At 47.0% G+C, this 71750-nt stretch overlaps 2 protein-coding genes across 2 annotated transcripts; one reads left to right on the top strand and one right to left on the bottom strand.

Moving 5' to 3' along the window:
* Positions 1–33372: 33372 nt before the first annotated feature.
* On the bottom strand, positions 33373–35265 carry LOC103638439 (polyadenylate-binding protein 2). Its single transcript, XM_020542189.1, has 4 exons — positions 35227–35265; positions 35020–35127; positions 33625–33816; positions 33373–33480 (listed from the first exon to the last, which is right to left on the bottom strand). Exons 1-4 carry the CDS (start codon positions 35263–35265, stop codon positions 33373–33375), a joined length of 447 nt encoding a protein of 148 aa, XP_020397778.1.
* Positions 35266–38133: 2868 nt separating this feature from the next.
* LOC103638427 (ubiquitin carboxyl-terminal hydrolase 9) lies at positions 38134–57769 on the top strand. Its single transcript, XM_008661345.3, has 13 exons — positions 38134–38613; positions 39643–39867; positions 40438–40582; positions 43998–44057; positions 44155–44250; positions 49914–50309; positions 50399–50539; positions 51942–52112; positions 53207–53464; positions 53559–53707; positions 56007–56570; positions 56683–56959; positions 57062–57769. Exons 1-13 carry the CDS (start codon positions 38465–38467, stop codon positions 57236–57238), a joined length of 2808 nt encoding a protein of 935 aa, XP_008659567.1. The 5' UTR covers positions 38134–38464; the 3' UTR covers positions 57239–57769.
* Positions 57770–71750: the final 13981 nt, after the last annotated feature.

Genomic DNA, 71750 nt, shown 5'->3' with positions numbered 1-71750 from the left:
GCAGGTTGCCTCCCAGCGGTCCGGGTAAACCCCGCGACTGTGCTGGTAGACCACACAGCGATACTCGACGGACCAAGTATGCCGGTTAAATGCCCGACGTAGCAGGGTGTCGAGCGCATCGTGGAAGTGACACCCGCGAGCAGCGTCGCGAGTGATGGGTCGAGCAACCCATCCTTCCGGCTCAGGGTTAGCAGAGAAGTCGGTGTCGTGGCTCGAGCTGTCGTCACCACCTCCGTCGTCTGGGTCTCCTCCAGCAGCTACTCCAGAAGCTGGGGCGCCCAGTGGTGGTGCAGGGGGCGGCTCCAGAGGAAGCACAGGGGAGCAGCTCCTCACAGACTCTATCTCCTGGTGGAGCGAGAAAGAAGAGCCCTGCTGCTCCTGTCGTCGACGTTCCTGCTCCTCACGCAGGCGGTGGTGTAGTCTCTCCAAGTGGCTGGACTGTCCGGCCACGGGACGGCGAAGCGGACGCTCAGCAAGGCGGGAGGGTAAGAAGGGAATGACTGACTTTCATGCAGTGTGTCTAAGTCGAGCCATCTACAAAAGACATCGCAAGCAAAAGGGTGAGAACAGAATTAATATGACCAGCAAATAATGAATCATAAGTAAATGAAGGATTAGAATAAAACATGATTTTCAGCAAGGTATAATATATAGTAGAACATAGGTTTGGTCGGCATGACCAACTTTTGAAGAGATATCAAAGTCAAGGCAGGGACAGAGGTCTATAGTCCTTAGAACGACCATTCTACTCTAGGTTAGCGGTCCTACAGTCAGCACGGCTTTGATACCACTTATGTCACACCCGGTTTTAGAAGGTAAACCGAATGCGAACCATGTACGTGCCAGGATCAGTTATTCACGTACACAGCAGTTACATAACATGGACATCATCACACAGTGCTCAAAATAGTATTAATAAGGGAAATAGTCGATTACATCATACGTCTGAGACGTCCATATAGTTCTTACAATAAATCAAAGTGCGGAAAAGAAACGTAGATAACTGCGGCCTTCACAGGCAGCCGACTGGGGGTTGCCGCTAACCCACACCTAGAACTCGTCGTAATCTTGGAACTCCTGGAAGTCTCCTTCCACAGCTTCATCTTCTCCTGAGCAGTGGTTGCAATGCTGACAACCTGGGGATGGGGGGGGGTTTGGTGTGTAGAGCAAGGGTGAGTACACATCAACATACTCAGCAAGCATCCTGTTTGGCTGTAGTGGACTAGCTGTATGTGGGGATAAGTCAAGCAGTTGCTTTTAGTTGGTCAGATTATTACTTACTAGTAGAAAGCCAAGTTTTAGCATTAACCCAAGTTATTAACCCGATGTACCCTTTCCAAACGGAAAGAATACCACTTACCAGCACCATAGTCAGAACCAAAACCAATCGATCTCATAACCACCTGTACCAAAGTATCTCTGATCAAGTACCACTAATCACTGGAGCTCCCTTGGCCGCTCATAACCGCGAGCACGGCTGATATATCAGTTTTCAAACACTCTGCAGAGGTTGTGCACTTTACCCACAAGCCGTGATTCCCATTCTGCCCGGAGAGAGCTACTCCCCATTGACCACTACCTAGGTGGCCTAGCAGAGCATCACTACGTAGCCTTTACAAAGATTCTCCGGGGCTGTAGCCACCCGTTAGGTTTCCTAAATGCACCGCACTCCTCCCCAAGGGGCGAACCCAAACTTGGCAGAGCGAGCCGCATACACCGAGCCCCATTGACGGCACGACGGCTAAGTGAACTACACCCCGGATCCTCTAATTATTCAGCTAAGGGCATCCCATTCCACCCTCATGGTTGCACTGTTTTCCCGGGCGGTCATCCATAGAACAGGTCCTTACGGAGAGGCACTCGAGAAACCGCTCGAGCCCCCTTGAAGACCACAAGTATTACATCATCATAAGAAAGGGGAAAACAGCGTATCATAGATGATCTCATCATGTTCATTGATTATAGTTGAGCAATAGCATAAAGCTAAACAGTAATAATCCAACCCAAATAGGTGAACAAGGACATGGTTAACAAAAGCTAGTCAATCCTTAGGCATAAATGTGTAAAGCGGGAGGTGAATTAAATAATGAATAGGACAGAGATAGGTCAAGGGACACTTGCCTCCACCAAACGACTGCTGCTCAGGGGCTTCTCCTGCGAGTTCCTCGGTCTCTTCGACCGGATCGTTCTCTATGCGATTGCAAGCATACATACATCCATCCATTCAAATTGGGAAACAAACAGTACATCATACAAGGGAACAAATAAAGTGAATATGCATCAAGTATGACATTCGATATCGCATTCATTATGGTTAGAAAGAAACGGGAAAAGGTCTCGCGGGGGGGTTAAAGCTTATGCACTAATGATTGGTTACAATTGGTTCTAACAAAAGAATTTAGTTATATGCACTAGTGGAAACCTAGTCATTTTTAGTTGATCAACATTGGACTGGATAAACAATTAATTATATGAACTAACTAGTGTAACGAAATTATAAATTAAGTTTCCTATTTCAATAACATGAACAATGATTAACCTACCTAAAATAAAATAAGTAACAGTAATGAAAGAAACTAAAATAAAAATAAAAAAAATAAAAACAAGGGGGCGGTTGAACCGGCCAGGGGGCGGTTGAACCGGCCTGGGGCAGGGGCGGGGGCGGCCGAGCCGGCGGCGCGCAGGGGCGGCTGGGCAGGGGCGGCCAAACCGGCGGGGGGCGCGGGGCAGGGGGCGGCCGAGCCGGCCAGGGGCGGGGCAGGGCGCGCAGGGGCGGCGGCGGCCGAGCCGGCCAGGGGCGGCCGAGCTGGGCGGCGGGCGGTTGGGCCGGGGCGCAGGAGCGGCGGCGGCCGAGCCGGGTGGGGGGGAGAGGAGGGGAGATGGGGGAGGGAGAAGAGGGGGAGGGGGACCTCACCGGGGATGGGGACGGGCGGCCGAGCGGTGGGGCGGCCGAGTTGCAGGGGGCGGCGGCTAGGGCAGGGGGCGGCGGCTGGGGTGGGAAAGAAAGAGAATGAGAGGGAGGGAGAGGGTTTTTGGGGGAATTGGGGGAAAAGGGAGGGGGCGGCTGGGCCAATGGGCCCAAAGGGGCGCGCGGGGGGGCGGCTGGGCCGGCCAGGGGCGGCCCACGGTGCGGGAGAGAGAAAGAGGAGGGGAGAGAGAAAGAAAAAGAAAAAGAAAGAAAAGGTTTTTTCTCCTTTTCGAAATCCGATCTTTCTAGATGAATGCACTTACATCTCTAAGCAATCAAAGAATGCACAGCTCGGCATGGTGCATCAAACAACATAAAGTAATTTAGGGTTTTTTCTTTACACGGGAATTCCAAGCCGAACTCCGCTATAACTTTGGAAAAGATCAAGGTTTAGCGGGGAAACGAGAAAAGAAAAGGGTAACGCCTGAATTTGGTGAAAGAAAAGAAGAAAAAAATTCTACCCCCAAATTTAGGGCGTTACAAGCATACATGTGTCTATGCCTTTGATCATGTTCCTTATGCATTGTGTTGTTTATTAATGGTGCTCAAGTTGTACAAGCACTCCCCGGACCTTACAAGTCCATTTGCAAGTGATGCATATATTTAGGGGGAGGTGTGTTACAACTTGACTCTTTGGGACTAACCATGTGCTTGAGTGCTTGATTTAGTCTCAAAGGTGAATTGAAAGGGAAAAGGTGGACTTGGACCATGAAAGACTTCCACTGCACTCCGATGAAAGAGTAACTGTTTACCAAGTTCATCTTTGTACTCTTATTGCCTTTTTACTCTTAGTTGAAGATTTTGGTGAGGCAATGGGGTTAAAGGGCCAAAATTGATCCCGTTTTGGTGCTTGATGCCAAAGGGGGAGAAAATAAGGCCAAAGCAAGAAATGGATCAGCTACCACTTGAGAAATTTTGAAAAAAAGTTAGAGTTTTTGTTTGTCAAAATACTCTTGTTTGCCTCTTATTATCAAAAGTTAGTCTCTTGTGGGGAGAAGGATTAATTATGGGAAAAAGGGGGAGTTTTTGAAATCTTTGATCAATTTCTCTTGGAACAACTCCTGTTATGTCTCAACAAGTGTTTTTAACCTAGAGATAGGAATTTGAGGTTGATTTGCAAAAACAAACCAAGTGGTGGCAAAGAATGATCCTTATATGCCAAATTTGATTCAAAACAAATTTGAGTTCTTATTTGAATTGATATTGTACTTGTTCTACTTGCTTTATGTTGTGTTGGCATAAATCACCAAAAAGGGGGAGATTGAAAGGGAAATGTGCCCTTGGGCCATTTCTAAGTGTTTTGGTGATTTAGTGTCCAATACAAGTGCCTAAGTGTCAAAAGGTGGACAAAGTACAAATCAAGTATAAAGGTATGTTTCTCAGACTTAGTACATTGTTTTAGAGACTAATGTATTGTGTCTAAGTGCTGGAAACAGGAGAAAACGAACTGGAGAAGAGATGGCCTTGTTCAGCCAAAGCCAGCTCTGTCTGGGTGCACCGGACTGTCCGGTGCGCCAGACTGGCTCAGGCGAACTTGCTGCTCTCGGGAAGAAATTAACGGAGTACGGCTATAATTCACCGGACTGTCCGGTGTGCACCGAACAGTGTCCGGTGAGCCAACGATCGCCGAGCCAACGGTCGGCCGCTTAATCCGGGCGCGACGCGTGGCCGAGCCAACGGCTAGAAGGGGGCACCGGACTGTCCAGTGTGCACCGGACAGTGTCCGGTGCGCCAACGGCTCCAAGGCGCCAACGGTCGGCTTCGCCAAATAAGGAAAGAGATCCGCACCGGACAGTGTCCGGTGCGCCAGTCGACAGAAGGCAAGAAATGCCTTCCTGGAATGCACTCAACGGCTCCTAGCTGCCTTGGGGCTATAAAAGGGACCCCTAGGCGCATGGAGGAGATCATCAAGCATTCTCTAAGCATTCCTAAGCACTAAGACATCGATTCCACGCTTTTGATTCCTTGCAATAACAATTAGAGCTCTAGTTGAATTGTGAACTCGTTGAGTTGGGTTGTGAGCTCTTGTTGCGACTTGTGTGCATGGTGTTGCTGTGATTTCTTGTCTTGAGTGTATTGCTCATCCCTCTCTTACTCCGTGCTTCTTTGTGGACTTCAAGTGTAAGGGCGAGAGGCTCCAAAGTGTGGAGATTCCTCGCAAACGGGATATAGTAAAGCAAGTAAAACACCGTGGTATTCAAGTGGGTCTTTGGACCGCTTGAAAGGGGTTGATTGCAACCCTCGTCCGTTGGGACGCCACAACGTGGAGTAGGCAAGCGTTAGTCTTGGCCGAACCACGAGATAAACCACTGTGTCATCTCTGTGATTGATCTCTTATGGTTGTTGTGTTTTGTTGAGACTCCTCTCTAAGCCACTTGGCATTATTGTGCTAACGCCTAATCAAGTTTTTGTGGATTAAGTTTCAAGTTTCACAGGATCACCTATTCACCCCCCCCTCTAGGTGCTCTCAACTGTTCGCTGGTGCACCGGACAGTCCAGTGCGCCAGACCAGGGCACACTTCGGTTGTCCCTTGCTCTCTTTGTTTGAACCCTTTTCTTCGTCTTTTTATTGGCTTGGTGTGAACCTTTGGCACATGTATAACTTATAGACTAGAGCAAACTAGTTAGTCCAATTATTTTTGTTGGACAATTCAACCACCAAAATCAATTAGGAAATAGGTGTAAGCCTAATTCCCTTTCAATCTGTAACACCCCGAATTTCGAGTTGAATTTTTTTTCTTTTCTCTATCGCTCGCTAAATTTGGGTGTTACCCCTCTTTTCCATTTCTTTTCGCTAAAATCTCACCCGTCTTCAAAACTTTAGGTCATGTGACAATAGTAAATCCTAGAGTTATTTTCTTTGGATTGCTGCACCATGCCGAACCATGCATTTCTTTGATTGTTTGAAAGTGTGAAAGCATTCATATAGAAAATAGATATCAAAAAAAGGAAAATCTTTTCTTCTCTCCCCTCCCTCTCCTTCCCCTTTTTGGCCCAGCCGCCCCCCCTGGTGCGCGGCCCAGCCAGCCGGCCCAGCCAGCCAGCCTTGCCCCCGCCCCCTTTCCCCCTCGCGCCGTGGGACGGCCTGGCCACGGCCCACCTCGCCCCCCCCCCCCCCCCGCGGCCCCCGCTTTGGGCTCATGAGCGGCCCAGCCGCGCCACCCTCCCCTCCCCTGCGGGCCCCGCTTGTCATCCCCCCTCCCCCAAATCCCTCTCCCCTGCCCAACCGCCCGACCCCCCCTGCTCGCCCGAGCCGCCGCCGCCGCCCTCCCCGCCCGCGGTGAGCCCCTCCCTCCCCCTCTCCTCTTCTTTCTCCCCTCCCTCCTCCTTCCCCCTCCCGCCGGCGCTCTCCCCGCGGCCCCGCCGCGCTTGTCGCCCCGACCCCGCGCCGTCCCGGCCGCGCCGCCCCGGCCATGGCGGCCCCTGCCCATCGCGCCCGCGCCGTCCCCTGCCCCGGCGTGGTGGCCGGCTGTGGCCTCGCCGGCCATGGCGCCCGCGCGCGCTCCCCTGCCCGCGGCGTCGCCCGTCCCGCCCGTGCTCGCCCGCCCGTGTTCGCCCGCCCACCCCGGCGTGTCCTGCTCGCGTCGTGATGGCCCCGGCGCGGCCTCGAGCTCGGCCCAGCATGCCTATGGCGCGCGGCCTTGAGCTCGGCCAGCGCGCGGCCACGACGTGTGCACGGCTAGTTTGCGGCGCGTGTGTGTGGCCTTGCGCGCACGCTGCTCGCGTGATGCGCGTGGTGCCTTGGCACGGCTCGCCGTGCCTTCGTCTACCCCTAGACGAGCCCGTCTACCCCCCCTATATTTTATGCGCGCTAATCACGTTGTTCATGTTAACGAAATAGGAAACTCAATTTGAAAATTGGTTACGTTGGTTAATTCATATAGTTAATCGTCTAGCTCATTTAATGTTGATCGACTGAAAGTGGTCACGTTTCTATTAGTGCATGTAGCTAATACTTATTATTGGAGCTAAGTAGAACTAGAGCACGTAACGTCTAGTTATTCTTCTACCCGTAATGCGCCTCGAGCATAAGCTTTAACCCCTGCGAGACCTTCCCCCGTCTCTTTCTAACCATGGTAAATGCAATATCGCATGTCATATTCTATGCAGTTTAATCTACTTGTTCTCTTGTATGGTGTACTGTTTGTTTCCTAATTTGAATGGATGGATGTATGTATGTTTGCACTCGCATAGAGAACGATTCGGTCGAGGAGCCCGAAGAACTCGCAAGAGAAGCCCCTGAGCAGCAGTCGGTTGGTGGAGGCAAGTGTCCCTTAACCTTTCTTTGTCCTATTCATTCTTTAATTCACCTCCCGCATTGCACATTTATACCTAAGGATTGACTAGCTTTTGTTATCCATATCCTTGTTTACCTATTTGGGTTGGATTATTATTGCTTAGTCTTATGCTATTGCTCAACTCTAATCAATGAACATGATGAGAATGATCAATGATACGCTGTTTTCCCCTCTTTTATTATGATGTTATACTTGTGTCCTTCAAGGGGGCTCGAGCGGTTTCTCGAGTGCCTCTCCGTAAGAACCTGTTCTTTGGATGACCGCCCGAGAAAACAGTGCAACCATGAGGGTGGAATGGGGTGCCCTTAGCTGAATAATTAGAGGATCTGGGGTGTAGTTCACTTAGCCGTCGTGCCGTCAATGGGGCTCGGTGTATGCGGCTCGCTCTGCCAAGCTTGGGTTCACCCCTTGGGGAGGGGTGCAGTGCATTTAGGAAACCTAACGGGTGGCTACAGCCCCGGGGAATCTTTGTAAAGGCTACGTAGTGATGCCCTGCTGGGTCACCTTGGTAGTGATCAATGGAGAGTCATGATCTCTGGGCAGAAAGGGAATCACGGCTTGTGGGTAAAGTGCACAACCTCTGCAGAGTGTTTGAAAACTGATATATCAGTCGTGCTCGCGGTTATGAGCGGCCAAGGGAGCTCCAGTGATTAGTGGTACTAGATCAGAGATGTTCGGATTACAGGTGGCAACAAGGTTGATGGTTCTTAGTTTTGACTCTGGTAATGGTAAGTGGTACTCTTTCCGTTTGGAAATGAGTATGTTTGGGTTAATAACGTGGGTTAATCCTAAAACTTGGCTTTCTCTACTAGTAATAATAATCTGACCAACTAAAAGCAATTGCTTGACTTATCCCCCACATAAAGCTAGTCCACTACAACCAGACAGGACACTTGTTGAGTATGTTGATGTGTACTCACCCTTGCTCTACACACCAAACCCCCCATCCCCAGGTTGTCAGCATTGCAACCACTGCTCAGGAGAAGATGAAGCCGTGGAAGGAGACTTCTAGGAGTTCCAAGATTACGACGAGTTCTAGGCGTGGGTTAGCGGCAACCCCCAGTGGGCTACCTGTGATGGCCGCGTTTATCTACGTTTCTTTTCCGCACTTTGATTTATTGTAAAGACTATGTGGATGTCTCAGACTTATGATGTAATCGACTATTATTCCCCCTTTTTAATACTATTTGAGCACCGTGTGATGATGTCCATGTTATGTAACTGTTGTGTACGTGAATTGTTGATCCTAGCACGTACATGGTTCGCATTCGGTTTGCCTTCCAAAACCGGGTGTGACATAGGTGGTATCAAAGCTGTGCTGACTGTAGGACCGCTAACCTAGAGTAGAATGGCCGTTCTAAGGATTATAGACCTCTGTCCCTGCCTTGACTTTGGTATCCCTTCAAAAGTTGGTCATATCGACCAAACCTATGTTCTACTATATATTATACCTTGCTGAAAATTGTGTTTTACTCTACCCCTTCATTTATTTATGGTTCATTACTTGGTGGTCATACTAGTTCTGTTCTCACTCTTTTGCTTGCGGTGTCTTTTGTAGATGGCTCGTCTTAGACACACCGCACGGAAGTCTGTCATCCCCTTCTTACCCTCCCGCCTTGCTGAGCGTCCGCTTCGCCGTCCCGTGGCCGGTCAGTCTAGTCACTTGGAGAGGCTGCACCACCGCCAGCATGAGGAGCAGGAACGTCGACGACAGGAGCAGCAGGGCTCTTCTTTCTCGCTCTAGCAGGAGATAGAGTCGGTGAGGAGCTGCTCCCCTGTGCTTCCCCTGGAGGCGCCCCCTGCACCACCACTGGGCGCCCCAGCCCCTGGAGTAGCTGCTGGAGGAGACCCAGACGACGGAGGTGGCGACGACAGCTCGAGCCACGACACCGACTTCTCTGCTGACCAGGAGCCGGAAGGGTGGGTTGCTCGACCCATCACTCGCGACGCTGCTCGCGGGTGTCACTTCCACGATGCTCTCGACACCCTGCTACGTCGGGCACTTAACCGGCGTACTTGGCCTATCGAGTATCGTTGTGTGGTCTACCAACATAGTCGCGGGGTCTACCCGGACCGCTAGGAGGCGACCTGCTTGGTGCGCCGTCCGGAGAGCAGTCTCCAGGGTGCGGAGGCCTGCTCAGAGCACTATTCTATCTCTGAGCGGGACTCAGCTGAGGCGGCCATGCAAGATGCCACACAGCGTGCGCTTTTGCACTACTGCTCAGTTCTCGGCGGGGTAGCTGACGGTCTCGACCTGAAGTATTACCCCCGCCGTCCATCTGGCAACACAGGAGGCGTGATTGTCTCACCTGTTGGTGAGGACAATCCTAGGTTGAGCAGCACAGTCAACCTAGACGTCGTGCTAAACACGGAGCTGGACCATGCGCTAGACGAGCTGAGTAGGGCTCGTGCTAAGATCGCCCTGCTGCGGGCTGAGCGCGCGGAACGTCGTCACCTGGATGATGGTTCCCCGCTCCCGTCGGGACTCAGCACCCGTACCGCTCACCTCGGCGTGGACCCCAGTCTTATGGCAATCCCGACTGCAAGACCAAGATAAATCTAGAACCATAGATCGTTAGAGTTGGATCTTGTAATTAATACGAAATATATACGTAGAAGCTACAGTCCTAGCGTTGGTCTCGCTCTTAGTTAGTCTTAGTTAGATAGGATAGTTTGCTATATCCTGTGCATTTATGTTTGTCATGATGAACTATGTTTGGTTTGGATCTTTGTAATGACTGTCACCAGAGTGCGGGTATCCCCTGCATTTTGGTTTACCTGTTATGTTAATGGAGTTAGTTATCTAGTTGGGAAGCCTTTTATTCCACTTTCCTCTTTATCTGAGAAGCTGTGTTGGTCTGTGTTGGAGATCAGTGAAGATGCTCATCTGGTCAGGGTTGTTGAAGAATTCTATACTCTTTTCTTATGCTGCAAGATTTGCAAGATCAGTTCTGATGTGTGATTGCATTCTGCAGATGTCAGAGAACAGGCATAGAGGAGGAAGGCGTGCTCAGCAGGATGAGGTGCCTTAGCAACAGCAACTGCCGCCCCCGCCCCCGATGTCCATCGAGCAGATGTTCCTGATGCAGACTCAGGCAGTTCAAGCCATCGGTCAGACTCTGACCGCCATTCAGCAGCAGCAGCAGCAGGCCCCACCTCAGCCTCAGATGCCTCAGATGTCCAAAGACAAGCGTGCTGAATTCATGAGAGGTCATCCCCCAACGTTTGCACATTCTTCTGACCCCATGGATGCTGAAGACTGGCTGCGCACTGTGGAGCGGGAGTTGCATACCGCTCAGTGTGACGACAGGGAGAAAGTCCTGTATGGTCCCCGTCTGTTGAGAGGAGCAGCTCAGTCATGGTGGGAGTCTTATCTCGCCACCCATGCCAACCCCGACACCATCACCTGGGAAGAGTTCAGAGGTAGCTTTCATCAGTACCATGTTCCTGCAGGTCTGATGACAATGAAGAAGGAGGAGTTCCTGGCCCTCAAGCAAGGGTCATCGTCTGTTAGCGAGTACCGGGACAGGTTTCTGCAGTTGTCTCGCTATGCTCCTGAAGATGTCAACACCGACGCCAAGCGACAGTATCGTTTCCTCAGAGGCTTGGTCGACCCTCTTCAGTACCAACTGATGAATCATACCTTCCCGACATTCCAGCACCTGATTGATAGGGCAATCATGACAGAGAGGAAGCGTAAGGAGATGGAGGATCGTAAGCGCAAGATCAGTGGACCCCAGCCTGGAAGCAGCAATCGTCCTCGTTTCTCAGGCAATCAACCTCAGCAGTTCAGGCAGAACCAGCGTCCAACTCAGCATCAGCAGTTCCAAAGGCAGTATCCTCAGCACCAGTATCAGAATCGTCAGAACAATCAGTCAGGAGGAGGTCAGTTCCAGAGGCAGAATCAGCAGGCACCTCGTCTTCCTGCCCCAGCAGCCCAGCAGAACAGTCAGGCAGCACCAGCTCAGGTCGGAAACAGAGCATGTTTCCACTGTGGAGAGCAAGGCCATTGAGTGATGCAATGTCCGAAGAAGGCAGCGCAGCAGCAGTCAGGCCCCAATGCCCCAGCAAAGCAAAATGGGTCTCAGCCTGGAGCAGGCAACCGCTCTCAGCCACGTTATAATCATGGGAGACTGAATCACTTGGAGGCTGAAGCAGTTCAGGAGTCCCCCGGTATGATAGTAGGTATGTTCCCAGTCGACTCCCATATTGCAGAAGTGTTATTTGATATTGGAGCAACACATTCTTTCATTACTGCATCATGGGTAAAAGCACATAATCTTCCAATTACTACCATGTCAACCCCCATTCAAATTGACTCACCCGGTGGTAGAATTCGAGCCGATAGCATTTGTTTGAATGTAAGTGTGGAAATAAGGGGGATAGAGTTTCCCGCTAACCTCATAGTAATGGGTACTCAGTGAATAGATGTCATCCTAGGGATGAATTGGCTAGATAAGTATCAGGCAGTTATCAGTTGTGATAAGAGGACAATCAAGTTGGTGTCCCCACTAGGAGAGGAAGTGGTGACCAAGTTAGTCCCGCCTGAGCCGAAGAAAGGAAGTTGTTATCAGATGGCTGTGGATAGCAGTGAAGCGGACCCAATGGAGAGTATCAAGGTTGTGTCCGAGTTCCCAGATGTGTTTCCAAAGGACCTACCAGGTATGCCACCAGAACAGAAAGTTGAGTTCGCTATAGAGCTTCTTCCTGGAACCGCCCCTATCTTTAAGAGAGCTTACAGAATATCTGGACCAGAGTTGGTTGAGCTTAATAAGCAGATTGATGAGCTGTCGGAGAAAGGTTACATCCGGCCAAGCACCTCGCCTTGGGCCGCCCCTGTCCTATTTGTGGAGAAGAAAGATGGCACCAAAAGGATGTGTATCGATTATCGAGCTCTGAATGAAGTCACAATTAAGAACAAGTACCCCTTGCCCAGAATAGAAGATCTGTTCGACCAGTTAAGAGGAGCCAGTGTGTTCTCCAAGATTGATCTGAGGTCAGGTTATCATCAGCTCAGGATCCGACCTTCAGACATTCCGAAAACGGCATTCATTACCAAGTATGGGTTGTATGAGTTCACTGTGATGTCTTTCGGTCTAACCAATACACCGGCCTTCTTCATGAACTTGATGAACAGTGTATTCATGGATTATCTTGATAAGTTTGTGGTGGTATTCATTGATGACATTCTGATTTATTCTCATAGCGAAGAAGAGCATGCAAGTCATTTGAGGATGGTATTGCAGAGATTGCGAGAGCACCAGTTGTATGCAAAGTTGAGCAAGTGCGAGTTCTGGATCAGTGAAGTCCTGTTCTTGGGTCACATAATCAACAAAGAAGGATTGGTTGTGGATCCGAAGAAAGTGGCAGACATTCTGAACTGGAAAGCGCCAACAGATGCCCGAGGAATCAAAAGCTTCATCGGAATGGCCGGATATTATCGGCGATTCATTGAAGGGTTTTCGAAGATTGCGAAACCAATGACAGCGTTGCTAGGCAACAAGGTTGAGTTCAAGTGGACCCAAAAATGCCAAGAGGTCTTTGAAGCGCTGAAAGAGAAGTTGACTACAGCGCCTGTCCTAGTCTTGCCTGATGTGCACAAGCCCTTCTCGGTGTATTGCGATGCTTGTTACACAGGTTTGGGATGTGTGTTGATGCAAGAGGGAAGAGTTGTGGCTTACTCGTCCCGACAGCTGAAGGTTCATGAGAAGAATTACCCAATCCATGACCTAGAGTTGGCAGCGTGATTCACGCATTGAAGACATGGAGGCACTATCTGTATGGACAGAAATGTGATGTTTACACAGACCACAAGAGTCTGAAGTACATATTCACTCAGTCAGAGCTGAATATGAGGCAACGAAGATGGTTAGAGCTGATCAAAGACTATGAGTTGGAGATTCATTACCATCCAGGCAAAGCGAATGTATTGGCAGATGCTTTGAGCAGGGAGAGTCAAGTCAATCTTATGGTCGCTCGTCCGATGCCTTATGAGTTGGCCAAGGAGTTTGACAGGTTTAGTCTCGGATTTCTGAACAATTCGCGAGGAGTCACAATTGAGTTGGAACCTACCCTGGAGCGGGAAATCAAAGAAGCGGAGAAGAATGATGAGAAGATCGGTGAAATCCGGCAACTGATTCTAGATGGCAGAGGCAAAGATTTTCGGGAAGATGCAGAAGGTGTGATATGGTTCAAAGACCGTTTGTGTGTTCCCAATGTCCAGTCTATTCGGGAATTGATTCTCAAGGAAGCTCATGAGACAGCCTATTCGATTCACCCTGGTAGTGAGAAGATGTATCAGGATCTGAAGAAGAAATTTTGGTGGTACGGAATGAAGAGGGAAATCGCAGAGCATGTGGCTATGTGTGATAGTTGTCGAAGGATCAAGGCAGAGCACCAGAGACCAGCCGGATTGTTGCAACCGTTGCAAATCCCTTAGTGGAAATGTGATGAAATCGGCATGGATTTCATAGTCGGATTGCCCCGCACTCGAGCCGGCTACGATTCCATTTGGGTAGTGGTGGACCACTTAACCAAGTCAGCCCACTTCATACCCGTCAAGACCAACTACAGCAGTGCAGTATTGGCAGAGTTGTACATGTCTTGGATCGTCTGTCTTCACGGTGTGCCAAAGAAGATAGTGTCAGACCGAGGAACGCATTTCACCTCTCATTTCTGGCAGCAGTTGCATGAAGCCTTGGGCACACATCTGAATTTCAGTTCAGCGTATCATCCGCAGACAGATGGCCAAACCGAAAGGACCAATCAAATTCTTGAAGACATGTTGAGAGCCTGTGCGTTGCAAGATCAGTCCGGATGGGACAAGCGATTGCCTTATGCAGAGTTCTCCTATAACAACAGTTACCAGGCCAGCTTGAAGATGTCACCTTTTCAGGCGCTCTATGGGAGGAGTTGTAGAACTCCGTTGCAATGGGATCAGCCTGGAGAAAAGCAAGTGTTCGGGCCAGACATTCTACTTGAAGCCGAAGAGAACATCAAGATGGTCCGAGAGAATCTGAAGATAGCGCAATCAAGGCAGCGAAGCTATGCAGACACAAGAAGAAGAGAGCTGAGTTTCGAAGTTGGAGACTTTGTCTATTTGAAAGTGTCACCGATCAGAGGAGTCAGAAGGTTCGGAGTGAAAGGCAAGCTAGCACCCCGCTACATCGGTCCGTACCAGATTCTCACAAGGCGTGGAGAAGTGGCCTATCCGCTCAGCCTACCAGAAAATTTGTCTGTTGTGCATGATGTCTTTCATGTGTCTCAATTGAAGAAGTGCCTACGTGTGCCAGAAGAGCAGTTGTCAGTTGAAGGTCTTGAAGTCCAGGAGGACTTGACCTATGTTGAGAAGCCAACGCAAATCCTTGAGACCGCAGACAGAGTCACCCAAAGGAAGACAATCAGAATGTGCAAGGTCAGATGGAATCATCACTCTGAGGAAGAGGCAACCTGGGAGCGTGAAGATGATCTGATGGCCAAATACCCTGAGCTCTTTGCTAGCCAACCCTGAATCTCGAGGGTGAGATTCTTTTAAGGGGGATAGGTTTGTAACGCCCCGAATTTCGAGTTGAATTTTTTTTCTTTTCTCTATCGCTCGCTAAATTCGGGCGTTACCCCTCTTTTCCATTTCTTTTCGCTGAAACCTCACCCATCTTCAAAACTTTAGGTCATGTGACAATAGTAAATCCTAGAGTTATTTTCTTTGGATTGCTGCACCATGTCGAACCATGCATTTCTTTGATTGTTTGAAAGTGTGAAAGCATTCATATAGAAAATAGATATAAAAAAAGGAAAATCTTTTCTTCTCTCCCCTCCCTCTCCTTCCCCTTTTTGGCCCAGCCGCCCCCCTGGCGCGTGGCCCAGCCAGCCGGCCTAGCCGACCTTGCCCCCGCCCCCTTTCCCCCTCGTGTCGTGGGCCGGCCTGGCCACGGCCCACCTCGCCCCCCCCGCGCGCCCCCGCTTTGGGCCCATGAGTGGCCCAGCCGCGCCCCCTCCCCCCAACTCTCTCTCCCCTCCCCTGCGGGCCCCATGTTGGAACTTGCTATCAGTCGCAAGAAGGCCAACAAGGGTGAACAGTGTAGACAGTAGGGTTACGCGTGAGATGGCAAATAGCTCTGTCAACCAGGCCTCTCACGGGCACTGTGCGGGGGTATTTATAGGTACCTGAACACCCAGCGCCTTGTGTTAAGGACGCATGTGCCCTCAGCTACCTAGGTTATCCCCAGAATATTCCCATAAAGCAGGGTTACAGACTGTAATTACAGGGATGCCTTTACAAATTAGGCCTGTAACACGCGGCGGCTACGCAGGGCCCGTTACAATGGGCCGGATCGCACGTGGGCCTCTGAGCTGGACGAGGCCGCACTGTGGGATGCCTTCGTCGTCGGTCTTCGTCTGGTGCCGATCAAGCGAAGGGTGTCCCTGCCTGCTTTGTCTGTCAGAGCAGCGGCTAAGCAGCGGAGACTTCGAGCGAAGGGTGGCGTTTCTGCCTTCGCTCCAACACCCCGCCTGTCATCCCCCTCCCCTCCTCCAAATCCCTCTCCCCTGCCCAACCGCCCGACCCCCCCTGCTCGCCCGAGCCGCCGCTGCCGCCCTCCCCGCCCGCGGTGAGCCCCTCCCTCCCCCTCTCCTCTTCTTTCTCCCCTCCCTCCTCCTTCCCCCTCCCGCCGGCGCTCTCCCCGCGGCCCCGCCGCGCGCGCCCGCCCCGACCCCGCGCCGCCCCGGCCGCGCCCGCCCCGGCCATGGCGGCCCCTGCCCGTCGCGCCCGCACCGTCCCCTGCCCCGGCGTGGTGGCCGGCCGTGGCCTCGCCGGCCATGGCGCCCGCGCGGCGTGCCCCGCCCCGCCCGCGCGCGCTCCCCTGCCCGCGGCGTCGCCCGTCCCGCCCGTGCTCGCCCGCCCGTGTTCGCCCGCCCGCCCCGGCGTGTCCTGCTCGCGTCGTGATGGCCCCGGCGTGGCCTCGAGCTCGGCCCAGCGTGCCTATGGCGTGCGGCCTTGAGCTCGGCCAGCGCGCGGCCACGACGTGTGCACGGCTAGTTTGCGGCGCGTGTGTGTGCGGCCTTGCGCGCGCTGCTCGCGTGATGCGCGCGGTGCCTTGGCACGGCTCGCCGTGCCTTCGTCTACCCCTAGACGAGCCCGTCTACCCCCCTATATTTTATGCGCGCTAATCACGTTGTTCATGTTAACAAAATAGGAAACTCGATTTGAAAATTGGTTACATTGGTTAATTCATATAGTTAATCGTCTAGCTCATTTAATGTTGATCGACTGAAAGTGGTCACGTTTCTTTTAGTGCATGTAGCTAATCCTTATTATTGGAGCTAAGTAGAGCTAGAGCACGTAACGTCTAGTTATTCTTCTACCTGTAATGCGCCTCGAGCATAAGCTTTAACCCCTGCGAGACCTTCCCCCGTCTCTTTCTAACCATGGTAAATGCAATATCGCATGTCATATTCTATGCACGTTTAATCTACTTGTTCTCTTGTATGGTGTACTGTTTGTTTCCTAATTTGAATGGATGGATGTATGTATGTTTGCACTCGCATAGAGAATGATTCGGTCGAGGAGCCCGAAGAACTCGCAGGAGAAGCCCCTGAGCAGCAGTCGGTTGGTGGAGGCAAGTGTCCCTTGACCTTTCTTTGTCCTATTCATTCTTTAATTCACCTCCCGCATTGCACATTTATACCTAAGGATTGACTAGCTTTTGTTATCCATATCCTTGTTTACCTATTTGGGTTGGATTATTATTGCTTAGTCTTATGCTATTGCTCAACTCTAATCAATGAACATGATGAGAATGATCAATGATACGCTGTTTTCCCCTCTTTTATTATGATGTTATACTTGTGTCCTTCAAGGGGGCTCAAGCGGTTTCTCGAGTGCCTCTCCGTAAGGACCTGTTCTTTGGATGACCGCCTGGGAAAACAGTGCAACCATGAGGGTGGAATGGGGTGCCCTTAGGTGAATAATTAGAGGATCCAGGGTGTAGTTCGCTTAGCCGTCGTGCCGTCAATGGGGCTCGGTGTATGCGGCTCGCTCTGCCAAGCTTGGGTTCGCCCCTTGGAGAGGGGTGCAGTGCATTTAGGAAACTTAACGGGTGGCTACAGCCCCGGGGAATCTTTGTAAAGGCTACGTAGTGATGCACTGCTGGGTCACCTTGGTAGTGATCAATGGAGAGTCATGATCTCCGGGCAGAAAGGGAATCACGGCTTGTGGGTAAAGTGCACAACCTCTGCAGAGTGTTTGAAAACTGATATATCAGTCGTGCTCGCGGTTATGAGCGGCCAAGGGAGCTCCAGTGATTAGTGGTACTAGATCAGAGATGTTCGGATTACAGGTGGCAACGAGGTTGATGGTTCTTGGTTTTGACTCTGGTAATGGTAAGTGGTACTCTTTCCGTTTGGAAAGGAGTACGTTTGGGTTAATAACGTGAGTTAATCCTAAAACTTGGCTTTCTCTACTAGTAATAATAATCTGACCAACTAAAAGCAACTGCTTGACTTATCCCCCACATAAAGCTAGTCCACTACAACCAGACAGGACACTTGCTGAGTATGTTGATGTGTACTCACCCTTGCTCTACACACCAAACCCCCCATCCCCAGGTTGTCAGCATTGCAACCACTGCTCAGGAGAAGATGAAGTCGTGGAAGGAGACTTCCAGGAGTTCCAAGATTACGACGAGTTCTAGGCGTGGGTTAGCGGCAACCCCCAGTCGGCTGCCTATGATGGCCGCGTTTATCTACGTTTCTTTTCCGCACTTTGTTTTATTGTAAAGACTATGTGGATGTCTCAGACTTATGATGTAATCGACTATTATTCCCCCTTTTTAATACTATTTGAGCACCGTGTGATGATGTCCATGTTATGTAACTGTTGTGTACGTGAATTGCTGATCCTGGCACGTACATGGTTCGCATTCGGTTTGCCTTCCAAAACCGGGTGTGACACAATCACACTTTTATTATCAGTTTATTACTACTGTTCATGTTAAGATCATTATGTTAATGGGAACATATCAGTTTATTACTACTGTTCATGTTAAGATCATTATGTTAATGGGAACATGGAGCGACCACTCGGGAAAAACAGCGCTCAGCTTCAACCTTTATTTTGTTGATCAGCCTTACACATCACATGAACTCCCACCTTTGGTGAGTTCATGCACATTATTCCCCACAACTTGTTGAGCTACGAACGTATTTGAGGTCACCCTTGCTGTGTCACACCCCCCACAGGAGAAGGACAGGTGGTCAAAGAGGAGCCACACAATGAAGAGTTCGACTTGATCTAGGTGGCGTCTCCCAGTCAGCTTTGTGGCGCCAGGGAATAATATTTAGTTCGCTTTATTTTATCATTTTTGTAAGACTTCCGCTATGTAATAAGTACATTTATGATATTTATGACATTTATCTCTATACACTATGTTATTATATGTGTTATTCTTCCTTGGCGCACATATGAGACACACCCGGCTTTATCCCTTAAATCCGGGTGTGACACTTTAATATTGAGTTTTCTTCCTTATGACATTATTTAGCCTTATTATTCCTTCCTATGTTCATACATGTGCATTATGCATATCATTTAGGTATGATAATTGATCACGTGATGTGAAGGACAAGAGCTGGATTTGTCTCATGGTGATGCTGATGAATAAACCTGAAGATGGATGATCGGATCAAGAGCCATGATGAAGATGATCGTCAAGTGATCGTCGTCTAACAAACACTAACGTAGTATTTATCCTAGGCAAGCCCCGGTGCATTTGCCACCTCCTTGCTGTTTTAAAAACTTTTATCACTTATCTGCTGCATTAGGTGATAGGAGTTGTGTGAATAAACAATTGATGCATTACCATTCCTTGGAATTTGATTATCCTCATTGTTATCTGTTTTATAAAGAGAACTAATTAGGCTTAGCCCTGCCTAGAAAATTAAAACTTGTTTCTTTTTTTTAAAAAAAAATATTGTGTAACACTGGATATGGGTTTTATGAAAAAGGAACTTGCAGTAATGAAGGCATCACTCATGATGATGAATTCATTATTCAAATATTGTACCTCTGTCAGGTACATGGTTTTGGGTGATAAATAATAAAATGAGACCAGACTTTGAGCAGGAAAGGTCGCTCGTATGTGTCGATTAAGGATCGCACCGAAAGTAGGCTTGCTGATCTATGACCCTTTAACTAGCCACATGCCTCGTCATGGGTAAGCTTAGCCTCGGCTGGACCAATACCAGAAAGGCCGGCCCGCAATGGGAGTGGAGAGATGGCGAGAGTATCGTGTATCCACCTGGCAAGAGGCTGGATGGTGGGGTACTGAGCTCTCGGTTGACGGGGACCTGTTCTGGTCTTGAGAAACCCATGGGTGAGTTGACATATGCAAGAGTTAAGTGCTATATATGTCGTGTGGTTGGAGATCCTCAGCTGAGTATTAATCGATTCAGATCGTCGTTACTTCTCGGATATGAAGACTGGATCACTGCCCTACATCGTAGATAACAAGTGAAACTAAAGCTGCTAAAATGAAGCTAGTGTAGGACAAGTGAATGCTCTAGATTAGGCAAATCTAGATTCAGGAAAAATACTTAATTTGTGAAGTAAAAGGTTGGCATAAGGATCCACTACTAGTAAGTTTTTTTTGCAAAAAAGAGTCTTTAAAATTTGATAAGCTTTACCTTGATTCCCGACAAACCAGCATACCCTTGAGGAGTCTTTTCTTTAATCGGGTAAGTCTTGTTGAGTAATTGTGTACTCAGGGTTTTATTCTCATTGTTGCTGTAGGTTATGAGTCACTTGATTGTGATTGATGTTAAGTGCCGGTGAGCTCGACCTTCTTATATAAGTATATCCCATATTTAGCTTCTTTATTGAGGATTGTCACTTAAGCTAACATGTATTTTTAAAACTTATAAATGTTTTATACATTTTAAAGTGTAATTCTTTTGAATCACTTTTGTAACGCCCCGAATTTTGCAGTTGAATTTTTTTCTTTTCTTTACTCGCCAAAATTCGGGCGTTACCTTTTCCTTTTCTTTTTCCCCTCGCTAAACCTTGACCTTTTCCAAAGTTCTAGCGGGATTCGGTTTGGAATTCCCGTACGTATAAAAACCCTAAATGCTTTATGTTGCTTGATGCACCATGCCGAACCTTGCATTTCTTTTGATTGCTTTGAAAGCGCAATTGCATTCATGTAGAAAGATCGGATTTCGAAAATGTGGAGAAGATCTTTTCTTTCTTTTTTCTCCCTCTCTTTTTCTCTCCTCTTCTTTTTTCTCTCTCTCCCGCGCCGTGGGCCGACCCCGGCCGGCCCAGCCGCCCCTGGCGCCCCCCCCTTGGGCCCAATAGGCCCAACCGCCCCCCCCCACCTCCCCTTTTTCCCCCAATTCTTTCTCCCTCCCTCTCATTTTCTCTCATTTTCTCTCCCTCTCCCTAAGCCGCCGCCCCTACCCCTGCCCTAAGCCGCCGCCGCCCCTGCCCAACCGCCGCCCTCGGCCGCACCTGCCGCCGACCGCCCCTCGCCGTCGCGCCCCTCCCCGGTGAGCTTCCCCCTCCCCCTCTCCTCCCTCCCCCATCCCCTCTCCCCTTTCCCCATGGCCGGTTCGGCCGCCTCCCTGCCCGCCCGGTCCGGCCGCCCGCCGCCCAGCCCAGCCGCCATGGCCGGCTCGGCCGCCCCGCCCCCCTGCCTCGCCCGGCTCGGCCGCCCCACGGCCGGCTCGGCCGCCCCCTGCGCCGCCCCCTGCCCCGCCGGTTCGGCCGCCCCTGCGCTCCGCCGGTTCGGCCGCCCCGCCCTCGCCAGCCCGGCCGCCCGCAGCCCCGCCCGCGCCCCGCCTAGGGCCGGTTCAACCGCCCTAGGGCCGGTTCAACCGCCCCCCCCCCCCTTCTGTTTTTTTTATTTTTTTTATTTTATTTTATTTACTTTCTGTGATCATAATTACTGTATTTTAAGTAGGCTAATCACTGTTTATGCTATGGGAAAATAGGAAGTTTAATTTAAAATTCCGTTACGTTATTGATTCACGTAGTTAATTGTTTACCCTGTGCAATGTTGATCAACTAAAAGTGATTAGGTTTCCATCAGTATATATAAATATATATAACAGAATTATTTTGTTAAAAAAAACCAATTGTGTCATTAGTGCATAAGATTTAACCCCCTGCGAGACCTTTCCCGTTTCTTTCTAGCCATAACAAATGCGTTATCGAATGTCATACTTGGTGCATATTCACTTTATTTGTTATCTTGTATGGTGTACTGTTCTTTTGTATTAAATATGTGGATGGATGTATGTATGTTTGCGCTCGCATAGAGAACGATCCGGTCGAAGAGCCCGAGGAATCCGCAGGAGAAGCCCCTGAGCAGCAGTCGTTTGGTGGAGGCAAGTGTCCTTTGACCTATCTATGTCCTATTCATTCTTTAATTCACCTCCCGCATTACACGTTTATACCTAAGGATTGACTAGCTTTTGTTATCCATGTCCTTGTTTACCTATTTGGGTCGGATTATTACTACTTAGTCTGATGCTATTGCTCAACTCTAATCAATGAACATGATGTGATTATCTATGATACGCTGTTTTCCCGTTCTTCTTTATGATTATACTTGTGGTTTTCAAGGGGGCTCGAGCGGTTTCTCGAGTGCCTCTCCGTAAGGACCTGTTCTATGGATGACCGCCCGGGAAAACAGTGCAACCATGAGGGTGGAATGGGGTGCCCTTAGCTGAATAATTAGAGGATCCGGGGTGTAGTTCACTTAGCCGTCGTGCCGTCAATGGGGCTCGGTGTATGCGGCTCGCTCTGCCAAGTTTGGGTTCGCCCCTTGGGGAGGAGTGCGGTGCATTTAGGAAACCTAACGGGTGGCTACAGCCCCGGGGAATCTTTGTAAAGGCTTCGTAGTGAATCCCTGGCCATTCACCTCGGGAGTGAATAAGGGTCTTGCAAGCCCGGGCCAGAGAGGGAATCACGGCTTGTGGGTAAAGTGCACAACCTCTGCAGAGTGTTATGAAACTGATATATCAGCCGTGCTCGCGGTTATGAGCGGCCAAGGGAGCTCCAGTGATTAGTGGTACTTGATCAGAGACATTGTGGTACAGGTGGTTATGAGATTGATGGTTCTGGTTATGCTTATGGTGCTGGTAAGTGGTATTCTTTCCGTTTGGAAAGGGTACATCGGGTTAACAACTTGGGTTAATGTTAAAACCTGGCTTTCTACTAGTAAGTAATAACCTGACCAACTAAAAGCAACTGCTTGACTTATCCCCACATAAAGCTAGTCCACTACAGCCAAACAGGATACTTGCTGAGTATGTTGATGTGTACTCACCCTTGCTCTACACACCAAACCCCCCCCCCCAGGTTGTCAGCATTGCAACCACTGCTCAGGCGAAGATGAAGCTGTGGAAGGAGACTTCCAGGAGTTCCAAGATTACGACGAGTTCTAGGTGTGGGTTAGCGGCAACCCCCAGTCGGCTGCCTGTGAAGGCCGTGTTATCTACGTTTCTTTTCCGCACTTTGATTTATTGTAAGAACTATATGGACGTCTCAGACGTATGATGTAATCGACTATTTCCCTTATTAATACCATTTTGAGCACTGTGTGATGATGTCCATATTATGTAACTGCTGTGTACGTGAATAACTGATCCTGGCACGTACATGGTTCGCATTCGGTTTGCCTTCTAAAACCGGGTGTGACATAAGTGGTATCAAAGCCGTGCTGACTGTAGGACCGCTAACCTAGAGTAGAATGGTCGTTCTAAGGATTATAGACCTCTGTCTCTGCCTTGACTTTGATATCTCTTCAAAAGTTGGTCATACCGACCAAACCTATGTTCTACTATATATTATACCTTGCTAAAAAATTGTGTTTCATTCTGATCCTTCATTTACTTATTACTTGCTGGTCATATTAATTCTGTTCTCACCCTTTTGCTTGCGATGTCTTTTGTAGATGGCTCGACTTAGACACACTGCACGAAAGTCAGTCATCCCCTTCTTACCCTCCCGCCTTGCTGAGCGTCCGCTTCGCCGTCCCGTGGCCGGACAGTCCAGCCACTTGGAGAGACTACACCACCGCCTGCGTGAGGAGCAGGAACGTCGACGACAGGAGCAGCAGAGCTCTTCCCTCTCGCTCCACCAGGAGATAGAGTCTGTGAGGAGCTGCTCTCCTGTGCTTCCTCTGGAGCCGCCCCCTGCACCACCACTGGGCGCCCCAGCCTCTGGAGTAGCTGCTGGAGGAGACCCAGACGACGGAGGAGGCGACGACAGCTCGAGCCACGACACCGACTTCTCCGCTAACCCTGAGCCGGAAGGATGGGTTGCTCGACCCATCACTCGCGACGCTGCTCGCGGGTGTCACTTCCATGATGCGCTCGACACCCTGCTACGTCGGGCATTTGACCGGCATACTTGGTCCGTCGAGTATCGCTGTGTGGTCTACCAGCACAGTCGCGGGGTCTACCCGGACCGCTGGGAGGCAACTTGCTTGGTGCGCTGCCCGGAGGACAGTCTCCAGGGTGCAGAGGCCTGTTCAGAGCACTATTCTATCTCTGAGCGGGACTCAGCTGAGGCAGCCATGCAAGATGCTGCACGGCGTGCGCTTTCGCACTACTGCTCGGTTTTCGGTGGGGCAGCTGATGGTCTTGACCTGAAGTATTACCCCCGCCGTTCATCTGGCAGCACAGGAGGCGTGATTGTCTCACCTGTCGGTGAGGGCAATCCTAGGTTGAGCAGCACAGTCAACCTAGCCGCCGTGCTAAACACGGAGCTGGACCATGCACTAGACGAGCTGAGTAGGGCTCGTGCTGAGATCGCCCTGCTGCGGGCTGAGCGCGCGGAACGTCGTTTTCTGGATGGTGGTTCCCCCGCTCCCGTTGGGACTCAGCACCCGTACCGCTCAGCTCAGCGTGGACACCAGTCTTATGGCAATCCCGCCTGCAAGACCAAGATAAACCTAGAACCATAGATCGTTAGAGTTGGATCTTGTAATTAATACGAAATAAATATATACATAGAAGCTTCGGTCTTAGCGTTAGTCTCGGTCTTAGTTAATTTTAGTTAGACAGGGTAGTTTGCTATATCCTGTGCATTTATGTTTGTCATGATGAACTATGTTTGATTTGGATCTTTGTAATGATTGTCACCAGAGTGTGGGTATCCCCTGCATTTTGGTTTACATACTATGTCAATAAAGTTAGTTATATAGTTGGGAAACCCATTATTCTCCTTTCCTCTTTATCTGAGAAGCTGTGTGGTCTGTGTTGGAGATCAGTGAAGATGCTCATCTGTTCAGTGCTGTTGGAGAATTCTATACTCTTTTCTTATGCTGCAAGCTTTGCCAGATCAGTTCTGATGTGTGGTTGCGTTCTGCAGATGTCAGAGAACAGGCGTAGAGGAGGAAGGCGTGCTCAGCAGGAGCGAGCCGCTCCGCAGGATGAGGTGCCCCAGCAGCAGCACCTGCCGCCCCCGCCCCCGATGTCGATTGAGCAGATGTTTCTGATGCAGACTCAGGCAGTTCAAGCCATCGGTCAGACTCTGGCCGCCATTCAGCAGCAGCAGCAGCAGCAACAGCAGCAAGCACCACCCCAGCCTCAGATGCCTCAGATGCCTAGAGACAAGCGTGCTGAATTCATGAGAGGTCATCCACCAACGTTCGCTCACTCTTCTGACCCCATGGATGCTGAAGATTGGCTGCGCACTGTGGAGCGGGAGTTGCATACCGCTCAGTGCGATGACCGGGAGAAAGTCTTGTATGGTCCCCGTCTGTTGAGAGGAGCAGCCCAGTCATGGTGGGAGTCTTACCTCGCCACCCATGCCAACCCCGACACCATCACCTGGGAAGAATTCCGAGGTAGCTTTCGTCAGTACCATGTGCCTGCAGGTCTGATGACAGTGAAGAAGGAGGAGTTCCTGGCTCTCAAGCAAGGGCCATTGTCTGTCAGTGAGTACCGGGACAAGTTTCTGCAATTGTCTCGCTATGCTCCTGAAGATGTCAACACCGACGCCAAGCGACAGTACCGTTTCCTGAGAGGCTTGGTTGACCCTCTGCAGTATCAGCTGATGAATCACACCTTCCCGACATTCCAGCACCTGATTGACAGAGCAATCATGACAGAAAGGAAGCGCAAGGAGATGGAAGATCGTAAGCGCAAGATCAGTGGACCCCAGCCTGGAAGCAGCAGCCGTCCCCGTTTCTCAGGCAATCAACCTCAGCAGTTCAGGCAGAACCAGCGTCCACCTCAGCAGCATCAGCAGCGTCAGCAGTATCAGCAGTTCCAAAGGCAGTATCCTCAGCATCAGTACCAGAACCGTCAGAGCAATCAGTCAGGAGGTCAGTTTCAAAAGCAGAATCAGCAAACACCTCGTCTTCCTGCCCCAGCAAACCAGCAGAACAGTCAGGCAGCACCAGCTCAGGTTGGAAACAGAGCGTGTTTCCACTGTGGAGAGCAAGGCCACTGGGTGATGCAATGTCCGAAGAAGGCAGCCCAGCAGCAGTCAGGCCCCAATGCCCCAGCAAAGCAGAATGTGTCTCAGCCTGGAGCAGGCAACCGCTCTCAGCAGCGCTATAATCATGGAAGATTGAATCACTTGGAAGCTGAAGCAGTTCAGGAGACCCCCGGCATGACAGTAGGTATGTTCCCAGTCGACTCCCATATTGCAGAAGTGTTATTTGATACTGGAGCAACACATTCTTTCATTACTGCATCATGGGTAGAAGCACATAATCTTCCAATTACTACCATGTCAACCCCCATTCAAATTGACTCAGCCGGTGGTAGAATTCGAGCTGATAGCATTTGTTTGAATATAAGTGTGAAAATAAGGGGGATAGCATTTCCCGCCAACCTTATAGTAATGGGTACTCAGGGAATAGATGTCATCCTAGGGATGAATTGGCTAGATAAGTATCAGGCAGTTATCAGTTGTGATAAAAGGACAATCAAGTTGGTGTCCCCACTAGGAGAGGAAGTGGTGACCGAGTTAGTCCCGCCTGAGCCAAAGAAAGGAAGTTGTTATCAGATGGCTGTCGATAGCAGTGAAGCAGACCCAATTGAGAGTATCAAGGTTGTGTCTGAATTCCCAGATGTGTTTCCAAAGGATTTACCGGGTATGCCGCCAGAGCGGAAAGTTGAATTTGCTATAGAGCTTCTTCCTGGAACCGCCCCTATCTTTAAGAGAGCTTACAGAATATCTGGACCAGAGTTGGATGAACTTAAGAAGCAAATTGATGAGCTGTCAGAGAAAGGTTACATCCGGCCAAGCACCTCGCCTTGGGCCGCCCCTGTCTTGTTTGTGGAGAAGAAAGATGGCACCAAGAGGATGTGTATTGATTATCGAGCTTTGAATGAGGTCACGATCAAGAACAAGTATCCTTTGCCCAGAATAGAAGATCTGTTCGACCAGTTGAGAGGAGCCAGTGTGTTCTCCAAGATCGATCTAAGGTCAGGTTATCATCAGCTCAGGATCCGACCTTCGGACATTCCGAAGACGGCATTCATTACCAAGTATGGTTTATATGAGTTCACAGTGATGTCTTTTGGTTTGACCAATGCGCCAGCGTTCTTTATGAACTTGATGAACAGTGTATTCATGGATTATCTTGATAAGTTCGTGGTGGTATTCATTGATGACATTCTGGTTTATTCTCAAAGTGAAGAAGAGCATGCAGATCATTTGAGGATGGTATTGCAGAGATTGCGAGAGCACCAGTTGTATGCAAAGTTGAGCAAGTGTGAGTTCTGGATCAGTGAAGTCCTGTTCTTGGGTCACATAATCAACAAAGAAGGATTGGCTGTGGATCCGAAGAAAGTGGCAGACATTCTAAACTGGAAAGCGCCAACGGATGCTCGAGGAATCAAGAGCTTCATTGGAATGGCCGGATATTATCGGCGATTCATTGAAGGGTTTTCGAAGATTGCGAAACCAATGACAGCGTTGCTAGGCAACAAGGTTGAGTTCAAGTGGACCCAGAAATGCCAAGAGGCCTTTGAAGCGCTGAAAGAGAAGTTGACTACAGCGCCCGTCCTAGTCTTGCCTGATGTGCACAAGCCCTTCTCGGTGTATTGTGATGCTTGTTACACAGGTTTGGGATGTGTGTTGATGCAAGAGGGAAGAGTTGTGGCTTACTCGTCCCGACAGCTGAAGGTTCATGAGAAGAACTACCCAATCCATGATCTAGAGTTGGCAGCAGTGGTTCACGCACTGAAGACATGGAGGCACTACCTGTATGGACAGAAATGCGATGTTTACACAGATCACAAGAGTCTGAAGTACATATTCACTCAGTCAGAATTGAACATGAGGCAACGAAGATGGTTAGAATTGATCAAAGACTATGAGTTGGAGATTCATTACCATCCAGGAAAAGCGAACGTAGTGGCAGATGCTTTGAGCAGAAAGAGTCAAGTCAATCTGATGGTCGCTCGTCCGATGCCTTATGAGTTGGCCAAAGAGTTTGACAGGTTGAGTCTCGGATTTCTGAACAATTCGCGAGGAGTCACAGTTGAATTGGAACCTACCCTGGAGCGCGAAATCAAAGAAGCGCAGAAGAATGATGAGAAAATCAGTGAGATCCGGCGACTGATTCTAGAAGGCAAAGGCAAAGACTTTCGAGAAGATGCAGAAGGCGTGATATGGTTCAAAGACCGCTTGTGTGTTCCCAATGTCCAGTCTATTCGGGAGTTGATTCTCAAGGAAGCTCATGAGACAGCTTATTCGATTCACCCTGGCAGTGAGAAGATGTATCAGGATCTGAAGAAGAAATTCTGGTGGTACGGAATGAAAAGAGAAATCGCAGAGCATGTGGCTATGTGCGATAGTTGTCGAAGAATTAAGGCAGAACACCAGAGACCAGCTGGATTGTTGCAACCGTTGCAGATCCCTCAGTGGAAATGGGATGAAATTGGTATGGATTTCATAGTCGGATTGCCTCGCACTCGAGCCGGCTACGATTCCATTTGGGTAGTAGTGGACCGCTTGACCAAGTCAGCCCACTTCATACCTGTCAAGACCAACTACAACAGTGCAGTATTGGCAGAATTGTATATGTCTCGGATCGTTTGTCTTCATGGTGTGCCAAAGAAGATAGTGTCGGACAGAGGGACGCAGTTCACCTCTCATTTCTGGCAGCAGTTGCATGAAGCCTTGGGCACGCATCTGAATTTCAGTTCAGCTTATCACCCGCAGACAGATGGTCAGACTGAAAGAACCAATCAAATCCTTGAAGATATGTTGAGAGCCTGTGCGTTGCAAGATCAGTCCGGATGGGACAAGCGATTGCCTTATGCAGAGTTTTCCTATAACAACAGTTATCAGGCCAGTTTGAAGATGTCACCGTTTCAAGCGCTGTATGGAAGGAGTTGCAGAACTCCGTTGCAATGGGATCAGCCTGGAGAGAAGCAGGTGTTTGGGCCAGATATTTTGCTTGAAGCCGAAGAGAACATCAAGATGGTCCGAGAGAATCTGAAGATAGCGCAATCAAGGCAGCGAAGCTATGCAGACACAAGAAGAAGAGAGCTGAGTTTCGAAGTCGGAGACTTTGTTTATCTGAAAGTGTCACCGATCAGAGGAGTCAGAAGATTCGGAGTGAAAGGCAAGCTAGCACCCCGCTACATTGGTCCGTATCAGATTCTTGCAAGACGAGGAGAAGTGGCTTATCAGCTCAGTTTGCCAGAGAGTTTGTCTGCTGTGCATAATGTCTTTCATGTGTCTCAGTTGAAGAAGTGTTTGCGTGTGCCGGAAGAGCAGTTGCCAGTGGAAGGTCTTGAGGTCCAGGAGGACTTGACCTATGTTGAGAAGCCAGCTCAGATCCTTGAGATTGCAGATAGAGTCACCCGAAGGAAGACCGTCAGAATGTGCAAAGTCAGATGGAGTCACCACTCTGAGGAAGAAGCAACCTGGGAGCGTGAAGATGATCTGATGGCCAAGTACCCGGAGCTCTTTGCTAGCCAGCCCTGAATCTCGAGGGCGAGATTCTTTTAAGGGGGATAGGTTTGTAACGCCCCGAATTTTGCAGTTGAATTTTTTTCTTTTCTTTACTCGCCAAAATTCGGGCGTTACCTTTTCCTTTTCTTTTTCCCCTCGCTAAACCTTGACCTTTTCCAAAGTTCTAGCGGGATTCGGTTTGGAATTCCCGTACGTATAAAAACCCTAAATGCTTTATGTTGCTTGATGCACCATGCCGAACCTTGCATTTCTTTTGATTGCTTTGAAAGCGCAATTGCATTCATGTAGAAAGATCGGATTTCGAAAATGTGGAGAAGATCTTTTCTTTCTTTTTTCTCCCTCTCTTTTTCTCTCCTCTTCTTTTTTCTCTCTCTCCCGCGCCGTGGGCCGACCCCGGCCGGCCCAGCCGCCCCTGGCGCCCCCCCCTTGGGCCCAATAGGCCCAACCGCCCCCCCCCACCTCCCCTTTTTCCCCCAATTCTTTCTCCCTCCCTCTCATTTTCTCTCATTTTCTCTCCCTCTCCCTAAGCCGCCGCCCCTACCCCTGCCCTAAGCCGCCGCCGCCCCTGCCCAACCGCCGCCCTCGGCCGCACCTGCCGCCGACCGCCCCTCGCCGTCGCGCCCCTCCCCGGTGAGCTTCCCCCTCCCCCTCTCCTCCCTCCCCCATCCCCTCTCCCCTTTCCCCATGGCCGGTTCGGCCGCCTCCCTGCCCGCCCGGTCCGGCCGCCCGCCGCCCAGCCCAGCCGCCATGGCCGGCTCGGCCGCCCCGCCCCCCTGCCTCGCCCGGCTCGGCCGCCCCACGGCCGGCTCGGCCGCCCCCTGCGCCGCCCCCTGCCCCGCCGGTTCGGCCGCCCCTGCGCTCCGCCGGTTCGGCCGCCCCGCCCTCGCCAGCCCGGCCGCCCGCAGCCCCGCCCGCGCCCCGCCTAGGGCCGGTTCAACCGCCCTAGGGCCGGTTCAACCGCCCCCCCCTTCTGTTTTTTTTATTTTTTTTATTTTATTTTATTTACTTTCTGTGATCATAATTACTGTATTTTAAGTAGGCTAATCACTGTTTATGCTATGGGAAAATAGGAAGTTTAATTTAAAATTCCGTTACGTTATTGATTCACGTAGTTAATTGTTTACCCTGTGCAATGTTGATCAACTAAAAGTGATTAGGTTTCCATCAGTATATATAAATATATATAACAGAATTATTTTGTTAAAAAAAACCAATTGTGTCATTAGTGCATAAGATTTAACCCCCTGCGAGACCTTTCCCGTTTCTTTCTAGCCATAACAAATGCGTTATCGAATGTCATACTTGGTGCATATTCACTTTATTTGTTATCTTGTATGGTGTACTGTTCTTTTGTATTAAATATGTGGATGGATGTATGTATGTTTGCGCTCGCATAGAGAACGATCCGGTCGAAGAGCCCGAGGAATCCGCAGGAGAAGCCCCTGAGCAGCAGTCGTTTGGTGGAGGCAAGTGTCCTTTGACCTATCTATGTCCTATTCATTCTTTAATTCACCTCCCGCATTACACGTTTATACCTAAGGATTGACTAGCTTTTGTTATCCATGTCCTTGTTTACCTATTTGGGTCGGATTATTACTACTTAGTCTGATGCTATTGCTCAACTCTAATCAATGAACATGATGTGATTATCTATGATACGCTGTTTTCCCGTTCTTCTTTATGATTATACTTGTGGTTTTCAAGGGGGCTCGAGCGGTTTCTCGAGTGCCTCTCCGTAAGGACCTGTTCTATGGATGACCGCCCGGGAAAACAGTGCAACCATGAGGGTGGAATGGGGTGCCCTTAGCTGAATAATTAGAGGATCCGGGGTGTAGTTCACTTAGCCGTCGTGCCGTCAATGGGGCTCGGTGTATGCGGCTCGCTCTGCCAAGTTTGGGTTCGCCCCTTGGGGAGGAGTGCGGTGCATTTAGGAAACCTAACGGGTGGCTACAGCCCCGGGGAATCTTTGTAAAGGCTTCGTAGTGAATCCCTGGCCATTCACCTCGGGAGTGAATAAGGGTCTTGCAAGCCCGGGCCAGAGAGGGAATCACGGCTTGTGGGTAAAGTGCACAACCTCTGCAGAGTGTTATGAAACTGATATATCAGCCGTGCTCGCGGTTATGAGCGGCCAAGGGAGCTCCAGTGATTAGTGGTACTTGATCAGAGACATTGTGGTACAGGTGGTTATGAGATTGATGGTTCTGGTTATGCTTATGGTGCTGGTAAGTGGTATTCTTTCCGTTTGGAAAGGGTACATCGGGTTAACAACTTGGGTTAATGTTAAAACCTGGCTTTCTACTAGTAAGTAATAACCTGACCAACTAAAAGCAACTGCTTGACTTATCCCCACATAAAGCTAGTCCACTACAGCCAAACAGGATACTTGCTGAGTATGTTGATGTGTACTCACCCTTGCTCTACACACCAAACCCCCCCCCCCCAGGTTGTCAGCATTGCAACCACTGCTCAGGCGAAGATGAAGCTGTGGAAGGAGACTTCCAGGAGTTCCAAGATTACGACGAGTTCTAGGTGTGGGTTAGCGGCAACCCCCAGTCGGCTGCCTGTGAAGGCCGTGTTATCTACGTTTCTTTTCCGCACTTTGATTTATTGTAAGAACTATATGGACGTCTCAGACGTATGATGTAATCGACTATTTCCCTTATTAATACCATTTTGAGCACTGTGTGATGATGTCCATATTATGTAACTGCTGTGTACGTGAATAACTGATCCTGGCACGTACATGGTTCGCATTCGGTTTGCCTTCTAAAACCGGGTGTGACAACTTTCTTTTGTAATCACTCTGATAATTGTATAATGTAAATTTATTGTAACATGTAATCATTTTGCAATAAAGAATTTATTTCCGCTGTAAATGTTGGTGTGTGATTTGTGTTTACTTAATCCTGCGATCTTGGCGGTAAGTCGTTTATCCGGGGTACTCGGGGCACTCGGACAGATCCTGTTAATTTGTTTGGTGCACATGCATAGCCGTTTGAGGTCTTTGAGACAAGGACATGTGCATGTGGGCCTGATAACTTGGGAGGTTCTACGACAGTGGTAGTCTTAGCTAAGTTACCTCACCTAGAGGGCCATCAATACTGACGTGGAAACCTTAGCGGGTGACTTTGTACTAAGGATATTTTGTGAAAGCTTTATAGTGTATCCCTAGCCATTTACCTACGCAGTGTTTATGGGTCCGATCAACCCACGCTAGATGGGATACACGACTTGTGCACTACAAGAAATTGGTTAAAGAACGTGGGTGACAAACCGTCGAACTTAATGTAATAAGCCGTCGAACTTACCGTAAGAACGTGGGTTTACCGACGAATATAGCCGACGACGATTTTTGGACGAACTTAGAGAAGTAAGTTCGACGGCCCCGTCGAACTTAACATTAAGAACGTGGGTACCGTCGAACTTAACATTAAGAACATGGGTACCGTCGAACTTAAATTTAAGAACGTGCGTTTTTAAGTTCGACGGGGGCCGTTGAATTTTTTTCCCATAAGTTCGATGGCACCCACGTTCTTACAGTTAAGTTCGACGGGGCCACGTGGCCATCGAACTTATGTGTCCTGCGTTGGTCTGCGAGGACTGCACATTAAGTTCGACGGTACCCACGTTCTTAACATTAAGAACGTGGGTACCCACGTTCTTAACCCCTTTCCAGAAAAAAATAAAAAATACAGAAATGAAAAATTAGACACATATAATATCACATGCAACACAGAATATCACATACAATACAAATTTCAAACACGTGGATATTTGTTCATATCACAAATTCACACAAGTCAAAATACATAAGTTCACAAATTCACATAAGTCCAAATACATAAGTTTACAAATTCACATAAGTTCACATCCATAGTTCACATTTGTAGTTCACAAGTTCAAACACACAAGTTCAAACATTAGCTCCATCGCTCTCGATTAGGACATCAGATTGTTGTTCGTAGCTCCACCACTAGAATTGAGACATCTGTCCGCAAAGTCATCGTGACGGGGAGGAGTCACTTGATGAGAGCCGGAATCCTACAAAATAAACCAAAATTCTCATAAATATACAACTGGCATTAAATCACAAGCACACAAAGATATAGGAAAGCATGATAAACACAAAATGTGGCTTCCAAGAAGATCACAAAATGCTAGCATTAAATCACATGTACACGAAGATATAGGAAAGCATATGGCCGGTATTGATTGAAACCTCGACCGCGGGGTTGCTTCATCCCAGGAATGTTAGTCCTCTTCAGTGCCACCTGATGAGAAAAAAAACATAATGTTAACATGCCACCGGCTGCTCGACGAGTACAGAGATGGATGCAAAATGGGATATAAAGCACCCATTGGATGTTGATGTTCTTAGTAAAAGCAAAAAAAGAAAAGAAAAACAAGATTCAGACCTTGAGCTGGCGACCATGCAATTCTGATTCATTCAACTTAATAGCTTCCTGAACAGCTTCAACTTCAACAAATTCCACATAAGCAAAACCTTTTGGTTGCCCAAACTTGTCAGTCAGGATTGTCACTCTGTTAACAATTCCACAAGAATTAAAGTGCTGCTGCACTTCTTCTGGAGTGCATGCATAGTCAACCTGTAGTTGCCATTACACTGAAACTGAGCATACTTGTAATGTTACATATTTCAATAACCAAACAGCTGACAAAAAGACATATATACAAATAAAACTTCGAGCCTAAACTTTTGCAGACAACTAATACATAATTCATTTGAAACAACTAATAGGTCGGTGCATTAATAACATGTCTCTGCTCACATAAACGAAAATAGTATTGGAGTCAGCTGCTCTAAATCATATGAGATATTAGCTGAACCAAAGTCCAGAGCATTATTGATATGATTTAACACCCCACTATGTTTATACTTTATACTATGAAACATAGTCAACTTGCCAATAAAGAAAAAAGGATAATTTAGGGATTGTAGGGACAAGAGAATATTGAAGGATCACACAAGGCTAACTAATGGATGGTTTCTGGACAGTAAAGGTCCCAAATAAAAAATTCTTCAGTGTAAAAGAGGATTAATGAAATATATAAATTGCAAAAGATGTCAAGTGCAAGATAACAGAGAGAACATCTACAGAAGCATATAACAATCTCGATATGCTCAGCAAAAATATGAGATCAACCTTACATGCTATTGCCAGTAAATGGCTAATGATATCACTCCACATCAGTACCATGAATGTGCCTGACTCATTCTCTGCTGGCTACCCTGGGGGATAATTCCTAGCCTATGACATCATCTCTATCTTTTTCCATTTTTGTATACTTTTTTTTGCTTTTTTCAAATTGTCTTTCTATTTTTTTTTCTTTTTTCAAGAACTTTCTTGGATTTTTTTCCTTCTTTTTTTTCTTTTCCCCACAAAGCTAACACTAGAACTTGTGCTGAGACTGAACCAGATGCCAAAACTTGATAGAAAGGCTTGATGACAGCAGACTAACCTGCGACCATTGCCATTGTTCAATCAACACAAAGGAGGGGAAAAATAGAAAAATATATGATAAAAATGCGATCATATGTGCACTTGTTCAATGAAATGGAACTTTTACAAATGAACTGCAAACTAACACAATGTGATCCCATGCTTTATTGCTGGTTTGATCGCATTTTTATAGAAATTGGGTTTCTAGTGGAGCACAGCCAAACAACACATAATATTCACTGGAAAGTGAAAATCGATATAATATTACCCCTCCCCCCAACAATATCATATACCCATTGAAATATACATAAGTTCCCTTAATTTGCATAAAGAGGCAATAAAACTTACATTTCCAACGAATACCAACCGAGAATCCATCTCCTCTTTGTTTTCAGATGTGGTTGCATTGGGATCTACACATACAGAAAAAGATCGATTATTGGTTGTGTTAGAGAACTAACAAATGGATGATTATATAGCTATATTACAGCACAGCATTCCACATGACACTATTAGGCGCTTGCCTAGCGCGCTTAAGCGTCAGGCAGAGGGCACTGCATCCTCTAAGGGGGAGGAGGAAGATAGGTGGTGCATCTCTCATCAGTAGCAGTACTTCTATTGCTGTTGTTAAATATCTGCGCTCGTGCCTTGTTGTATTCCTCTTTTCTTTCTACAACGCTTTTTTGGAGGTTGTCTCTAGAAGAGTGAGCACTTGAGCTGTTCATGCCATGGAAATTCTTTTGAGGTCTCTGCTTAATAGCTACTCTCGCCACAGAGATGTCTTCTTGTGGCAGATTAACCGGAATATCTGCAAGGCGGACAACAGGCAGTCGACAGTCGAATGTTGTCTTACGAAGGATGATACGTGAACCAGTTCCATCAGGCAAACTGTTGTCTGGTATGTCAATGGACTGCAGGAAGTAATGTTGCGCCAGGCGATGTGCAGCAAGACGCAGATACGAAGTTGGAAGGCCATCGAATTCATACTCTGTACGACTAGGGTCATGAATGAACTTCAAAATTTCTTGCTCCATTCTTAGCACTGCAAAAAGGAATAGACTGGAGTCAAATACAAGGACTAGGCGTATTTTGTCGATTAATATTAAAGCATTAGGCAATGGAACAGTCAAAATGTAAAGTTCCAGTTGGTGATAATTGGGTTAAATAGTAGAACCACGCGACCATCAGATGCACAAGCTGCTTGGAACAAACACTTGCAATTCATAATTTTTCGAACGGGATTTTACTATCTGATGGCTGTACAAAATCTCTTATCCCATGGGACCAGCATGTTTGCACAGATGAAAAGGACATAAATTGTATGGAAAACACCAGTCACATTTTCCAGATACCTCACTATAGTAGCAAGCCATAAGGGATGAAGTACATAAAGATACCACATAGTATATAAGTAAAACCAAGAATACATGTACCCTATGAATAAAGCCGCTAGCCGCCTGGGCACATCTCAAAACAAGCAAGGAACACTCTGCACGAATTCTAAGTTAACCTTTTTGTCGCCCAATCAAGTTAGTAGAATCGCATAACAAACAAATGGAATGGTAAACTAACTGTGGAGGAGGCGTTAATTTTACCAGAAAGCCTCTCCCTTGCTTCTCGAGGGCCTCTCGTAGGAACTGATCGATCTAGGCTACCAGGTCCTCACGCGCATCTGAGGGAGCCGAAGGAGCGCCCTGCGGCTGCAGTGTGGGCGGCGGCTGGGGCGGGTCCTGGTCATCAGCGAAGTCCGGTGAAGACGACACGCATCGCGCAGAGAGGATGAGCCGGCTCATGGGCCCGTCTATGTCGGTCGTCTCCCACGAGTCCAGCGCAGCGGCTACGGCATCCTCGGCTGTGGGCTCCGTGTTTTTACGTGCGCGTGCGATCCGGAGCTAGAGAGCGGAGGGACGGCGGGCGGAGAAGCTGGAGCTAGAAACGAGGGCGGCCATGGGGCCGGGGCGCCAGGATCTGGAGAAGGAAGCGCAGCTAGGGTGGAGGTGGCGGCGCGCGGTCTGGCGGACGCGCGCGGTGGAGGTGGAGGAGTAGGGGCACGGTGGAGGAGCGGGCTGGTGGCGGGGGCGGTGGAGGAGCGGTGGCGGTAGGAGCGTGGGCTGGCGGCGTCGCTGTGGAGGAGCAGGGACCAGCGGAGCGCGCGTAGGCGGGATAGAAGATAGACGCACGGGTCACTAGGGATTTTGTTTGGGTTAAGTTCGACGGTGTCGACGTGGCCCACGAACTTAAATTAAGAACGTGGGTACCCACGTTCCTAATACTATAAGTTTGACGGTTTTATTTAGGACGCACGAATTTAAACTAAGAACGTGGGTACTCACGTTCTTCAACAAACCCATGAACTTAACTCAATTAAGAACGTCGGTACCCACAATCTTAAGTTAACCCACGAACATTTATTAGTTTCTTGTAGTGGTGGGCAAAGTTGTACCACCTCTGCAGAGTATAAAACTGATATGTCAGTCGTGCTCACGGTTACGAGCAACCTGTACTCTCACATGATAATTGAACTTAAAGATGGAAAATAAATCATGACCCGATGATATACCAGTGGTTTGCTTAAGTGATTTCACGAGAGAGGACGTTAGTAGACGTCCCTATTTTGGCTGTCCCACAACCAAACACAACCTTAGGTTACGTTTGGTTGGAGAGTCAACTAAAATGGAGTGGCTCTATTCCAGTTTTTTGAGGATGGAGCCGTTCTGTTCAGCATTTGGCAAACAGAACAGGGTCGCTCCATTTTTTGTTTGGTTGAAGAGTAGAATAGAGCAGAACCGCTCCGTTCTTTGTTTGGTTAGAGAGCCATATGAGTATAGATGGGAGGAGAGTACTCGCGTCTGGGAGAGCGCTCGCATCCGATCGTTTAGTAGAGCGGGGGCATTCCAACCATTTATGATAGATTTTTATATGAATACTCAGGAGTCACTCCGTTTCTTTTTTGTTGGAAACCATACATCAAAAAAAAAAAAGAATGGAGTCGCTCTATTCTACTTTGATCCTCAACCAAACACACATTTGAGGCTTATTCGGTTATTCCTCTCTCATGTGGATTAGATAAGATTAAAAAAATCTAATTTTTTTTGATTTATTTGGAATTTAAATCCATCTAATCTTATTCAATTTACATGGATTAAGAGCAAAACTAAACAAGCCCTCAATTCATAGTGATTGGTAGGATTCCGGTGACTCCTCCGTACAATCTGATGAAAAAAGTCGAAGCCGTAACTCTGATAACGTCGTCGAAGGACGATACACTCTCTCGGCAATTCTTGCCGGCAATACACGGCAAACAGCGAACCCGCTACTGCGGACCTCGCAACGCATGAGAGCATTCCACCCGCGTACGACAGCAGAGCGTAGCACGCGGCACGCCTCCGCGGCTCCGCCCGCGTATGGGGGACCAGACATTAGGAACCTGTCCCAAACGGCCTACGCCACCCCTTACACCGCTACATGGGCCAACGTACTGCCGTCCCCACTTGCTAGTGGCACTTACCAGCCTGCCCGCACGAGCGAGGTGTCGAGGACACCCGGGGCTCCCAGCTCACCTATTATTTCTGCAAAAAAGCATAATTTTGACATTTCTAAATAAATTACCGTATTTTTTTCGTCTCATCCCCTCTCCATTTCTTTCTTGGTTTCCTCCTCTATCTCTCGTCTCCCTCCGACCGAATTAAAACGCTCGACCTGCCAAGCCGGACTGAACCCTAGGCCCCGATCCGGCGTCTCGCCGTGCTGCTTGGATTTGATCGGGCGGGGTTGGGGTCGTATCGGCGGCGGGATGACCATCCCGAGCGCGGAGGGGTTCCTCCAGGCGTCGAGCTGCCTCCCGTGCACGGCGACGGAGGAGCGGGAGGTCGTTGACGCGCTTACCAAGGAGGCCGAGAAGAATGTCAAGCACGGCGATCTCCGCTATCTCGTCTCGCAGAGGTCAGTGCCTTCCGATTTCCCCCGTTAACTGTCTGCACCTTTCCAAGCTGAATCGGCTGTCCGTTCCGGGATCTCTAGTGCCTGCCGTGCGTATCATGCGGAGGGAAGCGATTTATAGTTTTGGTTGAAAGCTCCGAATCCTAGGCATACAATTTTGTGGGAGACGTGGTTTCCAGATTGATTGAATCTAGGGCTATTTGGGGATGCTGGCGTTAGGTGGCAAAAATGATCTAATCTCACCATACTATTTGGTTTATATTTTTAGAATCTTGGAAATCTTGGGGGCGTTTGGGTAATGATTGATGGTTATCTGACGCAAAATTGTTTTGCACATTGGTTATATCTTTTGATGTTTACTTTGCTAATTGTTCAATCAGAAATATGGAGATATCTAGGGATCAGAATTTGCATGCACTCGAGGAACTAAGCTATAAATTGATAAGAGTTTTTAATTATTGACTATCCTTATTTGGTGTATGCTAGAGATGGGAAGCATATTCTAGATTGACTCACGTTCCACCTGAGCTGACCTGATTGTGATATGGTTGTGATGACATGGTGATACATTTCCTGAAAACCATGATGGTTCTATAAACTGAAGTATTGGGGATGTGCGGATTTGCATCACTCTCTAATGCATATGAAGCGATTAAGTTCCCACAGCTCAATGCTCATTGTGATACCCACATCCTAATTGCTTACCGCTGTATGGAACTCTAGAGTTCAATAACCTAATAGGTACCTTCAATCATGTTTGAAATTGCCACCTACTGGCTTTAGTACTTCTTTGTCTTGCAATTTTACGAAGGTTGTTACCAAACTATGGGAACCCATCGGTGCTTTTTAAAATTCTCGTAAAAGATATGGCTGTGCTGCCCAAAAGGATTTCTTGTTGCAAATGTTATATCTTCATTACACTTTGGAGTTGTCATTTCCTTTTGAAGTTGTAATGTTTAAAGTTATCCATTTTTTGGTTTATAATTATTCTGCATAACTGTTACTGAATTACATCCTGCATAAATGGTGCAGCTGGTGGATGGAGTGGCAAGGATATGTGGGTCTAGTCAATTATGGAGAAAGTGGCACCGAGCAGTTTCCTCAGGCCACAAATAGACCTGGAGAGATTGATAACTCGAAGCTTGTTTTGGCAGAAAGGATCAATGGTAGTGAGGAGCCAGAGCTTCAAAGGACCTTGAGAGAAGGGGAGCACTATACTTTGGTGCCGCAAGAAGTTTGGCAAAGGCTATATGAATGGTATTTAAAGATATTTGTGTTTGCTTATTTTTGATAGCTAGTTCCAGAAACTGTACCCAAAAGCGAAAAATTGCTACATAAATACTACTAGCGACCCGTTTGCTTATAAATTAGATTTCCACTGCAAATTGATTGCATCTTGTCTATAACCCCGAGTCTCTTACGTGGTAGCGGAACTATAACATGAGTTCACACCAGTATATTTTTCCCTTGATGATGTCTGTTCTATTATTCATGGTCATGATTACAACTTAATGATTGTGTTAACCTGTGATGCCTAGTGTATTTTTCAGAACATTTTCTGTTATTATGTTAGCTAATCCTATGGGCTCCAAAACTGTGCTGGATGTTATGCAAAATTTCTTTTCTATTATTGCTTTTATTGTGAGTTCAAATTTGGTGTGGATCTGTTACGTCTTAGTTGTGCTATCTAATGTTGCATTAGATGTAACTTTTTGATGGACTACCATCTCATGTGACATATTTGGTTTGTGTGGTAGAGACCTTGAGTATGACTTCCTTGTCTTGTCTTTGGTATCATATACTCATTGAACATATCAACATTTGCAGGTATAAAGGTGGACCAGAAATCCCTAGAAAAGTTATTTTTGACAATCCAACTGACAAGACTTACGTAGTGGATGTCTACCCTCTCTGTCTAAAACTAATTGATGCAAGGGACGACTCTGAGAAAGTTTTTAGGATAAGTAGAAAGGTAAAATGGCACTACTTTATTTCTTTACTTGATATCGACATAAAATTATTCACGTAATAATTAAACTATTCTGATATATTTTCAATTTATGATGCGTGACCGGGTACATTAAATTAATGTTACCATTAGTCATATTACTGCATAATCACATACAATATTACATTGCTTATCTGTTATATTTGTTGCCATCAATTTTTGTTTCGTTGTACTCTAGTTTGGGATGTCAAATTGGTAAATATCTCAAACTTTAAATAACATGGCCCTACTAGCATGTATAGGGTTTGATGGGGCTGGGTTCCCGATCTCCCGTTAGGTTCACGATAACTATCGATTTGTTAGAGATTCGACACACCGATTCGGTTTCAGATCACAGAGACTCGAACCGTGCAACCTTAGCACCACTTCTCCTCTGTCAATCATGCCATGATCTGGTTGACCTCGTCAAGAAGACTAATTCCTGCATGCGAATCGAAGAACACAAGCAAGAACACAATAGATTTATCTGAAATTGCGAATAGCAAGGATTAAGCACTCAAGTTGGGGTTCCACAAACCGACGAGGCGGCGAAACTTTATACAACAGAATAATCTAAGCAAAACCCATCTAATCTAATAGATACTACTGGATATATATACAAGAAAGATGGCTAAGGCGATGACCAAGGTTGTGGCCGAGCAACCCTAGAGTGTACAAGGCCTTTGGGCCTAAAAATACGTTGATTTCTGGCAGATTTTGGAGGTCATCTTGTTACGATGATTTCCGTCGACTCTGAGCGTATATTGACGTTGATCCAGTTGTGTTGGAAAGCTTATCTCCTTAGCTTTCCAACAATATTTAAAACTCCCAAAACGGAGTCCATATGTGGCCCCCTATGCCTCCATTTGCGTGGCTAAGTTTTTTATAGCTGGCTCGCCACGCCTAACGCAACCCCCTTGTACTTGGACTTGGGACTATGCTATGCTGCACCAACATATGCTTAGAAAACATAGGCGTTGTTACTCCCTACAATAAAAAGGTGAAAAAGTATTTGAATTTGTACTCAAATTTTATATCTATCATTTGAGAAGGTATATGATAAAAATTTGAGGTTTATCTTTTATGAATCTTTACAAGCTCTGCTAAAAACAAGAAAAACAAGAATATGAATTTGCATTGCAGATTCTATATCCTATTTATTTGCAATCAAAGAAAAAGACAAACCAAATAAATCTCTGTTTTCGACCGTTTCATCCCTACTTGTTCTTAATATCCTGTGTAAAGTTAGTAGCAAATGGAACATCCACAATATGTGTGTCAATATGTTCAATTTTAGCAAGATATTCATTCGTTTTAATTTTAGCAAGTTATTGTCGCATATTTAATTTTAATCTCAACTATTGTTATTAAAACGTCATTAAAACATCGTTTAAATGACGTTTAAACACCAAAACACTATTAGGGGGCCAAAACATTGTAACGTTTACGAATTAGACGTAATACGACATTTTCTGGCGTTTAAACGTCGCGCTTCGGTGTTTAAACGCCGGAGGCCGTAGAACTCCACGTTTCTAGCGTTTTACACCTCATGCCCAACAGTGAATTCGGCCCAGCCCTATTTAGCCCTCATGGCTCACGCACTCACGCTCGCTTGTGCTATGTCCTCCTACCCATGCCCGTCCGTCGGCTCTCGGCTGCCGTAGCGCCACCACTCCACGCCGTCCACCAGTGCTAGGAGACCTCTATTCGCTGGCTTTAAGCTGCTAGAGGTGATTTTCTCCTGCGACACAAGGGAGGTTGTGCTTCGTCGGTCCGTCCGTGCAAGGGGAGGCTGCTGCATGCCCGGTTCACGCAAAGAGAGGCTGTGCGCTGCCGGCGCGTCCGCTCTGCACCGTCGGCGCGCGTTTGCTCTGCACCGTCGGCACTGTCGGTGCTGTGCGCTCCCCCAACCGGCGCCCTTCTGCTCCTCTGCCTTTTCTTGGCTGGACAGTGCCGGTTGCTTGGAGCTTTGGACTGTCTGCTCCTCTGCCTCTGCTTGGCCTGGAAAATGTCTGCTGCTTGGAGCTTTGGACTGATATATTGATATTTTCCTATGTTGGTATATTGATATATTGACTATGTTGTTTAAAACTACGTTTAAGCTTCCTTTAAACGTTTAAAAGTTAAACTTCACCCATGAGCGTTTCAACGTTTCGTCGTTTTAACAACCTTGCTCTCAACCTCGCAAGCAAGACTAAATAAATCATTGAGAGAGTTATATTTTTTATCAACAACATCATGAATTTCATCTTTAAGGCCATTTAAAAATCTTCCCTTTCTTTCTCAGTTTCATCCAAACCACAATGCACAATAGTGTTCAATGCGTCATAATATTCCTTAACTGACTTGTCATGCTGTTTTAGATGGTGTAAGTCACAAATTAACTTCATAGAATAGGAATCAAAAACAAATTCATTCCGCATACAATGTTTTTGATATTTTTCCAAGTAAGTGGATCTTTATTGTAATCACATCAATCACCCTGCGAGTTTAAAGCAAAAGATGTAAAACAACTAACAACATTCTTAATTTTTCTTCTTTCACACATACGATGTTTCGTAAAAATTTCATCCATCTGAATTTTCTATGTAATATATCTTTTAGAACCACAACCATCGTATGAATGAAGGCATGAAAAAGATATAATTTGTATGAGAAAGGTTATCAACTGTGGTGCAACTCCCAAACGTTGTATGCTGTTGTTGCAAAATCAACCTTGTACGTACGCTGTTGAAAGGCCTGGTGCCCTGTGCGTCTAGAGAAGAAAGGCCCATGGTTGCCCACGGCTGGAGAAGAAAGGCCCATGGCTGCCCACGGTTGCAGAAGAAAGGCCTGGTGTCCTGCGCAGATCCGATGCCTGATGGTCCTGTATTGGCAGCGGCGCTGGAGTTCACTGGAGCCACGAACGTCCGGCCGACAGTGGCTGCATCAGCGTTGGAAAAAACGTCATGTTCCCTACACTGTAGAGGATTCATTTGGTGGAGGGGTAATTTCGCAAAACGACTATGAGCTAAAGTTGGGGAAGCCACTTTTTTTGGCTTCCCCTCTCTAGTATAAAATGATGAAGTGTTTTTACCAAAAGCCATTTGTGAAATTGATGTTTGGTACGGCTTATGGGAAAAAACGAGAAGCCAGTCGTGAGAAGCCCTGCCAAAGGGCCCCTAAATTTTTATGAACTACTTTTCTCAGTACTCCAAAATCTAGGCCATTTTGGCTTCTCTAGATGCATAGATCTATGTACCTAGAAAAGCCAAAACTAGTTAAAATTTGAGACGGAGGGAGTATTTTGTGTTGAAATTCCTAAGTTCAATTACCGCCATAGTAGACAAATATATTTGTTCTGCAACTGATTATTTTTAGTCAACAGATTTATTTGTAGTATATTTGTTGATGCTTTCAGGCCAAAGTTCATGAGCTTTACTCAATGGTTTGCTCGCTCATGTCAGTAGAGCAGTCTGAGGTATTGCCATTTGTTGTATTTGCCACGTTGTGCCATTTATCAGTAAAGGTCATGCTTTGTAGTTACTATCTTTTCCGATTTTGATTTAATGTTTCAGATTGTCATCTGGGATTATTATCGGAGGACAAAGGGCAAGGAGTTGACTAATCAAAATGATACACTAGAAGAAGCTCAACTTAGTATGGACCAGGAGGTATTATGCTATCTTTACATTTTATTTCACGGGTCTCATATTATTGAATGTTCTCTTTGAAATCTTCAACTAGACATTTGATTGTTGCTTGATTGGTTGTTATTATTGTTTGCCATCTTTGTCCTGTGCAGTCTGTTTCACATGCCATCAGTTCATAGGTACCGGATTGTAAAATTCAATTGGACAGATTGCTACAAGCCAACAATATGCTTCCTCCCAGCTTGCAGGAACAATCTGCAAGCTAAAGCAAATATAGCTTTATCTTCTTGAGTTACTCTTTGTTTCAAGTGATTAAACTCATGAACTACACAGCCACTTTTCTGACCTCAAACCTCTTTCTACGATCTGTTGAGTTGTCTCTTGCTAAGATACATGTCTGCCATTCACTAAGGGTTTGGTTGCTTGCATTAGCCGTAGCCTGCATTAGACCTTATGGACCATAATTTAAGCTAGTGTAAACATATAGTGTCTTGGTGTTTGGTTGTTTTGCATAGGTAAGCCACATTTGATAAAATGTGTTTGATTGTTTACATTCCGTTGTATGTAGTCACCCCCATGTTCCAGTTGAGGTCTTAATGTTTCTAGCAGAGGTATGGGGTGTCTAGTTGTTTATGTTTTGTTGCGCATGTTGTTACCTTCATGTTCTAGTTGAGGTATCATGTTTCTAACAGAGGTATGGGGAACGAGAATATTTCATTTTTGTCTGCACCGGCTTGTGCAAACCTGCATTGTCTGATACGACCAAGACCAAGTTTAATGTACGAGCTAATGCGGTGTTGTCAATGTGCATAGGAACCGAGAAAGGAACCTGTTACAATTCCTGAAAGGAACCGAGACAACATCACAATTAGAAATATGGGACCTTCGTCCATTCAATTTATCTTCGGTTGACAGATAATAAATTGATGGAAGGGCGGGCCTAGTGCAGCGGTAGAGCCTACCGTTTGTAACCGGAAGGTCCCGGGTTCGAGCCTCAGCCTCTGCATATTATGCGGGTAAGGATTGGCGCTTAAAGATACCCTTCCCTAGACCCCGCACAGTGCGGGAAGCCTACAACACTGGGTACACCCTTTTTTGACAGATAAATTGATGGAGAAGGTTACTATAATCAAAATTACGAAAAGAATAAAAGGAATGAACATGCCCAGAAGGAATCATTACTGTCGTGCCCCTTGTATTATCTTTTTTTACAAATGTATACAATTATAACTTCGAAGGCTCAGGTAGCAGTTTGAAGGTAGTCTTACAACTTTGGATGCGTAGCGGCTTGGTGTGATGTGAGTACGTGAATTCTGTCCCCGTGCATGGGCACTATTCACCTATTTATAGGGACAACTCTGTATACAACTGTGTGGGAAATTACAATCATAGCCTCAAATCCTATACACTTAGCTACGAAAACTTCTGAGGACAACATCGTCATTTATCCTGAAGCATCGGTAGATACGTCGTCATTTATGCTTGAATTGAAACTTCTTCCACTTCTCTTTTTACCTGTATTGACATTCTTTGGCTGATATGGGTTAATTACTCGTGGAAAAGATTGTGAAACTGTTAATACCAGTTAGTTTTGAGGATCTTCGGCAAAGGCATTCCCTTAACAATCTGCATTGCACAAGCATGGACACAGGCTAATACAAACAACCAATTAGGCCTTAAAAACTGTTGACCACCCTTCAGTTCTCTATTTCTTCATAGACAAGCTCAACATTGAGGGCATTTAGCTTGTTTATTTGGGAAACCCTAACCTTAGAATAGGGTGGGGTGATGTATTAATAGACTTGGAGTTGGGCTAGACCCATTACAGTGGGGGCGAGAGGGTAATTACGCAGGGAGAGCCCTTAACCCTAACGGGTATTCTAACACCCCCTGCAGCCGCAACTCTATCATGTACATATGTTGAGACTGTATCGAAAGTCTAGGAATACACTCGTAGGTAACCCCTTGGTGAAGATGTCGGCGAACTACAGCGTGGTGGGGACGCTGAGAACCCGAATGTCACCAGCAGCGACACGCTCACGGACGAAGTGCAGGTCGATCTCCACATGCTTCGTGCGCTGATGCTGCACGGGATTGGTGGAGAGGTAGGCGGCGCTGACGTTGTCGCAGTAGACTAGGGTGGCGCGCTGAAGGGGGCTATGGAGCTCGTGGAGGAGCCGACGCAACTGAACGTCGTTGGTGAGAAAGAACGCCCGTGAGGCGTGGTTGTCAAACTCACGGCCATTATCGCACTGCAGGGCATGGACCGGGCGACGGAACTGGGTGGAGACCCAGGCGAAGAAGTGTGTGAGTGGTGAATGTGTCGGACTTCAACCGAAGAGAAGTCCAGATAAAATGGGAAAAATCATCCAAAATCACCAAATAGTATTTATATCCAGAAAGACTGAGTACAGGGGAGGTCTAGAGATCACAATGAACCAGGTCAAAAGCCTGCTCAGCCCGAGAAGAAGAGGTAGTAAAAGGGAGACGACTATGTCGGCCTAACTGACAAGCATGACCGAGACCCTCAAAATGTCCCCTACTACAAGAAGAATCAAGACTGCTGGAAAGTTTGGTCATGACGTCAGGTCCTGGATGGCCGAGACGACGATGCCAAGTGGTGGAGGTGGTGGTGGAGACCAGGACGGGTGGTGGAGACGCGCCGGTGGAAGAAGGCCAGAGCACGTAGAGGGGCCCGGTGCTGTCACAGCGGGCGAGAGGGGTCCTAGTGGCCAGATCCTTTAGAGAAAAACCAGAGGGGTTAAACTCAATAGAACAAGAATTGTCGGTAGTGAACCGTCAGACAGAAAGTAGATTTCAGGTGATGTGGGGGGCGACAAGAACGTCGTTGAGATAGAACGGTCCAGGGAGAATCGAGGCACCTATTGAGGTGACCGGCAGAGTGGAACCGTTTCCAACGACGATCGAGGCGGGGTGGGAGGAATGGGGTGGGTGAGAGCGAGATAGCATGCCTGCAGTGGGGGTGGTGTGGTAGGAAACACCGGAGTCGATGACCCAATCAGGGAGGGTGGAGCCATGCCATGGTGCTGTAGGCGGCGGCGAAGAGAGGCTTGGTCCCAGCCTCCAGCGAGCGTCGACCAGGGAGTCGTGGTGATCCCCGGAGGCACGAGCTGAGGCGGGGTCGGGGTTGTCGGGGGCACGCTGTATGGAGGCATGCCGTAGGCAATCGACGAAGGTGCACCGTAGGGGGGCATAGTCAGGAGAGCCGGCATCGGCGCCGGAGGACGGGAGGCACTAGGCCTGACCCGACCACATGGAGATGGTGCCGGTCTAGGGGTTGTAGAACGACGGCTAGCCCTGGCTGCCACCCCGGTCGGTGGAACCTCCACGGGTGGAGCTGCCACCCCCACGCCCGCCTTTGCGGGGGCGACGGCCGCCGTCGGCGTTGGAGGCCGGACGAGGGGCCGCAGGGGCAGTGCAGGAGGACGAGTGGGGGCCCCGGTCGACGAAGTGCGAGGGGCCTGTCCCCCGGAAGACGCCTGAGTGCCAGTGGTGGCGCTGTAGAATGCCGGGGCCGGGGAGGGTGCCTCAATCGTCATGGTAAGCTCCTCGAGGAGAAGCTCATTCCGCACAACATGGAATGTGGGAAAGGGCACTGTCCTCTTGATCAGAGCCTTCAGGTGGCCGTAGCGGGGGTTGAGGCCACGCAGGAGGTTCAGCACCAAGGTACGGTCCGCCATCGGCTCGCCGAGGTCGTAGAGGGAGTCCCGCTAGGCCCTTCATCTGGCGGCAGTACTCCCCAACGGAGAGGTACCCTCTGAGAGAACTAGTGGAATTGGGTGTCGAGGTGAAGGGCCCGAGCGTCTCGGTTCTCGAGGAACTGTTCCTCGAGAGCAAGCCACGACTGGTGGCCCGTGTCCGACTGGTCGCGGATGATGTCCTGGAGCTCGATGGTGATGGTGTCGTGGAACCACGAGAGCACCACGCTGTTCATCAGGGACCAGGACGGGGACGGCGGGGCCTCGATGTCATCGAGGACGTGGTCAGCGAGAGCATAGCGCCGAAGAGTGAGGAGGACGCCGGGTCCAGCACGATGGACACGAGGGCCCGGATGTTGTGGAGTCCGGTAGCCTGTGCATGGAGGGCGGTGATGTGGTCGGCGTCGAGTCCAGAGGCGAGGTGGGCCTCGGGAGTGGGCAGAGGGGTCTCATGAGCCATCGGAGGAGTGCCGAGGATGAGACGCTGCGACGGCCATTTGGGCGGTCAGAGCAGCGACTATGGCACACTCTTGCTCCAGTGCGTGGGACGTGGCGCGCTCGAGCTCCTACGAGGCGGCCAGGGCAGCTTGGATGGTGGCGATGGTAGAGGCCAGCGCAGAGTCGGTGGAGGAAGTCGGGGAAGCCCAGGTGGCGTCGACAACAAGTGGACGCGTGGTGGAGAACCCAGGGGGCGGTTGCCTGGGGAGGCGGGTCGGCGAGAGAAGACCAGTGAGGGCGCATGTGCACGTTGGGTAGCCCAGGAGGCCAAGCCCGGAGGGGACGAGGCCGGCTGCACGCGCGCTGGAAGCGGCGGTGGCGACGACCACGCTAGGCGAGAGGAGGCCTGAGCTCGGAGGTGGTGTGGGCCACGACGGCGTCCCTGGTGACGGCGGCGATATCACACAAGAGGGTCGACGGGGAGAGCCGAGCCGGTGCCTGAGGCGCCAACGACGGCGGTGGAGGAACACATGGCTAGCGGCGCGGGGTGGCTGGGCGGCGCTAGGGAGGCCTGAAGATGGCGGCGCGACTGCCGCTGGGGGGGGGGGGAAGGGCACGACTGCCGGCAGGGCAGAGTGTTGCCGGCGCGCGGTCGCCGGTTGGGTGGCGACGCTGCCAGCAAGGGGCCGCGGTTGTCCGGGGGAGGGGGGGTGGCGGCGTGGCCAGCAAGGAGGGGCGCGGCCGCTGGTGGGGCAGAGGGCCGCCACCGGTGGCTAGAGGAGGGCAGCGGCGGTTGGAGGGTGGGAGGAAAAAGAAAATGTCTAACCTAGCTCTATACCATGTGGGAAACCCTAACCCTAGAATAGGGTGTGGTGATGTATTAATAGACTTGGAGTTGGGCCAGACCCATTATAGAGGGGGCGAGAGGGTAATTACACAGGGAGAGCCCCTAACCCTAACGAGTATTCTAACAGTTTAGTTCACGACTAATATTGCTATTACTAAATTCATGCCATTGAGACACTGGTTTGGTTGTTTAACAAACTATCTCATTATTGGTCTCTTTGTTATGGATATAAACTTGTGCCTAACTTTGCCTAAGTTGTCATATTCACCACCATGAAAAGTTTGTCAAGCAGCTGTGGTTGAAGTAGGTTTGAACCAAATAATTAACTATATTTTTTCTTATGTTGCTTGCCATTTGCTTTCTACAATCAGCTCATTTGTTATGTCTTGGGTGATAAAGTTGACTCTTAGTCTAATATAATTATATTTTGGGTGAAGTGTTGTACTTCCATTTATTTGTTGTGACAGCTATTAAGTTTTGATGTGCTGTAATCAGAATGAACTTATGTTGGATGCATTACATACCACCAAAATATAATTATGCTGGATGCAAACCAGCCGGCCACTAATGCTAGTGCCTTCCCAAAGGTGTTCCATTTTTATCCATTTAGACGGTGATAGTTAAGTTCTAGCTATTTTCTGGCTTTTGCAATAACTACTTTTCTTGCCTTATGCTTGCAGATCCTCTTGGAGATGAAGCTAGGCGGGGGCAGTTCAGGTTTCAGTGCAAGATCCACAAATGATGAATTGGCATTAATTCCATTAGAACCCTCAACATCATCATTTTCTATTGCTGGAGGGCCTACATTTTCAAATGGTTTTTCATCTGGGATTGGTTCTAGTTTTTCGCAAGATAATAGCTTTAGTCCTTTATTAAGGGATGGAGAAGATGGTTACAATAGTCTCAGCAATGGAACTAAAGATGACACTCACGGATTGAGTGGATTACATAACTTGGGTAATACATGCTTCATGAATAGTGCCATACAATCCTTGGTTCATACACCTCCATTGGTACAGTACTTTTTGGAGGACTATACTTGTGAAATAAACAAGGAAAATCCACTAGGCCTCCAGGTATAAGTTCATTCTTATCCTGAACTTCACTAGAGAAAGCTAACTTACATGATGTTTTTACTGATGTTTGAGGATTTTCTAACATGCAGGGGGAACTTGCAATAGCATTTGGAGAGCTACTTAGAAAACTTTGGTCGTCTGGTCGAACTTCTATTGCTCCACGGGCATTTAAATCGAAACTTTCTCGATTTGCCCCCCAGTTCAGTGGATATAATCAGCATGATTCTCAGGTTGGTCTATTTTAAACAGCAATCGACTTCAACTCAGAGGATACATATTAGCTTATTTTGGCTTCATGTATGGGATTGGTGTATTAAGGGTGTGTTTGGCAGAGCTCCGCGCAGCTTCAGATCCTAAAAAACGGATCCGCTCCCAAATTTTCCAGCCAAACGCTCCAGCTCCATGAACTCCAGATCTGCCAATTGCCAAAAACTTGAACATAGCTCCCAGATCCACCAAATCCATGGAGCACCTCAAGGGGTGCTATGAAAACTCTAATTTTTGTCGAGTTGGAGAAAATTACCCACCATTGCTACTCATTACACAAAGATACCAATTTGATTTCTCTCTCACACTGCCTCTGTTACTCGTCGTGTGTGCCGCCATCTCCCTGTTGCGACTTTTCCCACCGTTTGCCATGTTTGCCGCCACGCTCTGGCCCTGTTGGCATGCGTCCTGCCGCCCAGCTCTGGCCCTGATGCCTAGGTTTGACGCCACTGATTGCCGCGTCCACCATGGCTGTGCGCCGCCGTCCCATTGTGTGGGAGGCTAGACAGGACTGCGCCGGAGCCAGCCTTGGCCTCACTGCGTGCCACACATAGGATGCCACACTCAGAAGGGAGTTATGTTTTTTTTTTGTTTTGGCCTCCTGATTATCATAATTACATATATGTCTATTTCAGAGCTGTTGCTCTATCAAACGGTTTGATGGGAGCTCATATCCACCATAATTACATATATGTGTATTTCTGGAGTTGTGTTTGTGTTTACCGAGCTAGAGCTCTGCCAAACAGGCCCTAAGTTGGAACTTGAAACTTGTTTAACTGACACATTGCTGCTTGCTGTAGATATCAGATATCTTCTGCTACTTTTGAGCAAAACGCATGCACTTCCGTTATTACAAAATTCTTTTGGCAGTAGACGCTAGAATGGTTTTCTGAATAATTTTCCATTGCTTCTGGTTCTCTTTCAGAAACATTGACCACCTTAGTTCTAGAGCTCTCCAAATCTCCTGTTTATGTCCTATCACATTGCATTTTAACATTTCCTTCATTTCTTTTATAATAGGTAAGTAGCATTGCTTGCTGATATACATCTCTTAAGCACCCCTGCTTTATGATGTGACTTCAGTTATTCAACTTTGACACTTAGTACTTGTTTGTTTTAGGCTTTCAATTTATGATACTTTGGTTTACTGCTCATTTTCTTGGACTTGCTTACAAAATTTGCATTGTATTTAGGCACCATGTATCATTCCTTTTCAGAACAGTATTTCTTTCTTGTGTTTAAATGTGACCTCTATCTGAATGTATTTGCAAAGTTCTCCATTTATGTGAATATCAATTTTCTGGGGTTTGTGGTACCACTATTTAATTTGCTCCTCAAGACAATAATACCCTCCCTTTGCTATAGGAGCTACTTGCGTTTCTGTTGGATGGTCTGCATGAAGATCTGAACCGTGTAAAAGAGAAACCATATATTGAGGCAAAAGATGCAGATGGCCGCCCAGATGATGAATTTGCTGAAGAATGCTGGAATTACCATAAAGCTCGAAATGACTCCATAATTGTTGATAAGTTTCAAGTAAGTAGATTTCTTAACATGGTGTTTGCTTCCTATTTTATGGAAAATATTTTGGATTAAACTGAGTTGATCTTATCTTTGCTACTCGTTGCATCCTATTCTGTGTTATTCCACCTGAGAGTCGTACTTCTCAATTTGCTTTTGTTTTGCTAGTAGATTTCTCTTGCAATTGTTGTTCAGCCATGCACCATTTGGCCATCAAGAAGACCTAACATTTGCGAAATTAATCAAGAAGGAAAATTATAACAGAAAGAGGGACCATAAGGAAGCTGAGATAGTCAATTGGTCGAGGGTTTGGATGTATGCCCAGACCACCTAGGTTCAAGTCCTCATCGAGGCAAATTTGGGTCCCTATTTGCTTAATAACTTGCCACCTAGTTCCTCATTGCTCAATTGATATTTTAGTTTTTCTTCGAACAGAAGTTTCTTGATTGAAACTCCAAAAAAAAAAATCATACACTAGGAAATTGATGCAAGACTAACATATAACCCGTGCTAACACAACGATCCTGGGGAGGGATCGACGGCGGCACAAGGGGAGGGTTTCACGGCGGGGGGGGGGGGGGGGGGGGGGGGCACGGGGGAGTGGGGTGGCGGGAGAGGGATGATCCAAATAATATTGTCCATTGGATTTGAGTAAGAGAGGGGGAATTATACAACGATCTGAACCGTTGGTTTTGATGTGTTAAATCTGGCTGCAATTTGTTTGGTGGAGGTTGTAGGTGTAGGGGTGATTTGGTTGGGTCGGTTTTGCAAAGTTTAAACTGGTGGATTATATAGTGATAGATATAGATTGTATGAAGATTAAGATATTCTATTTTAAAATTTTTAATTGAGCTCAAGGGTGAGTATATAGATATATTGATATTTATAAACTGATAAGTAGGTAGTGCTACCATTCTTTTGGAAAGTAACACTGGCTATTATATGTCTAAATTTCACCAAAGAAGCCAAAAGTGTTCTGTATTCTTTGGTTCAAACTTTTGCAATTGAAACTATCAATTTGATAATCTGGCCTATATCAATTATAATTCCACCTGTGTTATGTGTGTAAAGCACACTTTAATCTATCGGCTTGTTGGTTCATGTTGCAGGGTCAATACAAGTCCACATTGGTGTGCCCAGTTTGTAACAAAATCTCTGTTACCTTTGATCCATTTATGTATTTGTCGCTACCATTGCCATCAACAGTTACTCGGATGATTACTGTAACTGTATTCAGTGGTACGGGAGATGTTCTTCCAATGCCTTACACTGTGACTGTACAGAAAAATGGAAACTGCCGTGATCTTACTAAAGCCCTTGCTGATGTCTGCTGCTTAAAAAATTCTGAGACATTGTTGCTTGCAGAGGTAGAAACATGGATCTGTCTTTCTTGTGCATTCAAGTGTATATTCTCACACTTTTACAGCAAACAACTTAGCACCTGATACTTTCATTCTTTAGGTATACGAACGTCGGATCTACCGCTACCTAACAAATCCAATTGAGGGACTTCATATCATAAAAGATGAAGATATACTTGTTGCATACAGGCTCCCTGTTGGTCATGAAAAACTTTTGAGGTTGGAGATTCTGCATTCGAGGGCAGACAGGTGAGCTGTGTTTAGTGCATCTTAGTATATTCAGAGATATAAGGAACACACATGTTATGGTCGCTAGATCGGTGAGGGATTAGAGAGGTGTATCGATGGGCAGGAACGTCAGTCGGGGGCCTCTGCCCACGGCCGAGCAAGAGGAGGGTTTCTCCCTTCTAATTCTTGCCTACTTTCTTTCTCATCCATTGATTACATAAATAGGCCGGTTGGCCGCCCTTGTCTAGCTATAGATCCTTGTCTCCTTAAAACTCCTAAAAACTCTCAACAAACTAACTGATAACCTTCCTAGATAATCTCAACTAATCTTCTAATCTTATCTCTAACTATCCTTATCTAATACCCCTTGGAGGGCCCATGGCTGCTGCTGCCGTAGCCCCTCCGTGGGCCTCCTTAGGCTCTGACACTACACCCCTCCTAGACAAGCAGCTCGTTCTCGAGCTGGCATGACGGATGCTCAAAGAATGAGTCTACTTGACCCAAAACCAGACACCTAGAAGACAAGCCTTTTACATCTTGGCTTATCTTATTATTCTGAATCTAAATTTTTTTGACCCTAAGATAAGGCGGACACCCTCTGCGCATTGGACTTGCACGTGTGCAGCCACCTGGATCCCATGGACGCCATCTGGACGAAAGGGGAGCACATGGACGGGCACCTGGAATAGGTCGCAATAATAACCAGCGGAGGCGCCCTCGTGACGGCCGGTAGCGGAATGTGGAGGCGCTAAACAGTGCGCCCTTGCTGATGACAAGGGGAGTGCCTTCCCTACTCCCGCTGTCGTAGGGTTGAAGTTCGTCGCCCGCGGGACACGTACCATGCTCGCACTTGGAGATAGCGGGCCAGTGCTGCTGCTGATGGCTGGCCGACAGGGCGAGGTCGCGCCCCCTTGTGCCGAGGTCAACCGTCACCAAAGTTGTCTCAAGCATCTGCCGACGCATCTCTCGCACTCTCCGTCGTGCAAGGAAGCCACGAGCAGCAGCCTGTATGCCCACAGCTGCCGACGTCTGGAGCCGTGCGGACAACACTAACTGCTGCTGTTCATGTTGCACTGCTGCCTTGATTTGCAGCAGCCCCTGCTCAACCATCCGGAGCGAGGCTTGCATCTTTGCGAGATCAGTCTTTATGTTGGCCCACAAGTCCCCCATCGATGGAGCTGGTGATTGTTGAGCCGTGGCTGCCTCTAGTGGCGTCACCCATGGGGATGGAGACGCCGTCAACGAAGATGATGCGACAAAATTTGGCGTTATCCCTGGAGATGGGCACACCGTCGTCCAGGATGTGGTGACAAAATTGGCAGGCGATGTTGCCCATAGAGATGGGGACGCCGGTTGCCAGGATGGCGTGATGAAGGTGGCATGCGGCGCAGCCCATGGAGATGGGGACACCGGTTGCCAGGATGACGTGACAAAGGTGACATGCGGCGCAATCCATGGAGATGGGGACACCGGTTGCCAGGACGATGCCAAGAAATTGGCAACAGAAGCCATGGGATCGGATCGAAACCCAAGCTAAGCCGATACCAGATGTTATGGTCGCTAGATCTGTGAGGGATTAGAGAGGCAAGAACGTCGGTCGGGGGCCTCTGCTCACGGCCGAGCAAGAGGAGGGTTTCTCCTAATTCCTGTCTACTTTATTTCTCATCCATTGATTACATAAATAGGCCGGCTAGCCGCCCTTGTCTAGCTACAGATCCTTGCCTCCTTAAAACTCTCCTAAAAACTCTCAACAAACTAACTGATAACCTTTCTAGATAATCTCAACTAATTTTCTAATATTATCTCTAACTATCCTTATCTAATACCCCTTGGAGGGCCCATGGCTGCTGCTGCCGCAGCCACTCCGTGGGCCTCCTTAGGCCCTGACACACATGATATTTCTGTCTGTTAGGGACTGTTTGAAACCCTTGCTAGGCCTTAGCTAACCGGGCGAGAACCGAGAAACTGACCTTGCTGCTAGCGGTTTAGTTTTCTTGCTTATTTCTTCTGGGCTCATGATTTCAATGTTTTCCCACGCCAGTCCTAGCCAGCCAAATTTCTCCCCACTGCTGGCAAGGCTGGCATCGCTTGTCGAGGCGAGGTGAATGTACCAAACACACCTGCGATCATGGTCTATGGTCTTTGATATGTTAAAAGCCATATATATGGGTTGTACTTTCTTCTTTATGTTGTTTAGTTATTTCAGTTTTTTCTCTGCGATTGATGACTAGCAGTTTAATCCATCGAAAGAACCAGCTGATTATACTTTATCTTGTATTGTGTGCCGTGTTGTTTGATAAGCATTTGATACTTCACCCAGATTTCTTGTGGAGCCTCAGTTTAATATCAATAGGAAGCTCATTGGGTGCCCCATTGTGACTTGTATTCCAAATGACTCTACTGCAAAATCTGATATTTATGCGGCTGTATCTTCTGTCTTGGTTCCATTTGTAAGAGCAAAAGCACATAGCCCTGATGTGTCTGCTGTCAAGTTAAATGGCAATGGGCCAAGTTTGGACGGTATTGTCCTGACCGATAATGGCACCACCAGTGAGGAGGGTCTCTCTACATCAAGATCAAGGGAGGACGATAATGCAGCTGACAATGAGCTTTTACCGTTTCAGCTTTCATTGACTGATGAAAAAGGTAGTACAAGAAATGCTATAGACATGGATTCTAATCGTGTTCTAGGACTAGTTATTAGGGTTTTGATGGATTGGGGTGAGAAAGAGCATGGGATGTACAATATTGATCACATGGATGTACTTCCTGAAGTCTTCAAGCCTGGTTTTATGTCAAAGAAGACCCGTCAAGAAGCAGTCAATTTATTTTCATGCTTGGATGCTTTTCTGAAGGAGGAGCCTCTAGGGCCAGATGATATGTGGTTAGTAATTTTCTGGCACTGTTAACTGAGATGCTTCTGCAAACTGCCCTCATCTGAAATCAACCTTTTGTTGATGTTTGATGGATTTTACTTTTGTCATGCCTCTAAACAGGTACTGTCCTGGGTGCAAGGAACACAGGCAAGCTAGCAAGAAACTGGACTTGTGGAGGTTGCCTGAGATATTGGTAGTTCATTTGAAAAGGTTCTCGTACAGCCGGTATATGAAGAATAAGCTTGATACATTTGTGAACTTTCCGATCCATGACCTCAATATGAGCAAGTATGTGAAGCCTACATCAAGAGGTGACCAGCACCCCGTGTATGAACTCTATGCAGTGATAAATCATTATGGCGGTCTCGGTGGTGGACACTACTCTGCATATGCGAAGGTACCTGCATTTTTGTGTCGCTGTTAAATTATGTATGTATATATGTTTGCATTATTGTATGCGTGCTTGCCAGCTTCCTGAACTGTATACTGTCACTTGCAGCTAGTTGAAGAGGACAATTGGTATCATTTTGATGACAGTCATGTTTCCTCTGTTAATGAGGATGAGATCAGGCGATCTGCAGCATATGTTCTTTTCTACCGACGAGTTGGAGGTTCAAGTACAGCGGCAAACGGTGGTCCAGTTGACATTGAAATGGTTGATTCGCTAGAGACATAGTTCCCCAGATCAAAGCCTGAGTATAACATGTGGATCGAGATATGGAGATCAGAAGAGTTATGGAATTTGCATGTCTGCTCCGGAATGGAATATTTGTGTATGAAGCCTTTGACATTTTGAGGCATGGCAGACAACTGAGGTCGAAATAGCGTGGTAGCTTGGATCTGCACATCTATATGATTGAGGGCCTGGTGTTTAGGATTATAATCTGCCCAGATTATATAACCTATCTTATTTTGAACTAAGTGTTAGTTCAAAATAAGTTAGATTATATAATATGGACAAATTATATTCCCAATCAAACAGGCTATGATTGGACTTACTGATACCCATTTGAGTAGAACTGATCTTGACAGGTATCCGAGAAAACGATGACCTTAATTGAAAATTTTGCTGATACGCTGATGCAGCACTTAGGGTCTACTATTGTTATTGGTGTAGCCAAGGGATTGCAACTGGGAAAAATGGTGTAAAAACGCTGCATATTTTTTTTTGCCTAAGCTACAGCTGTGCTACAGCAAATTTTGATTACGGTTGTTTTTTTAAAATGCCCAATCATCAGCACTTAGCCTTATTCGGTGTGATTGGTTGAGTGGAGTGTGGCCTGCCTCATGTGAGCTTGGCTCGTAGGAAACGGGACGCTCGCTGCGTACTTACCCATGCAGCCGGAGGTGATCATTTTGGCCTCCGCTGCAGCCCCGGTGCAGAGCCTTGCGTGCAAGCAACCAGGAGCTGCCCTTTGGTCAATTCATCTAGAGAGTCTGAATAAGTAAGCACAGGTAACCAATCACACCAGGAGCTGCCCTTTGGTCAATTCATCTAGAGAGGCTGAATAAGTAAGCACAGGTAACCAATCACACCGATTGTGATTCCGTGTGCTTCCCCAATCACACCGATTGTGATTCCGTGTGCTTCCCCATCCCTATTTATTCGTCGGGGAAAAATTTTCCCGTTTACATTCCTGCGGGGAAGTAACCTCTCCATCCTCATCCTATAAGGGCTAGTTTGGGAGTCTAAAAACTAGAGGGGATTGGAGGGGCTAAAATCTCCTCATTCAAAATTGAATAAGAAGGGAATTTTAGCCCGTCCAATCTCCTTTGGATTTATGGCTCCTAAACTGGCCCTAATAGAAGAATTCGCCACGGGGGATCGGGTCTCCATTGCCATCTCTATTCAGGACTATGATTTCGTGGGGTTGGTATAAAATTATTCACCATGTAACTAATTACACAATGTAACATTTCGTTTTGTTCTATTTTTTCACATGCAAATTGTTTTCTTCGTACCGCACCATGCCTCTCCCTGCGTAGACCGTCGAGGCGCTCTTCGATCTCTACTTTGTACTTGTAGTCGACGTGTAGGTGGTCGTCCACTCGGAGATGGCCCTCCTCGTCCACGTGCTCCCCAAGGAGCGTCCCGCTGAGCAAGCCGAACGCCATGGGCCGACACGGTCGACCTCCAGTGTCTCCCTTGTCGATGTGGTAAGGGTCTGTGTCCGGGGTCACCGATGCGAAGTCCATAATTTGGTCTAGCAGCACGATGACGTTCTTGGACCACAGTCACTTGGGCGCCTTGGCCGACGCCCGGGCGCCCATGAGCTTGAGCAGCCGCGGTGCGTCGTGGACGTCACACGCTTCTCAGGGCTCTACGTCACTCAATTTTTCAGTGCTCGAGCTAGGTTATAAGTTAAACATACCAAAAAATTGTTAAAATTTAGGCTTCTTTGGCTGTGGAGAAGGTGTATTCCTTGATAGCTATGCAGAAGGTGGATCCCTTGCTGGTGGCGTAAACAGTAGGTCACAGAGAGGATGAGTATGGGGGTGGAGAAGGTGGTGGAGCCCTGAATGGCGATGCTTGTGGCGGAGACGGTGGGTCAGAAAGAGGATGAGCAGCACCAAGTGAAGTTTGAGGAGGTGATGACGGTTGTATAATATGATCTAGATGTGATGACTCTTGCGTTAGGGGTCGGACATGTGACAATGACGGTGGTGGATCATCCAATTGGACATCCCGTCAAGGCCAAAGGATGAAATTCTTGATAGCATGTCCAAGTGTCTCAATACCTTCTGGCCTAGGGATGTCTAGCATGTCGTCCTCGGATCCTTGGATGACCGTCATGACTTCTATCCTGTAATAATCTTCTATAATTTTGTCTCCATGGAAGTTGCGTCCTAGGATCGCAAGGTCTGTGGCTACTTTCTTCATACGAATATTGTTAATACCATATCTTATAACTAGGGTGCACCCCATAGGCCTTGTGATGTCATCAACTGGATAACAGACCTTATTTCCCATAGACGCGACAGAGCATGGGACAGTTGTACAATCTATGGAAGATGGCGGTTGAGCTTCTGGAATTAGTTGCATCTGTGGAGGTTGAGTGGTCATCTGTTGAATAGACACCACACTCGCCAATTGTTGCATCAATTCTAGAGGAGGATTCGACAACATTTGAGACATTAGGTCTGAAAGGATCACGATGCCCAAGAGGGAGGGTGGTGGTGAATTGGGCTTTTCTAAAATTCTTACAAAAGATTAAACCCTAAACAAGAGCTCAACTTCACCCAATCTACTAGCAAGAAGTAAAAGCTATGAAATGGAGAACAAGACTAAGTCATTATGGCAAATACTCAAAGTAAAATGCACAAAGTGAATGTAAAAAGTACTGTAAAATGCTCAAAGTACTGAGGTATCGAAGAGTCGACACTCTCCACTAGTCTTCGTTGGAGCACCTGTGCAAGGGTATCACTCCCCCTTGGTCCTCGCAAGAACCAAGTGCTCACTATGAGATGATCTTTTGCCTCTCTAGCGCGGTAGATCCCTCACGACCACGTACAACCATTGAGTCGGGTCACCAACAAATCCTCCGGGGTGATCACGGAGCTCCAATCACCACTGAGCCATCTAGATGATGCCGATTACCAAGAGTAACAAGCCATAGACTTTCGCTTGACCAAGAGAAGCCTAATGCATGCGATGTGTGCTCTAGGTGGCTCTGATGCGCACTAATGAGGTCCTACCATGGGATTATGATTTTGCTAATCACCTCACTAGGCTTTATGGACTTGCAATGCTCTAGCAATAAATTCTAGGTGGCTGGGGCAGCAAGACATTCAATATGGCTGGTGGAGGGGGTATAAATAACGCACCCACAAAAACTAGCCGTTGCAAACTCTACTGAGCATGGGCGCACCGGACAGTCCGGTGTGCCACCGGTGCATATCCAATGGCTAGTTCTCATAACTAGCCATTGCTTTAGAGTTGCATCGGACATAGCACATTAGCTGTCCGGTACAACCGGACAGTCCGGTGCAGGCCAAAAAATCAGCTGTCAGAACTGTTTGCTCTCGGGTTTCTGGGCTTCTCAGGGTTTCCTCTCAGGCGCTCTCGGGCAAACTGTCCAGGGACCACCGTACAGTCCAGTGCACACTAGACAGTCCTATGCCCCTAGGGTAGCATCCCTACTTTCTTTTCTTGAGGTTTCCTAATCCAATTTCGATTCTAGCTTGTGAGTGAGTTCTAGAGTGACACCTAGCACTAGTTTTGAGTGTGAACATGGACCGACACTACACTAGTTATCTCTTGGTCAAACTACTCATACACAACCCTCTTTATAGTACGACTAAAATAAAAATATAAGTCCTAACTCTATACCAAGTGTCCGACAACTCCTTCGACTCTTAGGATATGAAGACCTTCATCATTTGATTCGCCTTTTTCAGCCATCGCTTCAAGTTCTCATCTGAGGGACTGGTTTCATGGTTGTAGCACAACTTCTTGCATTGTGACCTAACTTACCATTTGCTCTGCAAAACACACATTATTCACAAGTAATCTTACATTGTCATTAATCACTAAAACCAACTAGGGGCCTAGATGCTTTCAATCTCCCCTCTTTTGGTGATTGATGACAACCATACAAGAGTGTGAGAGTATTTAGTTTGATTCCTGTCAACATTAGAAGATTGTTAGTGATATTCAACAAGTTGACAAAAGATAGTCATGTATAGGATATAGGAAGTATAAACACATACATAACATAAAATCTTGTTCAAATAATGTGAATGAAATCCATGAACAAGAGTTTCATGACTGATGAAGAAAGTAAGTGAAAACATATAAACACACACAATCAGCAAAAGATCCTGAGAGCATATCATTGAGTTTGTGAGGCATACAAAAAGCATACAAAAGCGGAGAGTCACATCAGAGAGTATCGTGCATATATTACAACAAAAGACAATGACTCTCTCAACTAACTCTAACTCCCCCTAGCTCTCACAACTCTCATCTCTCCCCCTTTGGCGGTAAGCACCAAAAGGGTTGCCCTAACCTAGATACCAAAAGAAGGAGGAGGGGCAGGTGCATTAGGTCGAGGGCGAGCAGTTAGAGAAAAGGCAAGAAGGGGATCAGAGTTGGTCTTGGATATAAGATCTGCTGTAGAGGCTGGAGCTAGTGTTGACTCTGACGTCGACTGTGATGACTGAGCTACCGGCACTAGAGCTAGAATAGGATCGACCACTGCGGGGGTAGCAACTGTAGAAACTGGTGGCACTAGTGGCTGAGCACTGACAATTCCAATGCCCCAAGTAGAGAAGTCCAGAGTGACTGGCAGGAGAGGCGAGAACATCAGACCAAAGGTGTGCAACTGGTGTCCGAACTGAATGGCTGACACCATAGAAGTCTGAAGAGGTGGTGGTGGAGCTTACTGCACTTGAGGCACATGAACATTGGTGTGCTGAAGAATTTGAGTCATGAACGCTCGATGCTCCACCCTATCTGCCAAGAGATGCTGCTGAAGAGTGTCCTAGCAGTCTTGAATAGTCTGAAACATCAAAAACATCCGCTCAGACATCTACTGCAGGATGGCTACCTGATATGCCTGCTCAGCTGCCAAGTGAGCCTGCTGCTGGGTGGAAGACTTAAGGATGGCTGCCAGGGCTGGATCAATAGCAGGAGGTGTAGAGGGAGGAACAACATTGGAACCACCGGCCTCGTGATCGTGTGAGCAAGGTGGCACATGATGTGGTGGTTGTGGAATCCCTAAGTCCTCATCATCAGAATCTAAAGAAGTGTCATCAACCATACCCTGATCCTCAAGCTGACGGATCGACTCATTGTCAACCTAACACTCGGGGCCCAAAGGATCCATAGGTGTAGAACTGGAGACTAGAGCACTGGGGTGAGCTGCATCCTTAGGTTCCAGGCGGTGGAAACCAACACAAGTCTGGTAGAGTCGAGTGTAGCCTGGAAGTGAGGAGGTCAGATCAGCTGCGCGAAGATATGGTAGAGATAGTGAGTGTAGGGTAGCTGACAACGAGCACGGAGACCATCCAAAACTGTATCCTCTATCTCACAGATCAGAAAGTCAACCACATCGAACACTGAGTGAGACACAAAAGCACCTAAGAGCCAGAGCTGAATGTGAGTGGTGGCCTCTCTGTAGCCCATATGTGGTAGGAAGGTGCGCCTCATCAGCTCATAGAGGAACTTCGTTGTTGTGGTGAAATCTGCAAGAGAGCGTCGTGAGCCATTCGTGAAAGGTGGCCTAAAGAGCGTTGCGATGTAAGCTATGGTAGGAGAAACTCCGTCATGAGGGCGACAAGGAGGGTCTGAAATACCATAGCAGAGACTATGAAGCCTCGTCGTCGACTGAGGGAAACCAAAGAGCTCTCTGATATGAGCAATGTGAATCGTGACATCCTCGCACTCGAAGCGAAACCTCATCCACTGATGGTCGGGGTCAATCTAGACAGTAGCATAGAAAACTCTGACCCACTCCTCAATGTAACGACCACCAAAAGTTAGCAGAGAGTACATATTAGGTAGATATGTGATATGGCCCTCAACCTTAGAATTAGCTACCGAACAAAACACTGTCAAGCCCAGTCGACAGTGAGCCCTCAAGGCTATTTGTGCTATCAGCTGAGCTAAGTAGAAAGACTCCTGTGTCCGAGTGCTGAAGAGAGGAGCAGCTGAAGGATCTCGCTGAGCTAGAAACCAGGACTCCACTGGCACATGTCTGAAATTACAAACCCTGGTGGTACTAGCCCTCTTGAGGTCAAACAGTCTGGGATCTGCAGCAAGTGCTCGAACCTCTGTCTCGTCATGCTCTCGGAAATGGGGTGGAGGTACTGGTGGAGTGACAGAGGTAGCAGGAGCAGTGGAAGCAGGTGTGGTGGAGGCTGTAGGCGTAGCGAGTGTGGTGGAAGGCATTGGAGCGGCAGAAGCTGGTGTGGTGGAGGAAGGTGGAGTGGTAGACTGGTAGTGGTGGCGGGAGTAGAGGGGTCGAACCGAGCTAGAGTGAAGAGAGTTCGATACGAGAGGTGACTGACACGAAAGGCGATCTGATCTGAGCCAATCCTCAACGCCCACCTTGCTCTGCTCTCTCAGCTGGTGCTGCTACTGCTGCTCGAGTAGCTCTATCCAACTTCCTTTTCATCTTTCCTGCCTGCTGCTCAAGGTATACATCCTTGCCCTTATGCTATCTGAATGGGCGAGGAGGGTCCTAATCATCGTCTCCCCCTACTGGGGTGACATTCTTGGTCCTCACCATCCTGACTGATCACTAATACGCTGCACAAGAACCAGAGAGATAAGCGAGTGTAGCAAAGCAGGATATAAGAATGGAGAAGAAATGTCACACCCGGATTTAGGGGGACAAACTCGGGTGTGACTCACAGGTGTGCTAGAATCAAGTCTCACACATATGATGACTCATAGTATAGAAACAAATGTCACATCTTTACTATTTAATAGGAGTTCTATACAAAATAACTAAATAATTACATCATACAAAGAGGACAATCCAGCAACCCTAGTTGACTGGGAGACGATGGCCTAGACCTCTCACGAACTCATCGTGACCTCCTTCGTGCACCTTATCCTACGGTACCTGTTCTTGACCTGGGGGATGTGAGTACAACAAGAGTGAGTCACATATGTTCATCGTTCAACAAGTTGTGGGTAATAATGTGCATGAGCTCACTTATAGTGGGGCTCATGTGAAGTGTAAGGCTTACCAAGGAGATGGTTAAAGCTGTGCATTGCTTTTAGAGTTGGTCAAAATTTTATTAGCAGTTACTAAGTTTAAGTAGATACCAATCCAATTAAATAAGAGATCACAATTAATAATAACACCCATAATGCAATGCATATGACATATTAAGTTTAGTTCCATAAGTTAACCATGCGAGAGTCCTGAGTCGCTCTTGACCGTGAGCACGACTGATATATCAGTTTTACACTCTACAGAGGTTGCACCCTTTACCCACAAGTCATGTTACCCATCTGCCAAGGGATCACTACTTCCCAGTCATCTCTGCTGAGGAGACGAGGCAGGGTATCACTACGTGGCCTTTACAAAGTTCCACTAGCTTCAGAAAACCCGCTATGGTTTCTGAGAAGGGCAATATAGGAATCGCTCGTGCGAAAATCCATCGCAGCATGATCAACCCGAGAACCTCCCTATACGTAGCTCGTCTACTGCCCTTGCCCCTTTTGGGTAAGGTAGTCCTCCACTAGCTTTACTAATTAGTCAGCCAAGGGCGTCCCATTCCACCCTTGTGGTAGCACGATTATCTCAAGTTAAGCTCCATGTTCCAATTAACACAATGATCTTGTCATGAGCAATAATTAAAACAACAACATAATTGGAACATGATCATAATTCAAATGTAACATTAATCCCAAAACTAGGTATAGCAGTAGCGAGTCTACCCAATAATTCATTTGTCTGTAAGGGGTGGGATAACCGAATCTAGGGAAAACCTATTAGGTCCCATCAAATTATCCGGAGCATATCACAGTGATTAACAAGAACATTATTGGGTAAAGAAGAGTGATCAAGGGCACAACTTGCCTTTTTACATGCGATAACCTTTGAGTCTAGATGCTGCCCCAAAATTTTAGCTTCAAATTCCTCGTCATATTGCCTCTACTCGTAGCAATATATAAAATCAAGAAAATATTAGATATGGCAACCTTACACCAAAGCATATGAACAACCAACGTAAGAATATCCTACGCGTCGCTACGAGATTGTAGGTTCAAGAACCAATAAAATCAGAGTTAAAACGAAGAAGTTATGGATAAAACAATATTTTTAGGCGCAATAAATCTAATAGATGTGATCTAATAGATATTGCATTTAAACTAAGCAAGTATTAAATTAAAATATTTGAGTTTGTATTAATAATTAATAATATTTATAAAATGCGTAGGTTAGAACTATAAATTAGATTAACTAGATTATCTAGCTAATTAACATTAATTTAAAAAGTAATTAATTAATTATTAATTAATTAAACCATGTGGTATAATTAAAATAATGTTATTACTACATACACAAAAAATTATTATGAACCTAACACAACTTGAACAGATTGAAATAAATTATTTGACCTAGAAGACATCACATTTTTAATAAATTAGTAGGGCTGCACAGAAATAGATAACATGACGCAATCTGATTGGTTAATTAAGTCCGTTGAAGGTGGAAAATATTTGTTTACAAATGCATGACCTCACTGTTGTCAACTTATCATGATTGCACCTACTGTTAAATTCATGATGCATGACAAACTTGCCTGTAAAAGAGCCTATAGTGGTGGTTATCTATTAGGCGGGAAGCGTCAAGCCTATTTTGAGGGAAAGACCTCTAACCTACCACCAACGTACCTTACAATCAAGCCCTTCAACCTTACGTTGCTGTTGGTCATCTAGTTTTTTTTACGGTGAACCAAAGATCCGATCGATGAACCAAAAGCGCGGTGACGAAGCTCTCGCGAGCTGGTCACGTCGATGTTCTGGGTTGTCCCGAAAGATGAACAGATGGTGAAAAATTACTCGCCAAAGTTGTTGCTAGAGTTGGGGAGGAACTCGAACTCGACGAGCAGGTCATGGCGGCTTATGGCTGGGAGCTTAGCTAACAGCGACCTGTTGTGGCTTGGATAACGACAGCGCTGCAGCGAGGCTATAGAGAAAATGAGTCTATAGTTGATGGCTACACGATATGTCAGCACCCTCTCTCCTCTCAAAGCTCATCGGCAAAGTCTCACTGCAGGCAGCTTCGACGGCTTGGGTACATGGTCAAGGGGATCGCAACCACGACTTTATAGCAGCAGAGTCCGTTTCCAAGGGTATACTCGGCCAAATCTCAACGACCCTGGTCCAGATTCCTTACCGCTCACATCGCAACGTCCGCTTGGCAAGCAGAGTTCGAGTTTTGGAGAGCAACCCGACGAGTGGGACCCACCCGGCGGTGACCCAGCATGCGTGGGGCACGTTCAGCCAAACATGATTTAATTTGCATGCAAGGTCGTCGTGCGCAGATAGAAAATAACAACAAAAAAAATGAGAGAAGGATGTGGGTTGTATTGGGTATATGGATGGCAGGCTGGGCCGAAACCAAGTAAGTGCGTCTTTTTTTAGTTTTCTATTTCTATTTCCAATTATATATATCCTGTAAAATCTAAGTTCAAATAGAGATGCCGAACTCCAGTCTAAATGCAGAATTGGAATTTCAGCATGGTACAACTTGTATTTTATTTATTTATTTATTATACTATTGAAGCAAATTATATGATTCGTACACATAAAATAAGTAGTTTAAGAAATAATTCAAACACATAGCCACATTTTAGAAGTACAATAAAATAAATCTATAATCTTCACATATTTATTTAAAAGGATATAATTTCTTATGTAAAATCTATATTAAGAGATAGTTTAACTTATTTTTTTTTAGAAAATAGATCTTTAACACAAAAGATAGTTCACATAAGAATCTTTTAGGTAATCTATTATTTGAAAACACATTTATTTAAATCACAAAATGAGTTTTTTTAATTTATCTGGAATAGGATTTTGGAATGTTACAAGGAAAGTGCTAGCTACCTAGGGCACGTTTTTCGAGAAAAGCCATGCAGGAGAGGAGTAACGCGAGTGGGCACACCGTCACACAAAAAATGACAGAAGAGGGAAGCACATGAGTCACAGAGACACAACTGAGTATGAAAATGCGAATAATATACATACAATAGTTCACATGATGTTATGGCATGAAGGTTTGAATGGCTTGACTTGGTGTAACACCCCAAATCTCATTTTGAGAATATAGTAATATTTTTCAAAGACCTTGAATTATAATACATTTTTTTCTTTCTTCGTTAGAATCCCCATAACATTTTCCCTAAAAGATTAATGATTAAATGACCAACAATAGTGGTTTACTTTCTTTTTAAATTTGTTCCCAAAAAAAATGGACACATAGTAATGATAGAAGATGCAAATGTAGAACCTTTATGAAACTAAAATTTAACTTGGATCTAGGAGAGAAAATATGATAATAAAACGATCTTCAATCCACTGACTAAAACATAATACTTTACCTTCATAAAAATATAAGCAGAAATACTTTTCAAAGTATTTAAGTAACTCTTACTTTCTTTTAAAGATAAATAAGTAGTGAATATTCAATTTTAGTTTATTATTAACCTCTCACTTGATCATACAATAAAAACAATATTCTTCTAAAAATGAATGATGTGTATGTGCATAATGGAAGCAATTGCTCTAGGGATCAAATAATTAAATATAAGCATATGAAAATAAACATGAATAAATTCATACTATAGTCTTTGTATGCTGCGTATTATTTGAATATTGAAACACAAAACACATTCAGATTGGAATTTGGCAAGTGAAAATAATAAAAGGAAAAATGGGAAAATGGAGTTTGGGCTCAAATCTGCGTTTTCGGCCCACTCTCCCGAGCCCCACTGTGCGGCCCATCCCTTCTTTACTGGTGTCACCTACGTGTGGGGCCCGCACGTCGGCCGTCCTTCGCGCCGCTGACTGACCGGGCCCATGTTCTGGGTCTTCTTCCCCGTATGACTTGGACCACGCAGTTGCCATGGATCGGCCGTGATCTCAGGTGAACGCCCTCCTGCTCGGACTTAGTCTAGGGTATAAATCGGTGTCCTCCCCAACCCTATGCACCGCGCCGCCTCAGCTCTTGCACGTCCCAGCCATGCTCGACATCATCTCTGGTGGCAAGCTCTAGAATCCGTGGATCCGCCGCCACACCCTTCTGGCGCGCCGCTCCTGCAACACCGGCCACGCTCTGCGCGTGCCCCTGCCTACATGCGCCTGTTGCCGCACCTGCTACCATCTTCCCCGTGCGTGGAGCCGCCAGCCGCTGCGGGGGATTCATGCACCGCCATCGCGCGTCCACCGGAGGCGGGCGTGGAAGGCCACCGCTTCCGACCCAATTCCTCGCCGATGTCGGTGGCTCGTGGCGAGACTACACCCCACGTGGGCGAAGCTCCTGCCCGTGCCAATCATGGTATGCGATACTCCATCATGTTCGTACCGGCTGTCTCTCCCATATCGTTTTGCGGATTAGGACACTTGGGCGCGACTTGCTTGCCGCCGCGGGGGAATCCTCAATTTAGCCACTGTCCGTGCCTCATGAGGTGTTTAGGGCCTCCACCAGGTCCGGGGGAGGGATCTCCGCAGCATCGCGTTCTGGATTGACCACTGCAGCCCCAAGAATTCTTCACCGGAATACCCATCGACGTCCGCGCCGCCCTGTACCGTGGAACGGACTGTCACCATCGTGAACCAAGGTAACACGACGTTCCTTTGTTCCACTATCACCGTCGCGTTAGTCGGGACTGGTTTCCAGTGTAGCATGTCGCTGGTAGGGGGGAATCGCTCAACTCCGGCGAGAGCGCCGCCGTGGCGGGACTCTGTTCACGACGGATCATTGGATAAGTGAGGGAGACAACCCTAGATTGTAGGATGACCTTCGGACGATCGGGATTAGGGCATCGCGTACCGATTGGTTCGACCAGGTAGGACCGTCCGATGCGGGGTGTGCGTGTAGGATTTTGATCCGAAGCAATTAAAACTGGGTCCATCGGATCGCGATCCAATGGGCTGGATCGCGTACCGGTTCGTGCGTGAAGTAGATTTAATCGGAGCTGTTCACGGCAGATTGGACGATCGAGATTCGCTGTTACCGCTCCGTTTGGGTAATTTTGCGTAAGAACCCCTGAAGTTGAGTAGAATCAACTCGCCATCCACTGCGGGATGGCCCTGTGTCTTGCGGATTCTTGCGCCAGAGACCCTATCTTCTCTGGTATTTTAAGCGCAGTCCAGGGATCAATTAAATTGGATAAATGAATTAGAAAATGAATTTTTAATATGAAAATAATTTCTAGAACTTGTATAAATCATGGAAAATTCATATGAACTCCAAATTGACCCATTTCAGTTCCTATAATTTTATAATATTGTTTATCATTTAGTACCACTATTTTGATATGAAAGTCACAATAAAATTTATACCTTATTTAATCTTGTATCAAATACATAAAACCTTCAGAAATTCATAACCCCTCCGTTTTAATTCCGAATTGTCTCGTTCCAGTTGAGTTAGTCTCGTATAAATATTTACTACACAGTAACAACATTTATTATACCATGTCCCATTCTTTTATAATTATATCTTTATTTAACTTATATTGGTTAGTATTGTTAATTTACTTATCATTATAATCTACTAAAATATGATCTATGGTCAATTTATAACTTAGATCAAAGTGAGTTAATTATTTATAAGATATTCTCTCATATGATTTATACTAACCAATTTATGGTATAGTTAATATTTTAATCACACAGATCTTCTATAAAATCATAACTCCTTAATCGTAACTCCGATCTTAGTAGTTCTCGATCCCACGATCTCGTAGCAGCGTATAGATCATTATTATGCAGTATGTTCTTATGTTTGGTGTGATGTTAATTTTTGTCTATACCATGTCTGTTTGTATTGCTACGACTAGCAGTGAGGTCACGAGGATCTGAAGAATCACCATGGTAACTGGAATCTCAAGTGCCAGGCAAGTTGTGCCCTTGATCACTTTTGTTACCCAATAATGTTCTTTATAATCATTTACCATGCATAGGCTTAATTTTGATGGGACCCGATAGGTCACCCTAGATTGTTTATCTCTTTACCTTGTTATCCCTGAATCACTTGGGTAGTTTTGCTATTGCTTTACATGGTTTTGAGATAATATTTCATTATATATATGTTCCAGTTATTTTGTTATTCTATTTATGTTCATGTCAAGATCATTAAATGTTAATTGGAACATGGAGCTTAACTTGAGAAACACGTGCCACCATAAGGGTTTAATGGGACGCCCTTGGCCATCTAACTAGGAAAGCTAGTGGAAGACTACCTTACCCGAAATGGGCAAGGGCAGTAGGGGATTGCATGCAAGGAGGTTCTCGGGTTGATTTTGCAGCGATGGCGATCAGACGGGGGATTCTTGCAAGTGCTCTCTCCATAAACTGTAGCGGGTTTTCGGAAGCTAGTGGAACTTTGTAAAGGCCTCGTAGTGGATCCCTAGCCATTCACCTCGGTAGTGTCTAAGGGTCTAGCTAACCCTGGCGACATGGGATACACGACTTGTGGGTAAAGGGTACAACCTCTGCAGAGTGTAAAACTGGTATACTAGCCGAGCTCACGGTCATGAGCAGCTCAGGACTCTCTGATGATTAATTTATGGAACTAAATTCAATTTGTCATATGCATTGCATCGCAGGTGATGTTGTTACTTTTGTTCTACTACTTAATTGGGTTGGTATTTACTTATACTTAGTAACTGCTAATAAAATTTTGACCAACTTTAAAAGCAATGCTCAGCTCTAACCATCCTCTTTGGTAAGCCTTACACTTCACATGAGCTCCCACCTTTGGCGAGTTCATGCACATTATTCCCCACAACTTGTTGAGCGATGAACGTATGTGAGCTCACTCTTGCTGTCTCACACCCCCACAGGTCAAGAACAGGTACCACAGGATGAGGCGCATGAAGGATGCTGTGACGAGTTCGTGAGAGGTCTAGGTCGTCGTCTCCCAGTCAACTTTGGGTTGCTGGACCGTTGTCTCCTTATAATGTAATTATTCATTTATTTTGTACAGAACTCCTATTATATAGTAAAGATGTGACATTCGATCCTGTGCCATGATTCATCATATGTGTGAGACTTGGTCCTAGCACACCTGGTGATTATGTTCGCGCCCGGGTCTTGGTGCCTCAAAACCCGGGTGTGACACTTGGTTAGGAGGAAGTGGCTCATGTTAAATGGAATATCAGAGATGTTTTATATAGGCATGAAAGAGCTACAGGGAAGGCACATGTGGCTTTAGGTATGGAATGTACAAGTCACATAGATGAGGTTTTTGGTTTGATGACCACTAAGAATGTCACGTAATGAAGATCCAGAGAGTAACTAATTTGGAAAACCACATGAGGTTATATGGAAGACGTGTATGAAACTCATGTGAATAAGCAATAAACTGAGGAATATTGACCTTTTTGACTTAGACGGGAAGGGATATGGAGTAGGATGAGTATTGGTAGTGTATATAGTCTAATGAAAAAAATTTGGGGTTGATTTGAGCTCTGAATATTGGTTTAGGCATTTTATT

The sequence above is a fragment of the Zea mays genome, chromosome 1, assembly GCF_902167145.1.
Source record: "Zea mays cultivar B73 chromosome 1, Zm-B73-REFERENCE-NAM-5.0, whole genome shotgun sequence".
NCBI classification, from domain to species: domain Eukaryota; kingdom Viridiplantae; phylum Streptophyta; class Magnoliopsida; order Poales; family Poaceae; genus Zea; species Zea mays.
The sequence above is the reverse complement of the archived record's forward strand: the minus strand, read 5'-3'. Positions and strand labels throughout refer to the sequence as shown.

Bases quoted from the DNA above. Each gene is read 5' to 3' on its own strand.
- LOC103638439 (XM_020542189.1), bottom strand. From the start codon at position 35,265: ATGCACCACCTATCTTCCTCCTCCCCCTTAGAGGATGCA. The intron at 35,128-35,226 runs GTGCCCTCTGCC...TCCATTTGTTAG, and splicing joins CCTCCCCCTTAGAGGATGCA to TTCTCTAACACAACCAATAA. The intron at 33,817-35,019 runs GTAAGTTTTATT...TGGCAACTACAG, and splicing joins GGTTGGTATTCGTTGGAAAT to GTTGACTATGCATGCACTCC.
- LOC103638427 (XM_008661345.3), top strand. From the start codon at position 38,465: ATGACCATCCCGAGCGCGGAGGGGTTCCTCCAGGCGTCGAGCTGCCTC. The intron at 50,540-51,941 runs GTTGGTCTATTT...CCTTTGCTATAG, and splicing joins ATAATCAGCATGATTCTCAG to GAGCTACTTGCGTTTCTGTT. The intron at 52,113-53,206 runs GTAAGTAGATTT...TTCATGTTGCAG, and splicing joins TAATTGTTGATAAGTTTCAA to GGTCAATACAAGTCCACATT.